The 70289-nt window shown below is 46.7% G+C and overlaps 5 protein-coding genes across 27 annotated transcripts; 4 read left to right on the top strand and 1 right to left on the bottom strand.

Annotated features, from left to right (window-relative positions):
• The first annotated feature begins 24594 nt into the window (after nucleotides 1-24594).
• LOC127343712 (uncharacterized) lies at nucleotides 24595-36600 on the top strand. Of its 13 annotated transcripts, none has more exons than XR_011755815.1 (8): nucleotides 25536-25631; nucleotides 25740-26217; nucleotides 26463-26577; nucleotides 27200-27265; nucleotides 27828-27913; nucleotides 28136-28470; nucleotides 28645-28733; nucleotides 35915-36136. XR_011755815.1 is itself a non-coding variant. In XM_071828381.1 (6 exons), the coding sequence occupies exon 6, from the start codon at nucleotides 34908-34910 to the stop codon at nucleotides 35391-35393; it is 486 nt and encodes a 161-aa protein (XP_071684482.1). In that variant the 5' UTR covers nucleotides 25536-25631; nucleotides 25740-26217; nucleotides 26463-26577; nucleotides 27200-27265; nucleotides 27828-27913; nucleotides 28136-34907; the 3' UTR covers nucleotides 35394-36136. The 13 variants fall into 12 exon arrangements, 3 of the variants coding, with proteins under 3 accessions (XP_071684482.1, XP_071684483.1, XP_051225863.1); XR_011755816.1 differs by having other exon boundaries at nucleotides 28136-28221; XR_011755819.1 differs by adding an exon at nucleotides 24595-25113 and having other exon boundaries at nucleotides 25572-25631; nucleotides 28136-36136.
• A 3045-nt stretch (nucleotides 36601-39645) lies between these two features.
• Nucleotides 39646-45656, bottom strand: LOC127343713 (uncharacterized). Of its 11 annotated transcripts, none has more exons than XR_011755831.1 (8): nucleotides 44615-45274; nucleotides 44387-44492; nucleotides 44085-44175; nucleotides 43881-43985; nucleotides 43248-43338; nucleotides 42566-42863; nucleotides 41692-41748; nucleotides 39646-40116 (listed from the first exon to the last, which is right to left on the bottom strand). XR_011755831.1 is itself a non-coding variant. In XM_071828383.1 (7 exons), the coding sequence occupies exons 3-7, from the start codon at nucleotides 44090-44092 to the stop codon at nucleotides 40072-40074; spliced, it is 306 nt and encodes a 101-aa protein (XP_071684484.1). In that variant the 5' UTR covers nucleotides 44093-44175; nucleotides 44387-44492; nucleotides 44615-45274; the 3' UTR covers nucleotides 39646-40071. The 11 variants fall into 11 exon arrangements, 2 of the variants coding, with proteins under 2 accessions (XP_071684484.1, XP_071684485.1); XR_011755827.1 differs by having other exon boundaries at nucleotides 39646-41606; XR_011755824.1 differs by adding an exon at nucleotides 45525-45656 and having other exon boundaries at nucleotides 39646-42863; nucleotides 44615-45191.
• Nucleotides 45657-58935: 13279 nt separating this feature from the next.
• LOC127343717 (glutathione S-transferase 1) lies at nucleotides 58936-62458 on the top strand. Its single transcript, XM_051369906.1, has 3 exons — nucleotides 58936-59199; nucleotides 61085-61133; nucleotides 61822-62458. The coding sequence occupies exons 1-3, from the start codon at nucleotides 59050-59052 to the stop codon at nucleotides 62259-62261; spliced, it is 639 nt and encodes a 212-aa protein (XP_051225866.1). The 5' UTR covers nucleotides 58936-59049; the 3' UTR covers nucleotides 62262-62458.
• A 671-nt stretch (nucleotides 62459-63129) lies between these two features.
• Nucleotides 63130-67074, top strand: LOC127343716 (glutathione S-transferase 1). Its single transcript, XM_051369905.2, has 3 exons — nucleotides 63130-63389; nucleotides 65335-65383; nucleotides 66406-67074. The coding sequence occupies exons 1-3, from the start codon at nucleotides 63240-63242 to the stop codon at nucleotides 66870-66872; spliced, it is 666 nt and encodes a 221-aa protein (XP_051225865.1). The 5' UTR covers nucleotides 63130-63239; the 3' UTR covers nucleotides 66873-67074.
• A 995-nt stretch (nucleotides 67075-68069) lies between these two features.
• Nucleotides 68070-69137, top strand: LOC127343718 (PLASMODESMATA CALLOSE-BINDING PROTEIN 2). The gene is made up of 2 exons (XM_051369907.2): nucleotides 68070-68538; nucleotides 68625-69137. The coding sequence occupies exons 1-2, from the start codon at nucleotides 68238-68240 to the stop codon at nucleotides 68921-68923; spliced, it is 600 nt and encodes a 199-aa protein (XP_051225867.1). The 5' UTR covers nucleotides 68070-68237; the 3' UTR covers nucleotides 68924-69137.
• Nucleotides 69138-70289: the final 1152 nt, after the last annotated feature.

Genomic DNA, 70289 nt, shown 5'->3' on the forward strand with positions numbered 1-70289 from the left:
CAAGGCCAAAGCTGACGCTGTTGGTGTCGAAGAACTTAGGAAGAGGCTTCACGACGCCGAGACTTCACTGAGCGAGCATATAGCCGCACAATCTGCTCGTGAAGACGCGATTATTAAACGCCTGAAGTCGCAAAACCGTCGCTTTGTCAGTGAGTACCTGAACCATTTTGTATTATTTGGACTTGCTTTTCTTTACTCGTTTGTTGATCAATAAATTTATGTCTCGACAGATAAAACATCTCAGGAATTTGAACTTGAAGATCCCGACAATGATCCTCTTCTTGACGCACTTGCGTTCCTTGAGTTTCATGGAACAGAAACACGCGACGGCATTGATCAGGCCAAGCAAGGACTGTCGCGGCTCTTCCCCTACTTCTTCCCGAAGAAAGAGGAACCCGCGACTTTTCTTGCTCTTGCCAAGTGCTTTAATCCACCAGAAGATCTTGGAATGAAGCTGCGCCAAGAAAATATGAAGGTCGCTGTTGAAAGCACTGTCGCCCTGGTTGCTGACGACTTGACAAAACATCGACTGGACCAAAGTTGGCGACACACAGGAGATGGAGACCACGAAGTGGCGATCGCTGATCAAGGCTGCGAAGCCCAACACAAAGAAGATCCTCGCTTATCTTGGATTCAAGCCTACTCTTGCCCCTAGCTCGTCAAAGCCGGAGGTCTAGTAGAATGCCTTATCTTTTTCTGTTTTTTATTTTCTTGTTCCTTCTGAAGTTGTCGCCACAATAACTTTGGCTACAACTGTCGTAGTAGTTCTTTTGAAGACTCCTCCTGTAATATCTGTGTAAATGTCTCGAAAATCAATGGAATTCTATTTTGCGTGATCATTGACACTGAAATTTTGCTTTTCCAGTTGATATTTGATAACTACTCCGCAAATCCTCATCCTGCCGACACTTTTCCTGCTTCCTCCTTCTCGAAGAAAACACTTGTCGCTGATGACCTTGTCGAAGGTTCTTCAAGTAAACACTCCCCACAAGATTTGCAAGAACTTCGCCAACAACTTCAGTCCATGAAAAAGCAGACTCTTGCGATGATGGAACAATCTCGCAAAGCATCCGAAAGGGAGAGGATTGCCCTTCAACAAGCTAAAGAAGCCATAACTGCCAAGGAAGCTGCTATTTCGGAAGCTGAAAAAGCAACTACTCGAGAAAATTTTATGCTTGATTTGATGATTGAGGCCAGTGCAGATATGTCAGGTATGCTCTTGCAAATCGAGATTCCCGTTTTCTCGCTATTTCCTTTTTCGAGATTCTTATGTTGTCGCCAACTAGGCTCCTTTATCGGCCGCTGTGCGAGGATGAAAGGGTGAATACCAGGACGAATCTCCTTGTTAACCTTTCTCTTGACCATGGTTCTCTTTTCTGGGCCACTCCAGAGCGTACCCGACAAATTGTTAGATTTCAAGACCGCGCCTGTCAGGTTCGCGAGTTTCTTGATTTCTGCGCCAGAACCTTGACCCTGGTTTACAAAACGCCATTTCCTCGGAACGAGGCGCCCGATACTCTTCTTGGTTTGTTGGAGAAATTTCAAGATGCTCCTCGTATCCATCACTTCGTGCGAGCTCAACTTTCTGCCGGTGCCAGGTTTGCTATGATGATGATCAAAATCTGCTATCCCAAATTTGACATGAGCCAGATTGTTACCAAGTGCTTAGCCAAGATGGCGAAAAGAAGAAGGGATGTTAGCAAGCTTGAGGATCATGTGGCCCCTGTTGCCGAAGATATGATGGATGAACTTCTTCGGATGGATGCTGAATTTTTCGTGAGGGGTAGCTATGCTGAACATAGTACTCGTACTTCCAATACTGGACGGATGACTATAGATAATATATTGAGCCGTCATTGATATTCCTTCTAGTCCTGTCAAGTTTTCTCAGGAATTGCGTCTTGCATGTTGTACACATATTCTATATTGTAAAGTTAGTAGATATTTCTATTTTTCCTCCTCAAGCCCCCGAGTGTTTCAGTGGTAAATCTCTTTATTGTGTATGCAAGGTATTAAACCAAAGCAACCAGATTTTTATACTATATTTGCGGGTACTAGCCCCCGAGTGTTTTGTCTTTGATTGCTATTTTGTAGCTTCGTTTTACCTGGCGAGGTATTCAATACCAAGGCGAGATAATTTTATCAGCTAAATTCATCTATATTGTAACTTCAAGGCGTAAGCCCCCGATCGTGTCGAAGAAAAGATATATATTTCTACTATCTTTATTATATTGCGGCACCGCGATCCCGCCTCATTAAAAACCTTTACCGGCCCCACTCGGTGCCCCGAAAAAGGAAAAGAGTGCGTCTGAAAACTCGCGGGCGTTTCAGTACATTGTATTTTTACAAGGAGGACTATATTTCGACACTAAGCGTAAAAATGCCTTAGCTGTGCCATGTTCCAGGGGTTCTTCTCGAGATTCCCTGTCTTCTTGTCCTTGATCCTGTACGCTCCTCCTTCGATGACTTCTGTGACGACATAAGGGCCAAGCCATGGCGACTCGAGTTTTTCAGTGCGCTCTTGATTGAGTCGCAAAACTAGGTCTCCAACCTGAAAGGATCTTGGTCGCAAACGTCGACTGTGGTAGTTTTTCAGGTCCTGCTGATATTTAGTTACCCTTGATAATACTTCGTCTCGAGCTTCGTCGAGTGCGTCGACGTCATCTTCCAATGCTCTCCTGGAGACTTCTTCATTATACTCCGTGACTCTAGGAGAGTCGTGCTCTATTTCTATCGGTAGTACTGTCTCTGCTCCATGGACCAGGAAGAACGGAGTCTCCTGTGTCGCTGTATTTAGTGTTGTTCGGATGCTCCATAACACACTCGGCAACTCCTCTGGCCAAGTATGTCGAGCTTTTTCCAATGGTCCTAACAAGCATTTCTTGATACCATTGCAGATGATACCGTTGGCTTTCTCGACTTGACCATTGGTTTGAGGATGTGCAACTGACGCGAAGTGCAATTTGATGCCTACCTCTGCACAGTACGCCTTGAATTCCTTGGATGTGAAGTTACTGCCGTTGTCCGTGACGATGCTATGAGGTACTCCAAACCGAAAAACAATGCTCTTCACGAATTTTATTGCTGACGCTGCATCCGGTGAATTTATCGGCTTTGCTTCTATCCACTTGGTAAATTTGTCGACCGCAACGAGCATATACTCGTATCCTCCTGGCGAGGCTTTGTGTAACTTTCCCACCATGTCGAGACCCCACTGAGCGAAGGGCCAAGATAAGGGTATGGGCATCAATTCCGCCGCCGAAGAGTGGGGTTTTGCGGCAAATCTTTGGCACGCGTCACAAGTTCGCACTATCTCCTTCGCGTCCTCAATTGCTGTCAACCAGTAAAATCCAGCTCGAAAAACCTTGGCCGCGATAGCTCGACTACTTGCGTGATGGCCACATACTCCTTTGTGTACGTCCTTTAGGATTATCCTTCCTTCTTCGGGTGTGACGCATCTTTGTAGTACGCCCGAGATACTTCGTTTGTATAACTCTCCTTTGATCATAGTGAAAGCTTTGGAACGCCTAATAACTCGCCTTGCTTCAACTGGATCGTCGGGTATTGTTTTCCTTAGGATGTATGATATGTACATCTGCATCCATGGGATTTGCACCATCAGTACTAGATCATGTTCCTCTTCTTCTTCCTCCAATGTTTCTTTTGCAGCCCCCGAGGGTTTCTCGTTCTTTTCCTTCTTTGTTGGTTTTTTCGGCTTTGTGGATCTCTCTGTTATCTCCTCCCAGAACACGCCTGGAGGGATTGCGAGGCACTGCGACCCGATGTTTGCAAGAACGTCGGCTTCATCATTACTCAGCCTGTTGATGTGGTTTACCTCGCATCCATCAAACAGCTTCTCCAGCTCATTATACATTTCCTTGTACGCCACCATGCTATCATTGACTGCATCACATTGGTTCATGACTTACTGAGCCACCAATTGCGAGTCGCCAAATATTTTTAGTCGAGTTGCGCCGCAGGCTTTCGCCATCTTCATCCCATGTATAAGAGCTTCGTATTCTGCCTCATTGTTAGATGCGTTTGGGAACGTCATCCGTAAGACATATTTTAATTTGTCGCCTTCAGGTGATATGAGTATCACGCCTGCTCCAGCTCCTTCTAACCTTTTGGACCCATCGAAGTTCATATTCCAGGTTCTCGATAAATCCGGAGGCCCTGTGTTTTGCAACTCCATCCACTCTGCGATAAAGTCTGGTAGAATTTGCGACTTTATTGCCTTTCTTTTTTCATATGTGATGTCCCGAGGAGAAAGTTCTATTCCCCAAAGGGAGACACGGCCCGTAGCTTCTAGATTGTTGAGTATATTGGATAAAGGCGCCTCGTTGACCACTATTATCGGATGTGCCGAAAAATAGTGCCGCAATTTTCTTGCGGTTGTGAATACTCCGTATGCTAGTTTTTGATACTGCGGGTACCTCTGTTTTGAAGGCGATAATACTTCACTAATGAAATATACTGGCCTCTGCACTCCATGGAGTTTTCCTTCTTCTTCTCTTTCGACAACTAGTGCCGTGCTGACCACCTGAGGTGTAGCCGCAATGTATAGCAGGAGGGGTTCCTTCTCTTTTGGCGCCACCAATATTGGGGGTGTCGAGATTGCGCGTTTAAGATCCTCGAAAGCTCTATCTGCCTCTTCGTTCCATTGGAACTTGTCTCCTTGCTTGATTAGGGCGTAGAACGGTAACGCATTTTCTCCCAGTCTGGCGACGAATCTGCTTAAAGCTGTGACTCGCCCAGTTAGCTGTTGTATTTCTTTCAACTTTGTTGGCTTCCTCATTGTTACGATAGCTTGGATTTTTTCGGGATTAGCTTCGATCCCTCTTGCTGAGACTAGGAACCCAAGGAGTTCTCCTGCAGGGATGCCGAAAGAACACTTCGTCGGATTCAACTTGAGACAAAATTTGTCGAGGTTGTCGAAGGTTTCCTTCAAGTCCTCGATTAATGTTGCCCCATTTTTTGATGTGATGACGACGTCGTCGATGTACACTTGTACATTTTTCCCAATCTGTGTTGCTAAGCACTTCTGCATCATCCGTTGATATGTTGCTCCCGCGTTTTTCAACCCGAAAGGCATTGTCCTGTAACAAAATACGCCATACGGTGTAATGAACGCTGTCTTGGCTTCGTCATCTTCTTTCAATCTGATCTGGTTATAACCAGAGTAAGCGTCCAGGAAGGAAAGACGTTCACATCCTGCCGTGGAGTCGATAATTTGATCGATCCTTGGGAGGGGAAAGTGATCATTTGGACAATGTTTATTAAGGCACGTAAAGTCGACACACATGCGAAGGACTTTCGTGTTTTTCTTCGGCACCATCACTGGGTTAGCTACTGATACGTCCAAAACGTATCTACTTTCCCGAACACTTTTGCTATTGTTTTGCCTCTAATTTGTGTATTTTGGATGCAACTAACACGGACTAACGATGTTTTCAGCAGAACTGTTCTGGTGTCTCGTTTTTGTGCAGAACTCCAACTTTCAGGAAAAACCTCGGAATTTATGCAGAGGGCCCTATTTTCCCAGAAGACTCACGGAGCCAGAAGGGCAAGTCAGGTGGAGGCCCGAGGGCCCCACACCCTAGGGCGGCGCGGCCCAGGAGGGGGGCGCGCGGCCCTAGCGTGTGGCCCCCTCGGCTGGCCTCCGACGCCCTCCTTCGGACTACTTATCGCCCTCGACCTAAAAACGCACGGGAAGAAGTCGAAGTGGCCAGAAACCCTCCAGAACGCCGCCACATCGCGAAACTCTGTCTCGGGAGCCAGAAGTCTCCGTTCTGGCACTCCGCCGGGACTGGGAATTGGAGGAGATCATCGCCATCATCACCACCGACGCCTCTCCATCAACCAGCAATGTTTCCCCCATCCATGTGTGAGTAATTCCACCGCTGTAGGCTGAAGGGGATGGTAGGGATTGGATGAGATTGGTCATGTAATAGCATTAGATTGTTAGGGCATAGTGCCTAGTGTCCGTAATTGGTACTTTGATGATATTGTTGCAACTTGTTATGCTTAATGCTTGTCACTAGGGCCCGAGTGCCATGATCTCAGATCTGAACATGTTATTGTTTCATCGTGATATTTATTGTTTATGATCTTACCTGCAAGTTGTATACACATGTCGCTGTCCGGAACCAATGGCCCCGAAGTGACAGAAATCGGGACAACCGGAGGGGGTGGTAGTGATGTGAGGATCACATGTGTTCACGGAGTGTTAATGCTTTGCTCCGGTACTCTATTAAAAGGAGTACCTTAATATCCAGTAGATTCCCTTGAGGCCCGGCTGCCACCGGCTGGTAGGACAAAAGATGTTGTGCAAGTTTCTCATTGCGAGCACGTACGACTATAATTGGAACACATGCCTATTGATTGCTTTGTACTTAAACACCGTTTTATTATTATCTGCAAATACCCTGCTATGATTGTTACATGAGTTTCTCTCATCCATGCAACGCCCGTTATCCGTCCCCGTGCCTACAGTATTTTAATCCTGTTGTTTACTATAATTACTACTGCTGTCTTTGTTACTCTGCTGCTGTTATTCTACTACTGCTACTGTTATAAAACTGTTACTCTTGATAAACTCTTGCGAGCAAGTCTGTTTCCAGTGCGGCTGAATTGACAACTCCATTTGTTAAGGCTTCCAAGTATTCTTTGTCTCCCCTTGTGTCGAATCAATAAATTGGGTTTTACTACCCGCGAAGACTGCTGCGATCCCCTATACTTGTGGGTTATCAAGACTGTTTTCTGGCGCCGTTGCCAGGGAGCATAGCTTTATTTGGAAGTTCACTTGGATTGATATTGTTCGCTGCAAATTCTCCATCATGGGTAAAACTCACGATCCTAAAGTCGCCATATTACCATCCACTACAAGAAAAGGTACAACTCTGAGTACCTCTGCTACACTTGATTCACCATCTGTGATAAGTCAACTTGTTTCACCGCCGCAAGCTTCACTTGCTGGTACTTCTGCTGAATCTGAAAACTCTCATAATATTGATAATGTTTCTGCTGTGCTTGATGATAGTGGTTCATTGGGATCTTTTCTAGATGCTACAATTGCTAGGTCTAGACAAATTGAAAATGCTGAAACTCCTAATGCTACTACACCTGTTAATTCACCTGAACTTGATTATTCTAGTGATGATCTGATGAGGATTATGTGGAGCTTAATGATGATTTTATTAATAGATGCAATGCTACTACGATGCAAGAAAAATTAAAAAGTTTCTCGCACAATATCTTTATTAGACATAAGTTATCTCCCGATCCTGAATTTGCCACATCTCCTATATGCATTAAGGATAAAGATTATGATTTTTCTCTTGAACTATCTCATATAGCTATTGTAGAGAAAACACCCTTTTGTGAGTGCTTGAAAAAGAAAGTCTTTGTAGAACACATGATTGAGCTTTCTTCTATGAATAGCTTGTTTTCTGATGATGTCAAGATGCGTACTTACTTTGTCGCTAAATTTTTTCCTTTCTCATTAAAGGATGATGCTAAAACTTGGTATAATAATTTGCCTCCTGGTTCTATTAAAAGTCCAACTGAGCTGCGTGATGTTTTCTTTCGAAAATACTTTCCTGCTAGTGCTCAACATATTGCTTTACAGAAAATTTATAGGTTTGACCAGGGAGATGAAGAGAAATTGCCTGAGGCTTGGACAAGATTTTGCTTTGTCTTATCGAGCTCGACCTGGACATGATTTAGAAAAGAATGATCTACTTGATATATTTTATAGTGGACTAACCATTGAATCTAGAGCATATTTGGATAGTTGTGCTGGTTGTGTTTTCAGGAAAAGAACTCCAGACGAAGCTGAAGAATTATTGGCTAGAATAAGCCGGAATCATGATGATTGGAATATACCTGAACCAATTCCAACGCTTTACTAGGGAAGATATTCCGTATTCAAAACCTCCTGCTCAATGCTTAGATGAGTTTGATAATTATATTGTTAAGCAAGAAAATTTTAATATGAGAGTAGAGAATCATCTAATGGAAAATTCTCAAGCTATTAGCAATTTGCATGATATTGTGGAGAGAACCTCCAATGATGTTAAGATGCTTGTTAAACATTTTCAAATGGTTCAAACTCAAATTGATCAACTCACTAAAGTTCAAAATGACTTGTTAAAAAATAATTCTAAAGAGAAACATGCTTATGAAGTAACAACTAGAGGCGGTGTCTCTACCCAGTATCCTCTATATCCTGAAGGGCATCCCAAAAGAATTGAACAAGATTCTCAACGAATTGAACCTAGTGCTCCTTCTAAGAAAAAGAAGAAGAAACATAAAAAGGTTGTAGAATCCTCTGAACCTGTTAATGATCCTAATAGTATTTCTATTTCCGATGCTGAAACTGAAAGTGGTAATGAACATGATAATGGTAATGATAATGATAAGAATGACGCTTCTGATAAAGAAGAAGTTGAAGATGAACCTGAAAAGCATGCTAAAAATAAAAAGTATACTAAAGAAGATTTTATTGCTAAGAAACATGGTAATGAAAGAGAACCTTGGGTGCAAAAGCAAATGTCTTTTCCTGCTAAGAAACTAAAATCAAAGGAAGAAGAACACTATAATAAATTTTGTGATTGGATGAAACCTTTATTCTTGCAAATTCCTTTGACTGATGCTATTAAATTGCCTTCTTATTCAAAGTATATGAAAGATATTGTTACCAACAAAAGGAAAATCCCCAATGAGGAAATTTCCACCATGCTTGCTAATTACTCTTTCAATGGCAAAGTTCCAAAGAAGTTGGGCGACCCAGGTATACCTACTATTCCTTGTTCTATTAAGAATAATTATGTTAAAACTGCTCTATGTGACTTGGGAGCCAGTGTTAGTGTTATGCCTTTTTTCTCTTTATAAGAGACTTTATTTAGATAAGTTGATACCTACTGATATATCTTTGCAAATGGCTGATAAATCTACTACTATTCCTGTTGGTATATGTGAGGATGTTCCTGTTCAAGTTACTAATAACTGCTTGATATTAACTGATTTTGTTGTGTTGGAAATGCCTGAAGATGATAATATGTCTATTATTCTTGGGAGACCTTTTTCTTAACACCGCAGGGGCTGTTATTGATTGCAACAAAGGAAAGGTTACTTTCAATGTTGATGATAAGGAGCATACCGTCTATTTCCCCAAGAGGATTGATAAAGTATGTGGAGTCAATACTATTTCTAATGTGAGAACTATCAAAATTGGAACTATTGATTGTCCTATATATGAGCCTAAAGAAGGATATCAAAATCTTATGATTGGATCCATATCAATACAATTCAAGGTAACATGATTGATTTGAGATTTATTTCTTCTTATGCTATGTAAAATTTATTTGGTGGCAAGACTTGATCAACCTTGTTAACAAATACTTTTTATATGCATACAGGGGGTAAACAACATTTCTTTCTTCCTCCACTTTTTCTACTTGCTGTAGCACTTTTGATTTGCAAAGTTCCTTAGTTAATTAGAGATTTCAAAAAATTTCCTGTCCAGTAATAATAAACTTAATGCCCAGAAATGTGCATTTTTCAAAGTTTTCAAAAATTCACAAAAATTATACCGTTGGTCCTATTTTTCGAAAATGCACCTGGGAGCACCTGGGGATGACCAGTGGGGCACCCCAGGGTGGCACCCCACAGGCTGGCGCGGCCAGCAAGGGGGCGCGCCACCCTGGTGTGTGGGCCCCCCTTTGCCCCACTTTAGCATCTCTTCCTCCCACACTCTTCTCTCTCCCGAAAAAATCGACACCAGTTTCCTCTCACTCGTGTTTCTGCTCAAGAACACCAGATTTTTCGATCTCTTTGCTCAGCCTAGATTTGTTGCTGAAATTTGGCACATTTGCTCCTTGGTATGTGACTCCTCCAATTATCCAAGTAGAATTTTGTTTGGTTGAGTATATCTTGAATATTTTGATACTGTAAGTAACATGTTTAGTGAGTTTGCATGCTTGTTCTATGATGTAAAAACTAGTTTTGATGCATGATTAGTACTCTAGCAAGTTCCTATAGTAGTTCCCCTTGATTATATGTCACCAAATCAAATTTTATAATGATTGTTGAAAAATTTCAGAAAATGGAGTGGAATAGATATCAACTAAACCAACAAGAATTGGAGGTGCAACAAGTCATGAGAGTGAACCGCGAAGAGGGAGTATACCCCTCTTACTACGCGTGCACAGATTTCATGAGAAGTGCAGGAATATTGGAAGATGTTCAGAATCTAATTTCTCGTGCAGGATTGAATGATTTCGTTGATGGAGAACCATGCCAATATGCAAAATTGACTATGTCTGTTGTGCAGGATTTTAAGTTCAATTGGTCGCAATCTAACCCCATGGTTCAGTATAAGATTTATAATAAAACTGTCAACTTGCCATTCAATGATTTTTGTACAGCAATTAGAGTACCGCAATGGGGATCATGTGAGAAGATAAGGGGATCGCCGCGAGAGCTCTTAAGCCTCTTCGAGATGATTTGTCATGGAAGGAGTTTCTCAGAGGATGGTGGTAAAATCACTAACATTCAACTCCCAGCTATCCGCTACTTTGCTTATTTCATTACTAAATGCGTTCTTGCTAGAAAGAATGGTAGTAAACTATCTATCCAGGATTTAGCTTTTCTAGCTGCTGCACTGCAAGGTAGTAAGACTTATAATTTGGGGGCATTGATAGCTTATAGACTTGCTACCAACCGTGAGAAGGGCGGAATTTGTGGAGGTCTCATCGCCTCCCGTTTATTAGCTATGCATGGTGTAGAACCTCACCATCTTGATATTCCGCTCTCCATAGAGAAACTTGACATAGTCTCCATGATTAAGCATGAATTTGTTTCTGATTCATCTAATTTGAGTAACCTGTCTTATAAGATAACATTTTACAAGAAAACTTGGAGTACAACTAAGAAAACTAAAAAACTAGTAGGATTGCCTGCACCTGCTCTGTTTAACTTTGATTCCAGTAAGGATTGGTCAGTCACAGAAGGTGAACTGAATGTATACTTGGAGGGAGATAGCCAGCATGCAAGAGGCGGCACGGAGGAGGCCGAGGAACACCTCAACTCGTCATCCGATGCAGCAAGTTCTTCGCATCAACATTTTGGGCATGTGGAGCCTCCACGCTTTTCTTCTGCATAGGAACCTTATTATGACTACGCCATGTATGATTCACCGGCGTGGAACAGCGATCCTCGTTGGGGTTGAACTCCACTTAGGCCAAAAGCCTAAGCTTGGGGGGAGGTATACCGACATCGCTCATTCTTTGCATATTATGATTGCTGGATACTTTTATATACTTGTTTTGCTTCTTTGAGTGGATTTCTAATGAGAGGGAGATGATATTTGGGGAAGTGCTGATTGAAAACAGATTCTGGGCTGTCACCATAAAAATTCTCAAAAACAGCCAGAACGTTATTTTGCGAAGCCAATTTTTGAGCATGTTCCCCAGGTTGTTATGTAACTTTCATTAGTTGAACACTTTTCGATTTGAGCAGTGGAAGAATTTCTTAAAAATCGAGTACTGTACTGCTGTCAAGTTTGACGAATTTCTGCTGCTTTGTGTTTATGTGACTCTTCTAGTTTGCCATTTCTTGTTTTCGCTTTGTTTCTTTCCTAAAACCCAAAAAGACCAAAAATATTTCTGTTGTTTCTCTTCACCATTTGTTTGTTTTGGTTTCTTGCTTTTACTTTGCTTTATTTGCTATCGTTGGTTTGCTATAAGAAAATCCAAAAAGATTTTGCTTTGTTTGCTTGTTTCCTTTTGTTCTTGTTTCCAATTCGAAAATACCAAAAATATTTGTTGTTCTTCTTTGGTTTGTAAAGTTCATTTTGAGTTCAATGGTCTTCGGTGGCTGGAGTGTGGTTTTCATTTCATATTATCCAAGCTACACATGTGAAAGGCAATAATGACGATCTACGACAATTGGATTGTGGTGAGAGGCTGGTATGAACTCTATTTGTTTTCATTTTTGTACATATACTCATCCATGTGAGCATGCTTAGTTGGTTCATGTGAGGTATATGTCATTTGAGAAAGTCTAGTAGTTCATGATCTCTCATGTTTAGCTCCAATTTATTAATATGAGTAGCATGTCATGGATGTTTGCTTGCATTGTTTTATTCATAAGTAGGTATGACATTGTGGTATCCTCCTCTGAATAATTCATTTGTATCGACTTGGCACATGTTCACGCATGCATATGACTGAACAAAAGTCAATTAAGCCTCGATGATTTACATTGCTTCAGAGTTCTTGTATCACTTTTATGCCTCCGTTAATTTATTTTGCCGCAAGCATGATTATGACGATTCTTGCTCTCTTGATTTGTCGCTCCCCAGTCTATTGCTAGCCTTCATTTGTACTGAGCGGGAACGCTGCTCGTGCTTCCAAACACCTGAAAACCAAGTTGTTCCAAAGTGTCCACCATAAATACCTATGCATGGCATTTCAAACCATTCCAAGTAAATTCTCATATGCTGTCTTTAAAACTTTCAAAATGCTTCTCAATTTGTGTAATGTTTTATAGCTCATGAGGAAGTATGTGGTGTTTATCTTTCAACCTTGTCATTTACTCTTGACGGACTTTCATATGGACTAGTGGCACATCCGCTTATCCAATAATTTTGCAAAAGAGTGGCAATGGGGTTCCCAGCCCCGATTAATCAAACTTCATTAATAATTCTCTTCACATGTTTTGCTCTGATTCATCAGTAAGCAACTTAATTTTGCAAATAGACACTCCTCCATGGTATGTGATTGATGGAAGGCACCCGAGGATTCGGTTAGCCATGGCTTGCGTAAGCAAAGGTTGGGGGGAGTGTCACCCATAATAAAACTAAAATACGTGTGTAAACAAAAGAGAAGAGGGATGATCTACCTTGCTGGTAGAGATAACGTCCTTCATGGGAGCCGCTCTTGAAAGTCTGGTTGGCGAGGTAGTTGGTGTACCCATTACCATTCGTTGACAACAACAAACACCTCTCAAAATAATTTTACTCTTGTTTTAAAAATGAAAAGCTCTAGTGCATGTTAATCCCTGCTTCCCTCTGCGAAGGGTCAATCTTTTACTTTTATGTTGTATCTCCATCCTTTCTTTGAGCACTTTCTTGAGAGCACAACTGTCATTCTTAGTACAATATGCTTCTCTCAAAATATGATTGATTGTGGTATAACTTTGATGCTTTTATCTTTGACAATCTCTATTTCTAGTCTTTCTATGAACCTCAGAGGTGCCTGAGCATTTATGTTTTGCTATTCAAATACAGGCAAGCGAGATACCACTTTATCATACTCTTTTATGAACATTGCAATCCTGCTTATAGACATGATTCATGATGCTTATTATTAATTGTTGGTACCTTTCCATGCTTGACATAGCTATTAGATGACCTTATTTGCATGTGTCTTATTATGAACTGCCTAAGTGTTAGCCATAGCATGAGAATATTTACATCATATGAACAATTGTGTTCGTGAAAGTTCTTTTATCGCTCAGTTGTTAACTGAATTGCTTGAGGACAAGCAATAAGCTAAGCTTGGGGGGAGTTGATACGTCCAAAACGTATCTACTTTCCCGAACACTTTTGCTATTGTTTTGCCTCTAATTTGTGTATTTTGGATGCAACTAACACGGACTAACGCTGTTTTCAGCAGAACTGTTCTGGTGTCTCGTTTTTGTGCAGAAATCCAACTTTCAGGAAAAACCTCGGAATTTATGCAGAAGGCCCTATTTTCCCAGAAGACTCACGGAGCCAGAAGGGCAAGTCAGGTGGAGGCCTGAGGACCCCACACCCTAGGGCGGCGCGGCCCAGGAGGGGGGCGCGCGGCCCTAGCGTGTGGCCCCCTCGGCTGGCCTCCGACGCCCTCCTTCGGACTACTTATCGCCCTCGACCTAAAAACGCACGGGAAGAAGTCGAAGTGGCCAGAAACCCTCCAGAACGCCGCCACATCGCGAAACTCCGTCTCGGGAGCCAGAAGTCTCCGTTCTGGCACTCCGCCGGGACGGGGAATTGGAGGAGATCATCGCCATCATCACCACCGACGCCTCTCCATCAACCAGCAATGTTTCCCCCATCCATGTGTGAGTAATTCCCCCGCTGTAGGCTGAAGGGGATGGTAGGGATTGGTCATGTAATAGCATTAGATTGTTAGGGCATAGTGCCTAGTGTCCGTAATTGGTACTTTGATGATATTGTTGCAACTTGGTATGCTTAATGCTTGTCACTAGGGCCCGAGTGCCATGATCTCAGATCTGAACATGTTATTGTTTCATCGTGATATTTATTGTTTATGATCTTACCTGCAAGTTGTATACACATGTCGCTGTCCGGAACCAATGGCCCCGAAGTGACAGAAATCGGGACAACCGGAGGGGATGGTAGTGATGTGAGGATCACATGTGTTCACGGAGTGTTAATGCTTTGCTCCGGTACTCTATTAAAAGGAGTACCTTAATATCCAGTAGATTCCCTTGAGGCCCGGCTGCCACCGGCTGGTAGGACAAAAGATGTTGTGCAAGTTTCTCATTGCGAGCACGTACGACTATAATTGGAACACATGCCTATCGATTGCTTTGTACTTAGACACCGTTTTATTATTATCTGCAAATGCCCTGCTATGATTGTTACATGAGTTTCTCTCATCCATGCAACGCCCGTTATCCGTCCCCGTGCCTACAGTATTTTAATCCTGCTGTTTACTATAATTACTACTGCTGTCTTTGTTACTCTGCTTTGTTATTCTACTACTGCCATCTTGTTATAAAACTGTTACTACTGATAAACTCTTGCGAGCAAGTCTGTTTCCAGGTGCAGCTGAATTGACAACTCCGCTGTTAAGGCTTCCAAGTATTCTTTGTCTCCCCTTGTGTCGAATCAATAAATTGGGTTTTACTACCCGCGAAGACTGCTGCGATCCCCTATACTTGTGGGTTATCAGCTACCCAAGTGGCCTCTGTAGATATCTCTTTGATGAAACCAGCTTCTCCGAGTCGATCGATTTCTGACAGCATGGCTTTGCGGTTTGGTTCCGAAAAACGCCGCAAAGGTTGTTTGATTGGTCTCGCTATTGGATCCAAGTTTAGGTGGTGCTCGGCAAGTTCCCTGGGTACTCCTGGCATGTTAGCTGGACACCATGCGAAGATTTTCCAGTGCTCACGGAGGAACTCGACGAGCGCGCTTTCCTATGCGAGGTCCATGTTTGTTGCGATGGACGTCGTTTTCTTCGGATCTGTCGGGTGAATCTGCACTTCCTTAGAATCTTTTGCGGTATTGAAAGTTGATTCCTTGTTGGGTCTCCCTACATCTGGCAGCACATCATAATCAGTCATGAGCCTTGACGCTGCATACTCCGCTTGCATCCCGAAGGTTTCTGATAGTCGATGAAAATCCTTGTCACATTTATCGGCTAGCGCGAAGCTTCCTTTGACTGTGATTGGCCCCTTTGGCCCAGGCAACCTCCAAAGCAGGTATGTGTAGTGTGGCACCGCCATAAACCTGGCGTACGCTGGGCGTCCCAACAAAGCGTGATACTGCGACGGGAAACCGACAACTTCGAATTCCAACCTTTCTATCCTGTAATTTTCTCGGGTCCCAAACTGAACGTCGAGATTGATCCTCCCCAATGGGTAACTTGGCTTCTCTGGTGTGATGCCGTGGAAACGTGTGTCGGTTGGTTTCAAATTTGCTAAGGAGATGTTTATCTTCCTTAGCGTATCTGCGTACATAAGGTTTAAACTGTTGCCGCCATCTATGAACACTCGAGATACGTCGAATCCTGCAATTACTGCTGGTAAGATAAGTGCTGATTGCCCTGGTCGAGGAACTTGCTGCGGGTGATCCGCTATTGTGAAGCCAATGTCTTGCCCTGACCAATTTAGGTACTCAACCGTTGGTGGAGGCATCTTCTCTGCCATAAACACTTGCCGCGAGATTACCTTCTGAGCCCTATTAGATGGCCTAGCTTTTTGAATCATCGAGACCGCACCATTATTGTTCGGATCAACATATGGAGGTGGTTGTGGTGCTTCCGCTATTCTGAGCTGATGTCGATTTTTGTCCGTGATCGCGGGAGGAGGTGGCAAGTGGATCTCACTCCTGGGCCCTTGGGGGTTTCTATTTGCTGCGTGAGCATTAGCCATCCATGCGACCCGCAGCATTGCTTGGAAATTGCGGCAGTCTTTCTGCAGATGTCCTGATTGTCTTTTCCCATTGCTGTCGAGATAAAAATGCATCTGGCACGGCCCGTTCATCATATCTTCGAGAGTTACGAAAGATCTCTGAAACCTTGATCCGCTATTTTGCATGTTATCTCTATTGTCGCCTTGCTGTGCATTACTTCTTTGGTAATCATCTCTATTATTTCCTCCATTGTTTCCCTGAAAACCAGCCGATATTTGGCCAGGTGCGTCGTAACTTGAGAATTGTCGAGGAAATCGGCGTCTATTTTGAAAATTTCGACTGCGGTGCTCCTCTGGGGACCTATGTCGTTTGTTATGTTCCGCATCTTCACCATCTTCCCATCTGTTTGCTATTTCCATTAATGCTGATATTGTCCTTGGATTTGTCCTTCCCAAGTCCTCCACGAAATCTCCTCGTCGAACTCCTGCTACAAACGCATCTATCGCTCTCTCGTCAGATATATTTTCTGCCGAGTTTTTGATGATGTTCCACCTTTGGATGTATTTCCTCATTGATTCATCACGCTTTTGTCGACATGACCTCAGCTCCTCTAGTGTCGCAGGTTTCTTGCAGGTTGATAGGAAATTCTTGATAAACACATCCTCAAAACTTTCCCAGCTGTCGATGGAGCCTGGGGGAAGCTTCTTTATCCACGATCTGGCGGCTCCGCTCAGATGTATTTGAATGCTCTGCATGGCTGCTGCTCTTGTTCCGCCTATCAATTTTACTGTCTCGAGGTAATCGACTAGCCAATCCTTGGGATCTTGCAGGCCATCGAATTTCTTGAAACTATCGGGTAGCTTGAATCCTGATGGAACTCGAGTTTTTCGGACCTGTCGTGTGAAACACGGGAGTCCACACATATCTTCTTCAGCAAGTTCTGGTGAATGCCGACATTTCCTTCTTTCTTGTCGTGCTCTATCCACTCTGGCCTGAGTCGTTGTGTCTCTGGCTCCACTCGCTCTCGGTGGATCTTGCACTGCTGCGGTAGGTCTTGGACTATTTTGCCTTGCAGTTCCTTCGGGAGGTGTAGCTGCGAACGCTGCTCCCATGGCGCCACATCCTGCCATGGCCATGTTATAGAACGTTTCTCTTGGATCTCCGGGAGGTGGTCTGGACGCCAGGATGAAAGCTTGTGTCGCCATGTACCCTGCTTCCGGTGTTTTTGGGATAATATTCCCCTCGTGTCGATTGACATGAAGGACATGTCGAGGTTTTGGATTAGAGTCTCTCTTTCAGCCTCCGGTATATTTTGCAGCCGAGATCTTGCTCTCCTCCGAGCTTCTCTGTGACTATCTCCCGAAGTTCCTGACTGTCGACTTAACTCCGCTCTTCGCCTGCTTGACGCGGAAGCTGCTTCCCTTCTTCTATTCAGAGCAGCTGTCTCTTTTTCCAATTCTCTTCCAGCTCGAGCAAGCCTATATTGGTAAGCCTGCAATTCTTCGACCGTAGCAGTTGTCTCCATTGGTTCAGAACCATCCATAGCTCTTGCTGCTCTATCCCACGCTGCTTGTGGAAGTTGAATCCTAACGCGTGGTGTAGGCCCGACATATTTAGTGCCCAAACCACGCCTTAGGTCAGAGGGATCAACATATGGATTTCCCAATTCGTCGAAAGCCTCTGATGTCTCCTCCTGATTGCGACTTGTTTCTCCGATGGCGTAGATCTGATGATATTTTGAGTTCTGAACTTCGCTTGGTTTGGTGACACCATCATAAAGATTGGTGAAGACCTTTCCAATAGAGATGGACTTGTCGATGAAGTCGAAGCTGTCGGTGTCGCTCGAATCATCGCTTATATAGGAGTCCGTGGATGACTCGAAGGACATGTCGCTGAATATCTTGGCGAGTTTTTCGCTTGCCTTGGTGCCGATGAAGCGTGGCGATGAAATCTCCTCGTCGCTTGACTCGATGGATGATGCTGAGCTTGAGAAGTCAGGATCAACCGCCGATAATCCCGACGAGATCGGAATTTCGAGACGATACGCTCCTTCTTTCTCGACACGGAAGTGGAACTTTCCAAACGTCATCTCCATGGGCTCCTCCAGATTCGCATATGCATCCAAACGGGAGGGCGGGTGAGGTATAAAATCAACTAGACCAGTTTCGATCTGTTTACCTCTATCCATGATGTTGCTTGCCACCGATGAAGTCGACGATCTTGAACGTGCCATCGAGATCAGCTCCTTGTCGTCTCTAGACCCCACAGACGACGCCAATTGACAAGGTATCAACTTTTCAATGCCTACAGATAGTAGACTAGAGTTTCGTTGGATGTAGAGGGCAAGTAGATCTCGAAGGTTTCAGCCGAAAAGTATTCGACGAAGTAAAAACTAGGGTTTGTGAGACAATGATTCGATGCTTTCTTTGTCCCTCGACTCCCCCTTATATAGGAGGTGGAGCCGACGGATTCGTATTGTACAAGTTACAGAGTCCGGGAGGGTTTCCAACTCATCCCGCAAGATTACAAACATCATCTCCTAATACAACTCTAGCTTTCCTTAATAACAACTTGGGCTTCTGATTCTTCTTATTCTTCGAGTCGTGGGCCTTCAGTAAACCCCGGGTACTATCTTCGGCAGGCCCATTGGGGATGCCTATGTCATCGACTCCAACTCTTCCATCTCGATGTCCACTGCCTTCAAAGCATCACTCAAAGCTGCCATCTTCGCCTTATCGGCTTTCATCTCCTCCGTAGCATGGGCCTTCACCGGCAAAAGCAAGATCGCACATAACCATAAATTTTAATCGGCTAATTTTAGGTCTTTGAGACCCTTCGACCTGTTGCTCCCCGGCACAAATGGCAAAAGGCGCCATGTGTAATAGTATAATATATCCGATGCACGGGGAGGCTTCTTTTATGGTGTCGTTCACAGAACCTAATTATAGGCAAGTTTAACCGAAAAAAAGCCATAATCAGGTTACAAAATCATAAACCAAACACCTTGTTAGCATCCAGATGTGTGGTGACCATCTGCACTAACACATTACCGCAAGTTGGATATAAAACCATTGAACACTAAATGATACATAGCCCAAATACAACTTCAAGAATGAAACAAATTACGTATTGATTATAGTCAATTTCCCGCTTTTTTACAGAATTTTTGTACAGAAACTATAATTCCATTAACCACAGGCCCAGTAGCTGAGTCAGCAACTCTCTCAAGCTGTTGGCTCCCATAGGTATTTTGCATATAAACTGCGCAGCCAGCTGTGAGGCAAAATGAACAACTTGAAAATAATCAACAGCAGAAAGACTTCGCATCACTCCAAGCTCAGCTCCTAAGTGGGAATCAGGAACCGGGAATTAAAAGTTTCAATTTCAACATGGAGCATTTCCCAGCTCACCAGTCTTCATGCCGTGGAGATGGGTTTCTGTTCTCTTTGCAGTCCCCTGCTTGCTTGATATTTGATGAGAAAAACCATACATGAATCTGAAAAATGTTTTGAAACTGGAATTAAGAAAGATGCACGGGACTGCATGATGATTCATTGCCTATATTCTCGAAAAGATAATTCATTGCCCGAGCTGATGCATGTTTCATAGGGTAGTGGCTATTAATTATTACAAGGCCAACGCCCAGGCATCGCACGACCCGCGGCTGGCGTGGATAGCCCCGGAGAGCGCCATGGGGTCGCACCGTTCATACCTTTAGATGAGAGTAATTTTAGAGGGGTATTTCCTATTTTCTTCTTAAATGCATTACCGAGCAAGAGATTTTACTGAAAAAGAAAAGCAGAGACTTGACTCACAAGTTATCATGACAATGCAACTACTTGAAAGGCAATGTAAACCTTCTTGGTTAGATAACCATAATACTGGAAAATACTACATATATATGCTAAATAGTAAAAACTCGCAGAACGCAAAATAATAAATCACCATGACCTCTCGTCACCATACAAGTGTAGAATAACTATCTCTTCTCATACATGATGATCCCAGCTAAGTTAAAATGAGACGAGATGTTATTTGGTAACACATGTATAAGCTGAGATGAGATGAGCTGAGATGTTGTTTGGCACGACATGTATGAGATGAGATAGGTGACGCATTTTTTTTTGCAAATATGCCCTCAAAGAGAGTAACCAAAAAGCCATCAGGTCCTTCAGCTCGATTTGCACGTTTGAGGCCGTAGCTCGCCGGAGGTGGTGGGCCGTGGGCGAGATCGGCGGTGGGCGGCGGCCAGGGCGGTGGCGGCTGACGGACAGGGGAGGGACGGCGTCGGGAGGCCAGCGGAGGGACGGCGTCGGGCGGCCAGGGGAGGCGCGGCATCCGGTGGTGGGGGCGGCGGCATCCGGGTGGGCTGCGGCGGCGACGGGGGAGCGGAGGGGCGGCGTCGGAGGCGGCCGAGGAGGGGTTGTGTCGCCGTGTCGGGAGGCCAGGGGAGGGGCGGCGTCGGGCGGCCGAGGGGATGGGCGGCATCCAGGGGCGGCGGCGGGCGGCGGCCACGGGAGGATGCGGCAGCGGCCGGCGGGCAGGGGATGAGAGGCGCGGCGGCGACCGGCGGCCGGCGGCCAGGGGAAGGAGAGGCGCTGGGACGGCCGGCAGCCATGGGAGGAGGGGCGCGGGAGCTTTCCGTGGGGGAGGAGCGCGGGTGAGAGCAGTTCGTGGGGGGAAATGAGGAGCCGGGCTCGGGTCTGGGGGTGCCGTGTGGGCCTCCCGAGAGGATTTGCGGGATGGACTCAGCCAAGCTGGGTTGTGAAGCTCGATTTGAGCTTCACAACCTGGCCAGGCTGAGAGCCCTTATTTGTATGAGATGAGCTTAGCTCGGCGAGACGACCCAGCCTAACAAACATTATCTCATATGGTAGAAGTGGGATGAGGACATATTTTCTGTGTTGACTCAGCCTACCAAACACACCCTAAGTTACTTGCCACATCCTAAACTCGTGTTCCCTTGAACAGGCCTGTAGAAAATGGTGCAATTTCAGGAAATCATAGCCGCAAAATGTCGCCTCTATAGAAAATTGTGAAATATTTATTGGCCGGAATGTGGAGTTTCAAATATGTTTTCTTTCTTCACTAAAATCAAGCAACCTACATGCTTATACAGGGTTTGCTGGTAGAATAATGTCGACGGACGCCAACACAGGGGTCCAAGGCCGAGCCGTCGGCTGCAGCAGCGCGAGCTCCCCGGTCCAGCCGCCCTCGCAGCCACAACAGCCGCCAATCACCCAGCGCACACACAGGGCCGCCGCCCCGCCGTCCAGCACCGCTCCCACCCTTGCAGCCTCGCCGGTGAAGGCCAGGAAGGAGGACACCGCCTCAGTCCCGGCAACCACAGGCCGAGCCAGCGCGGCCAGAGCAGGCCCGCAGGAGCCCATCTGGGCCCGTGCGCGCGCCGCCAAGCCCCGCCGCTCCGCACCGCTGCACCACCGCCGCGCCCCGTCCTCGACCTGGCCGCGCGCCACCACGGCCGCCCGCAGCCCTGCCCGGCGCCAGCCCGCCGGCCCACGGCGCCCGCCGCACTTCGCCGCGCCCGGACGAGCTCCTCCTCACCAGGGGACGCGGGAGGGGAAAGAAACCCCCCCGCCACCACCTTCCTCGGGGGGCGCGCGGCTTTGCCGGCCCCCCTCCGGCGGCGGCGAAGCAAGGGAGAGGGGTGGGGGGGCTAGAGGCGGCGGTGGCTAGAGTCCCCCCCTTGTCGCCAGAGGAGGGCGACGCGGGGGGGGGGGGGGTCGCAGTTTTTCTGTGTATGTTATAGTAGCTTGCTATAGTACAGTTCTTTGGATTTTTTGAACTCGAAGTCATATTTATGAACTCGGTGTAGAGATTCCTCGGGAAAGTAACACTTCACTGGTAGAAAAAGAAACTCATGTCCGCAAAGAAATGAGATATCTAAAAATTCTAACTATTTTTTCGAAAGAAGGCTGAAGCCCTGGCATCTGATGCACACAACCCTCTTTGTTAAAGTTGATGAAAAGCAAAGGCCAAAATCATCAACAAGTATAATACATAACATAGACAACATCACAAGATATGAATTTAACACATACGACTAAGTCAACTTCTTATGCATTAACACATTTAGAAAGGGAAGCATGTCCTCGCGCCGCCATCGTCAACTCCGGTTCGAACAACCAATACAAAGATTTTCATCCTAGATTCTGAAACCAACCATTGAACGCCAACACATCGATAAGGAAACGACACCTTCGACAAGGTAACAACGTCAATTCCTCGTTGCTAAGCCCAACCAATAAAGGCTAGGACACAAGTTTCCACCCCCTATGTGAATCGGTGCTTGGTTCACTATCTTGCTGTTGGAACATAGTCGCGATAGTCATTATACAATTTCTAAATACCCCTACTTATTTGAAATCGTCATTGTACTCCGACATTTTTGGTGCGGAATGTCTTTGCCTGCATCAACAACATACTTGATCTTTCAAGCACCTATCATTCTAGCTGATCTGCTTATGCTTCAAGCATAAGTTCCCCTTACCTTTTTCCCACTCGGGAACATTATTTGTGTGTGCTTTCGGAGACATCCTCTACTAAGAGCATCTCTAATAGAGCCCGTAAACTGGTCAAAACCGAAAAATAACTGCTAATTTACGGGTTCAGTTCAGAAAACGGCGCAGATCAGTCACCGTAAACGAGGCAAAACCGAAAAAGAATTCAGGCCGAGACCGAAAACCCAACTCGGCCTGTATTTGTAGGGGCTGAAACAGCGAACTGAACACAACCCGTACCGCTGAAATTTCAGCTCGAGCAAACTGCTTCCGCTGGTACAGTCGCCGGAATTTTTCAACCCGAAAATACGATAAAGGTATAGTTTAGATAGGACCGTAGGATGACTTTAGAGCATCTCTAGCAGAGTCCTACCGAGTCCTACCTAAGCTATACCTTTATCCTGAACGTCGAATAACCTTGTGCCCACCGGGATAATGGTTCTATCAAAGGGAAAATCTTTGTGACCGAGCATTATCTAAAGGTATAATTGCTGCACCCCCATGGGGCATGGAGAGGCTATTTAGGGTAGGCATTTTTGTTTGGAAAAAGTCCATTTCAAACCCTAAACTCGTAGAGGTTTACCGGTTTGAACCCTGAAGTCGAAATCCCTGTCGTTCATACGCTGAACTATTATATCCCGGTCTAAATTAAACCTTGAACCTGTTTGGTACATCGGGAAGCAAAAATCCCGGCCGGGATTACATGCTACTTTCACTCATAGTGGCGCCCATGTATCATATTCATTTTCTTCTACTAATTTTCTTTTATTTACTCTCAAATCCATCCCAATCGAGCAACCCGTGGCAACGGCATCAACAGGGATGGTGTCTGGGAAGAGCCGGGGCTGCACAAGATAGGCACCGGCGGCGCGTCCGTCCTGATGGCTTGGCCAGATTATGTTCTGAAGTTAGGACGAACAGCTCAGCTGATTAATTTAGTTGTCTCTCCAATCTCATCTCTCACTATGTTTCTAAATCGAAGGCAGCGACGTTGCTCCAAATCAAGGGTAGTAGTGGTGCTGGATAACAACACTTGATTAATCAGCGCATATACACCATTACTGGACAAATATTTTGTCTCTGTAAATTGCTACACACGCAGATAACATCACTTGATAAATGTTGATGTGGTAGTACTGGTACTGGATCGATGTTTGTTTCAATTCTTCCACAGATTTGCGGTCGATTAGACGGACATCACCAGTTCATCTGTACCGGATTTGGGCGGCCTGCGCCGACCAGCACTTGCGCATGCGACATAGCCCTCTCCCCTCGGCTACCGCCGCGCGGGGACTCGAGGCCATGCGGAGCCGCCGCGAGATCTTGGCCAATTACCGTCGGATGGCATCCCAGGACGGCGGGCGCTTGCTCTGTTTAGTGGCGTGTTGCTCGTCCTCGTCCCTCGCGCGGGGCAGTTAGTCCATGAACAGGTGGAGCGAGGATGTGCATTGGAGCGGCGTAGCCGTTGAACGACGTGGTCAGATGGGCAGGCATGCTGCTCTGCGCGGAGCCCTCCTCTACGGCAAGATGAGAACATAATCCAAGAGAGAGAGGGGAATAGAGGTAGGAGATACATATGACAGGTGGGCCCATGATGGTAGTGAGAGTAGCAATTTTTAAATTTCATTTTTTTTCTGGAAATCCAGCTCAGGGTTCAATTTAGACCGGGATATAATAGTTCATGGTATGAACGACGGGGATTTCGACTTCAGGGTTCAAACCGCCAAACCTCTACGAGTTCAGGGTTTGAAATGGACTTTTTCCTTTTTGTTTCGCACGCACGGGCTGGGCGGTTGCCCCATTTTTGTTTCCAGCGATTCGGCCACGTGGCGTCGTGTGATTGGATCGGCCCAAAAATATCTTTGGCAAGCCAGACGAGAGAAGCAACCCTATCCCCACGCATCCAATCCCCTCCTCTTTCGTCTCCTCAAACCCATCCTGCTCAGCCGCCGCCACCGCGCCTCGCGCCGCCCCTTCTCACCGCCTCATCCTCCTGATTCGAGCAGCGGCGACCCCGAGGCGCCATCAAGGATCCTAGCCTCCCGTCGCAGGGAGGAGCACATCTGCACATGAGTGGAAGGTCGCGGGGAGGAGCGTACAGATGCGGAGGGGGAAGAGATGGAGCAGCAGTGAGAGCAACATCGTCTCCCACCTCCCACCTCGAGCTCCTCCTTGACCAGCCACCTCCCGCCTCGAGCTCTACCGTCCTCTTCGCGGAAACAGCGTCGCGGGTGGACGCGTGGACGCACGAGAACGGCGCTGCCTGTGGTTTCGCGGGTGCGCGGGGGTGCCGCCGCCGGTGGAAGCGCTAGCACGCGGGAGCAGCCCCGCCAAGGCTACCGGCGGAGGATCAACGCTGTGTCGCGGAGCGACGCCGCCGGTACAGGCGCGAGCACAAGGGAGCAGAACCGGCCCCGCAGGTTGTCAACAATTCATTTCGGCAAGGTACATATCCCTCACCCTCTCTTTTCGAGTGCTCCTCGTCTCTATTTTCGTGGCCGCGGCGGCCGGGCAGCATGGCGCGTGCGGCGGCAGAGCGCATGGTGCCTGCGGCCAGATCGCAGTTCCCAGCGTTGCTGGTCCGATTTTATTTGCTAGATTGATTAGCTAGCTAGCTCCATATCTAGATCTGTGGCTTGTAGTGTGATTGTTTTGCTAGATCGATTGCTAGCTAGCTTCATTACCTAGATCCATGGCTATGTGATTCTTTTGGTAGCACATGCTCAAGCTCTTGGCTAGATTAGCTTGCCGTGTGATTTTTTTCCTAGCACATGGTCAGGTTCTTGGCTACATCAATTAGCTAGCAAGATCCATTATCTAGGTCCGTGGCTCTATGATTGTTTTGGGTAGCACATGCTCAAGTTGTTGGCTTGCTTGGTCTAATTTGAATATATTATGGACAGGTACCAGAGAAGATACGTGACTTGAAGTTGATATTTGGCATGATGGCATCGACACTTGAGGTGATTTATCTTTCTTTTCTAGATTTCCTCTTAGATGACCGCTGCAATGTCACTTGTTTATTTGGTATGCAACTACTAATATCGCTGAATTGTTGTTTTCTATTTCAGTGTCGAGCTTTCTAATTATCTTTGAGCATGGAGGAATACAAACTGACAAATACAAGAGCCAGGTGAACATTATTCCTAACTGAGCATTTTTTTACTTATTTTCTCCCTCTTTGGAGTTCTTCTCAAATGTTATTTATTTCTCTGTAATGAAGCACTTTTACTATTGAATGCAAAGTTAGTTGATGTAAAGGATGTTATTTTCCCCTTTGGGGTCGACGGTGTACTACAAAATTGCTCTAGAATATTGGTGGAATAGTTCTTATTGTTATATAAGAAGTGCAGATTCAGCGACATGTTTTAGCAGTCTGTGGTCTAACATGTTTTGGAAATCTAAATGTTTCTTCTTTGTGGTGTTCTTTAGGTGAGCAACAGTGTTTTAGCAGTCCAATTATGTAGTAGCCTATACAAGTTCTATAGATCAGCAGAAGGTTATGAATTTAATGCTTTGGCATGTTACTGCTAATAGGAAATGCATACGGTGAGATTTACTTTTCCCAACTTCCTTTGCATCTTCGCATATAACTGAATATGGAGTATTTTTTTTCAACGTGCATCAATTAAATTTGCAAGTTAATCAAGTTTTCAATTTATTTGCAAAAGAAAATTTTCAAATTGTTGCCAAACAGGGTACCTTTCATTTCACTGCTGGACATGATGCACATTCCATTAGAGCATATCTAAAAATAATTTCAGGCCACTGTTTGTGTTTCCCGTTAATTTCAGGTGCTCACGTGATGGTGCTCACAGGTGCGGTATTGCAATGGTCAGCGGCAACATTCCATGCCGTGTGCAGATCAAAAATCTCCAGCACCTATCAGTTGGTTCCCTCGAGCCCCAGGTATTGTTTATACTACACAACATGAATAAATTTTATCATGGATATGTAGTATATCACATTGTTATTTTGGCAACTCAACCCCATCTCCCCGCTAGGTAATAATCTGTTGCCTATGATCTAGGTTGTTATGATGAATATATTGCTTAGATAAGGGGACCATGCTTTTTCCAGGATATTACTAAATATTTTTCTCTGAATAATTGGTTGTTTTTCTTATGAAAATTAGTGTAGACTATATACTTTGTAAGTGTAGAACTTTGGAACATTGGCGAGATAGACTAAAAAGTAAGTGCTACTTCTCCGTAAGTATATTGTTGTGAAAAATCCACTTACCAGTTCTACCTTCAACCACAATTGTGGGCGTTGGGCACATCAACACTGACCTTCAACAGCAGTTAGTTAAAATTAATCAATTATATGTACAGGGAGAATCCAAGAATTATTTGCTATGGTAATAATTGTTATATTGAGATGTCAGAAATGATCTTTAGCTTACACACCATAGAGATTAAAATGTCACTTTACCTGGCTGTTTTCTCTTCTATTACAGTACAGATAGTACAGTTATGTATACCAACTTGGACTATTCATCTGTACTGAAACTTATGCTTTTCTATTTCAGAGATTAATTGAGACTAGAGCTATGAAGTATTCTCTTTTATTTCTTGGTCAGATTGTTGGATGTCAGGTAATATAGCTATTGTATTTCTTTGATTAGGTAAAATTCATCGATTGTTATACTTGTTTTCCTATAATGAAGTTGATCAAACATGTGCCTTAATATAATTTTTCTGCGTGAGTAATTTTTTGCCTTTGGATAACTTATATTTGGTACCAAATTAAAGTTGTGCTTTACTTTCAGCGGTCGTATTTGAGAATGCTTTACTTCCAGTCATTATAGTTGTTGATCTTCAATATGCTTTGTGTGTTCGTGCATTTCCCCTTTTGTAGGTTGAATAGTTGTACCCTAAATATTTAATTCTCCTACTATTTCAGCGTCAACTCTCTAGAGCAATCAACAGTGTCCTATGTTCATGTGTTTCTGCCTTTTTGTTCTCACCTTGGCTGGTCCGTAATAAAACTCAATTCCTAATGATGAACACTTACGGTAACCCTTGCCACCATTGAGGAATAAAATAATGAAGATCGATAGTGATTCACATGCTTTTGATATTGAACATTAATTATTTTACTATATGCATTTCCTATAAATTTCCTTACTGATCAATGTTAAATCTTTCTCTCTGAAGGCCTTCTTATTAACACCTTTTAAGATCAACGAATGAGCTCCTGAACTGGCTTTGTGTGGTACTGAACTTGCTCGTCTTCAGATAAGGTGATCTTTTTATGAGTGGTATTAGTAAGTATTATTCCTTCATAGTAACATCAAGTCTATAGAGGAGTTTTTAAATGCTCGTTAGTAAGGATTGATTAGTTGCCAATTTGGTTTAGCACTAGTGAACAAATTACATTATATTCATATTAGAAAGTATTTTCCTTGAGTATAATTTAATATTGTCCACCGTATAATATGTCTTGTACTGGATCTAAATGATAGCCTCATGGACTACCCCCCTCTGTATGTATGCTGTAACTCCAATTGATGATCTACCAAGGCCTTCTGACCTGCCGAAACTTTCACAGGTACTCCTAAGCAATGTTCTGATGTACCTTACTCTTTTCAATAAGAACTACCATTCCAGCTGATGGTGCCAAGGATCTTTGCTCACTTACCATTATTAATTTATTATAGGTACATATAATTGTTATCATCACCTGTGTTTCACTGGATACTCAGCACCACAGTGCTAACTGCGATATGCTAGGGAGATGAGGTTCACGCTGTAATTTGCCTCCGAAAGCCACGAAGAACTCGGTTCAGTTTGGCTCAAGGCCAGTTTCTCTTCTGCTCAAGCAAAGGATGTCGTGTTGGTCATGGTTTTTCTTGTGTTGGATGTGGTCCTCTTGTTCGTTTTGGTTCACACGTTCTTTAGATTGGTTTCCTTTTGGATTGTGTGGGCTGTGGTTGTTCATTTCCTCAATTTGTTTTGCTTATTCTCCTTGCAGCTATGCACTGGCCAATCCTGTACTGATCTCAAACGGCAGGAGTTGGCTTTTGCACAAGAAATCATCAATTTCCTTGGCTAGACACAAAGGTACTTTTTCGTATATATACTTGAGTTTTGTGTTCTAGATATAGATACAATCGGGTCAGGTGATACACTATAAGAATATTGTGCCCTACTCCCTCCGTTCGCGAGTAAGTGTACGTTCTCCTTTTTTTGGAAGTTAAACATTTTTAAAGTGTTGACTAGATTATTACACAAAAATAACAACATATGTGACATCAAACTACTGTACTACTGAACTACATGTCAAGATTAGCCTAGCCATATTAATTTGGTGCCATAAATTCTACTACTTTTTTGTTAAAAGTTAGTCAAAGTTAATAGAGTTTGACTTAAGACATGTCCTAACGTACACTTATTAATGGACGGAGGGAGTACTGACTAGATTAACCATACCATGTACATAGGTGACATTCTTGCAATTTATGCTCAAATGAAAGAAATAATTGATCTGAAATTAGATTTCTGCAAGCAAGATAGAATTGGTTTTGATCAGTTGATAGACTTTTATATTGTGGCCATCGTCCTCAGCGTCAACAATTAGTCCAACCAAAGATGCAAGATTCCAGGTAGGTGACAAGACCCAACTGCTTCTTTCCGATGGGATCTCCTTCATATCAGACCTAAGCAGTTCCTCCTTATTGTCTCTATATTTGCGCACAAAGTACATCTGCTTCTCATCATTTTCCTATATTTATTTAAAAAACAGCGATTCTGCAGATAGGTTCAGACCAACTATACCCGTAACAATGGGTGAGGTGTGGCAATAAAATTATCACACATTGTGTACATTCATCTAACTACTTGTTTTCTTATCACACACACTGAGTATATTTCCTAGCAGGGAACCATTTCCATTTCACGGCCAGTTCCTAGACATAAAACCTACTATGTGAGTCTGCAACTGGCACTTAACCATCATGCTGAGATCTTGGCTATTGAACTAAGAACCACTTCCTTCTCTCTGTACTTTGATCATTTCCTTGCATTTTCTAATATAAGCTCCCAGCAACTTTTCCCTTTCTTTTTTCTTGTTTTTTAATTGTTTCCTCGACTTTTTTACTTTATTCTCACTGTACGATGGTTCACAGTTGTGCTTCTCTTTTGATGCCTTTTCAATTCTACTATTTCAATCCATCGCAGTTATTTTAAATTATCCTCTATTTAGCTCGAATTATTTCCCAGTTTACTTCACAAAAGTCATTTTTAGTTGTTTAGCTTGCTATGTTTTTCTCATGTAATCTCCCATGCTAATTTCTTCCATATGGTTCACATTTTCTCTGAATTGATTTTTCTTTTAGTTAGATCATGCTATTTAGTTCTTTGTTTTGCATGCTCTATTCCTTAACCCAACTATAGATCAGTAATCTATTCGGGTTATAAATTAGTACCCAAACCAGTGCCCATCTGTAGAATATATTTCCTTATTTTGTCCACTTGTGTGTGTTACATTTCTCTGTTTTACTGTATGTCACTTTCCATTCAATGGAATGTTAACAACTTATGTGGATGTTGCTATTGCCATTCCTTCTTTGGTAGAGCCAACTAGTCTACTAGGCCTAGGGCGGAGGTTGTAGGGGAAGGAAGGGGCGGCGTGCGTACGGAGGCGAGGACGCCGGCGGCAGGGCGCCATCGCGCGGCTGAGGAGACGCGGCGGCGCAAGGCGAGGCGGCGGCTAGGGTTTAGACTCTGACTCCTTGAGGAGTCGGCAACAAAGATATGTTTATTGCTTGCCTGATCTTGTCTATTACAACTCGTATTTATAAAAGAAACTACCAAAACCCTAATCTGCTAATTGGGCTAAGCCCCTAACTAAGTCTGGCCGGTCGGGCCAGTGGGCCCCCTCCGGCGGTAGACCAGACCGGTCATAACATCTCTCCCCGCCTGCGCAAACAGCTCGTCCTCGAGCTGGTAGTCTAGATAATGTTGCTGGAACTCCTCACGTGGTTCCCAAGTCGCCTCCTCCTCGGAAAAGCCCTCACGTGGTTCCCAAGTCGCCTCCTCCTCGGAAAAGCCCTCCCACTGCACCAACAAATGCCAAGTATCACGACGTCGCTGAACGCGGAGCACCTTGGCTGGGCTGGGTAGCAGACGACCCTCTGCCGTCAGCGGAAGTGGCGGAGTGGCCACCGGCGGAGCACCGCGATAGGGCTTCAGCAGCCCCACATGGAAGACATCGTGAATGCGGGTCCCCTCGGGCAACTGAAGACGGTACGCCAAGGTCCCAATCCGCTCCATGATGACGAAGGGCCCGGCATAGCGCGGACCAAGCTTGCGCTTGGCACGCGGGTCGAGGGACTGGTGAGAGCGGTGCAACAGGCGAAGCCACACCCAGTCACCCACCGCATACTCAACCTCGCGGTGACGCCCGTCATAGTAGTGCTTGGCGACCTGCTGAGCCTGAACAAGACGCTGCCGCACCTCGGCCAGCATCTCGTCGCGGGCGCGGATGAGCTCGCCAGCTGCCTCCGTCCGCGCCGTCGCCGGGTCCACCGGCAGAATCGGCGGTGGTGGCCAACCGTAGACCACCTCGAATGGCGTAGCGCGCAGGACGGAGTGGTAGGAGGTGTTGTAGCAGTACTCCGCCCATGCAAGCCAATCCACCCAAGCGCGAGGGCGATCACCTGTAACACAGCGCAAATACATGGCGATCACCTTATTGACCACCTCGGATTGGCCGTCCGTCTGAGGGTGGAACGCCGTGCTGAATCGGAGTTGGACCCCGGCCATGCGGAAGAGATCCCGCCATACATGCCCCGTGAACACCGGATCCCGGTCACACACAATCGATGAGGGAAACCCGTGTAGGCGGTTGATGCCGTCGAAGAAGGCGCGGGCCACCGATGATGCCGTGTAGGGATGGCCAAGCGCGATGAAGTGGGCGTACTTGGAGAAGCGGTCAACCACCGTGAGGATGACCGACTTGCCGCCCACCTTCGGAAGGCCCTCGATGAAGTCCATGGAGATGTCGGTCCACACCTGCGAGGGGACGTCAAGCGGCTGCAAGACTCCGGCCGGGCGCAAAGTCTCCGTCTTGTTACGCTGGCATGTCTCACATGAACGCACCCAATCCTGGACCATGGCCTTATCGCCGGGGACGTAGAAGTCCGCGCGCAGACGGTGGAGTGTCTTTTGGACACCCTCATGACCCGCGGAATGCGCCAAGAGCAGCACCTGGTGGCGGAGGTCCTCGTGGTCAGGGACGAACACGCGGCGGCCGTGGAGGAGAAGACCGTCGACGAAGCGCCAGGGGTCGTCTTGCTCGCCCGCGTCGAGCTGCTGCCGCAGCAGCTGGGCGTCTGGCGCGGACGCGGTCGCCTGGCGGATGCGGTCGAAGAGGGCGAAGGAGGGCCCTGAGCGGATGCATAGCAGGCGTCCGTCCGAGACTCCCTTACCAGCGTCAGGATCAGCGTCGCGGCGGGACAAGGCGTCGGCCACCGTGTTGAGGCGCCCAGGACGGTACTCCACCGTGAAGTCGAAGCCAAACGACCTTGCCGAGCCACCGGTCTTTGGGCACCGTCGACAGCCGCTGGTCCAAGAGGAACTTAAGACTGTAGTGGTCCGTACGTACGCGGAACGAGCGCCCCCATAAGTAGGGACGCCAGTGGCGGACGGCCTGGACCAAGCCAATGAGTTCCTTCTCGTACGCCGCAAGCTTGAGTTGGCGTGCAGCAAACGGACGGCTGAAGTAGGCGAGCGGTCCGGCGCCCTGGTGAAGGACGGCGCCGAACCCCGCCCCGGAGGCGTCGCAGTCGACGATGAACGACCTGTCGAAGTCCGGCATCTGGAGGACGGGACCCGTCGTGAGGGCCCCCTTGAGGGCCTCGAAGGCAGCGGTAGCCTCGTCGTCCCAAGCGAAGGCATCGCGCCGCAGCAGGCGCATGAGGGGCGAGGCGATGAGGCCAAACTCCCGGATGAACTTCCGGTAGTACCCGGCGAGGCCCAGGAACCCGCGTAGGGCGCGTGGTGAACGCGGCGTCGGCCAGGCGGCGACAGCCGCCACCTTGTCCGCATCCATCGCCACCCCGTCGGCAGAGATGACGTGACCAAGATAGGCCACCGAGGTCGTCGCAAACGAGCACTTCGAGCGCTTAAGGTGAAGTCGATGCGCTCGAAGCTCGTTGAAGACGATGGCGATATGCTGCAGGTGCACCGCCCAGGAAGTGCTGTAGATCAAAATATCATCGAAAAAAACCAGCACAAAACGGCGTAAGTAGGGGCGAAGTACGTCATTCATCAGGGCCTGGAACGTCGCGGGCGCGTTGGTGAGGCGGAGAGGCATCACCACGAACTCGAAGTGGCCATGATGTGTCCTGAACGCCGTCTTGGCGATGTCCTCCGGGTGCATGCGCACCTGATGATAGCCTGAGCGGAGGTCGAGTTTGGTGAAGAACCGCGCCCCGTGGAGCTCGTCAAACAGTTCGTCGACCACCGGGATCGGGAACTTGTCCTTGAGCGTGAGGGCGTTGAGGGCGCGGTAGTCGATGCAGAAGCGCCACGTGCCATCCGACTTGCGCACCAACAGCACCGGCGCGGAGAACGGGGACGTGGAGATCCTGATGATGCCCGCGGCAAGCATGAGCGCGCACTGACGCTCCAGCTCGTCCTTCTGCAGCTGGGGGTAGCGGTATGGACGGACCGCCACTGGCGCCGACCCCGGGAGCAGGTGTATGCGATGGTCACACGCTCGAGGGGGCGGTAGGTCGCGCGGCTCCTCGAAGATGGCGCCGTGCTGCTGCAGGAGGTGCGTCAGACGAGCTGCGACTGCGGTGCGGGGGAGGCGCCCCCGAGACCCTCCCAGCGAATGTGGCGCCCCTGGCGCCAGAAGGTCATCGTGAGGGCGTCGAAGTCCCAAAGGATGGGACCCAGCGTCCGCAGAAAGTCGACGCCAAGGATGAAGTCGAAGCAGCCCAAGTCGATGCCGGCGCACGTGATGACGAAGTGCTCATCGCCGATGGTGAGGGGTACGTTCTGGGCCACCCCGTGGCAGTGGAGGCGGTCACCGTTGGCCACGGTCACGCGGAGGTTATCCCCACCCGTCGGCTGGAGCGCGAGGCGGCGCATCATGGCGGCGGGGAGAAAGTTATGCATAGACCCCGTGTCCAGCAGCGCCACCAGAGGCGCGCCCTGGATAGTGACCGGCAACAGCATCGTCCGCTCGTGGCGGATGCCAGCGAGCGCGTGTAGAGAGACGACGAAGGCCGTGGCAGCCGCGTCGGGCGGCTCGGGCGCGGCAGCAACCGTCCCGGATGTCGGGTCGCCCTCCTCCACGTCGACTGTCTCCAGGTAGAAGAGGCGGGGGCACACGTGGCCGGGCGTATATGGGTCGTCGCAGTTGAAGCATAGCCCAAGGCGGCGGCGTTCGAGCTGCTCGGCCGGGGTGAGGCGACGGAACGTGCGCGTGGCCGCGGGGGCGGGGCCGGCCGGTCCAGGTGGGGCGGGGCGGGTGGCAGCCGCGGCCGTAGGAGGAGGTCGGGCGGCGCGGGTACCGCGGGCCAGGGGCGCCTGCTGAACCTCCTGGGCGTGACGCTCATAGGCGCGTGCGTAGTGCATGGCCGTCTGTAGGTCCTGCGGGGCCTGGAGCTCGACATCCACGCGGATGTGGTCCGGCAGGCCGCCAATGAAGAGCTTGGCGCGCTGCTGGCCCGTCACGCCGGGCGCATGGCACGCGAGGGCCTTGAAGCGGTCGGCGAAGTCCTGTACCGTGGTGGTGAACGCCAAACGCCCAAGTTGCGCCAAGCGGCTGCCGCGGATCGGGGGCCCGAAGCGGAGAAGGCAGAGCTCACGGAACCTGTCCCATGGGGCCATGCCGCCCTCATCCTGCTCCAGGGAGTAGTACCACGTCTGGGCGGCGCCGCGGAGGTGGTACGAGGCGAGCCACGTCCGGTCCGAAGCAAGGGTACGCTGTCCCCGGAAGAACTGCTCGCACTGGTTGAGCCAGTTGAGGGGGTCCTCGACGCCGTCATATGTAGCGAAGTCCAGCTTGGCGTAGCGTGGGGGCGCGAGGCCGGCGGCGCCCTGGGCGGGGTACTCCGCGCGAACCAAGGAAGGCTCCGCGAAGCGCGAATATGTCGGGTCCGGGAAGGACGGGCGCGGAGGGTCCCCGGCGGTCGTGTAGACGGGGGGGGGGGGTGCGCCGGTGCGGCCGAGTAGGCGGGCGGGGATCCGTCGCGGTCACCCACGCCGGAAGCCGGGAGGGTGATGGCGGGAACTGCACCCGCTGGATGGGCACGCCCTGGGGCAGCGATGCGGGGCCCCCCGCTAGGGGCCGGCGCCCACGACGCCCACGGCGGCGAGGCCGAGGGCGGCACGGGCACGCCCTGGGCGGATGGGGCCGCCGGCGCGGCCGGGTACGCGGCGAGGGGTGGCGGCAGGGGTGGAGCGGTCATCCCCTGCGTGCCGATCAAGTACAGGCGGATGCCCTGGACGGCGGTGGCGAGGTCGCGGATGGCCGTCGAGAGCTCCTGCTGCGAGAGGAGGGGAGCGGCGTCGGCGACAGCCGCTAGGGGCGCCGCGTCGCCCGTGGAGGGTGGCGATAGGGGCGCGGCGACGGTGGAGGCCGGCGGCGTCTCGGAGGTGGCGGCGGTGGTGGCGGTGGGCAGGCCCGACGACATGATCGAAACTGAGGTCTCTGATACCAAATTGGTAGAACCAACTAGTCTACCAGGCCTAGGGCGGAGGTTGTAGGGGAAGGAAGGGGCGGCGTGCGTACGGAGGCGAGGACGCCGGCGGCAGGGCGCCGTCGCGCGGCTGAGGAGAGGCGGCGGCGCAAGGGGAGGCGGCGGCTAGGGTTTAGACTCCGACTCCTTGAGGAGTCGGCAACAAAGATATGTTTATTGCTTGCCTGATCTTGTCTATTACAACTCGTATTTATAAAAGAAACAGGAAAACCCTAAGCTGCTAATTGGGCTAAGCCCCTAACTAAGCCTGGCCGGTGGGCCCCCTCCGGCGGTAGACTAGACTGGTCATAACATTCTTGCTCGGTTATTTTTGTACTTCTGGAACAAGTAAGCCATATGTGTTCCTCACTCGCCGCTTATCCATAATAGACTTTCATGAAACATCAGTATAACGGTTTTTAAATAGTTTATCAGTGCGATATTCATACTCCTTTTTTTGCAATGTGCCACAATCAGCAGTAAGTTCAGTTGTACTTGTGATTAACTAATGGTTCCCATGTTTTCATTTGGGGTATACTTATGCCGCAGGTGTTGAGATGCATAGGTCGGCAAGTCTGTTGGCGTTAAAGTGGTAGGAGGTGCTGTTTAAGTACGACTAGATTTAGATGTGCGCCTTGGCGCACGACCCCGTGGAGTTAATGCCAATATTTATTTCATATAACTATGATACAAATATTGATAATATCATAATATATTGTTTAAGTTTTACTTGGAAACAATTAAGATAAATAAATTTATTCTTACGATGTATGATGTAACTTTTTTGGATCTCCTAATAATGAGACTTAATTATTTGTTTCACTACTGGTCTCGCAGCTTCAGCATGTCGGTTGCTAATAGAAGAAGAGAAACAGAGGAGATAGGGATGGAACAAACAAATGGTGTACAATAATCGGTAAAATGATAAACAACGATACAATCATTGTTGGTGTGCATAACAACGTATACAACCACCGTTGGTGTGCATAACAATGTATACAGATGTTCAAGGTGCTATATGGATCTAACAGTAGTACATCAAGTTTATGCACAATTATAGTGAAGCTTCTACTTGACCCATTCGTTTGATGTTGTCATCACAATGCAGGAGTCCTGTGAGAGAGAGATGCGTGAACAAACTCATAAGCATGACAGTTTGCACTAACTAATGGCAATGTAATTATACTGGATTTAACAAGTCAAAAAAATTATACTGGATTTAATGTGGTCGGAGCAATGCACGGATTATATGCTAGTATTAATGACACTCAATCTTCCAGCCATGTAAAATCGAAAATGCTTCACACACGACAAATTCTGTCCGATGTGTGTACGATACTGTTCCACCTAGTGCTAGTTAATCCCCTTCCCTTGCAGTGGCCAAGTCTCGTCCAAACTCAAACCTGTAGTAGTGCCGAGCGTCTCTAAAATATGCCCACAACTCCAAAACATGCAATCGTCTTCCCCAATTCAAACCTTTGGATCTAGTTTTGTCTGCGTCGATAGCTTAATGGCGCGCTAATTTAAACTCTTGTACTAAGCACTTATTCATCGATCGGAAGCAATTTAACTTGTGCTTGTCGCGATCGGAAGCAATTTAACTTGTGCTTGTCGCGATTGCCGATTGATCAGTCCGCCATGGAGGAAGAGCAAAATTATACATAGAGTGCCACAATGAGAATCTCATGTGATGAGGGCATCTCCAACGGCGCGACGCATTTTAGCGTCCGGAAATGTCCGTGCCGTCCATTTGCGTCGGCCAAAATGGTCGAAATCAACCGCGCGTCCGTTTGCGTTGGGGGTGGCTCCAGCGGCACGACGCATTTTTTGGCCAAATTTTTTTTTAACATGAAAACATAATTTACATAGTTTAACACATGAAAAAAAAAACCCTAAACGCGTGCGCCTACTGTCGCTCGTCGTCGCTGTCGAGCACGATGAGCTCCGGTATCGCCCACGGCCAGTTGCCATCCGAGGGAGCGTACACCGGGCGCGCCGGCGACGGTGGAGGTAGAGGCGCCCAAGGATGCGGCTGTGGCGGCGGTGGAGGCGCCCATGGATGCGGCTGTGGAGGAGGAGCCCAGGGGAAGCGGCGGTTGCACTGGTGGCGTAGCGGGGCAGCGGCGGTTGTGCCTGCTGACGACGCGTCGGCGCCTGCTGTCTTCGTGGACGAGTCGGCGGTGGACGGTCGAAGAGATAATCCCTGTCGCCCATGAAGCCCGCCCTCCTCCTGCTATCCGTCTCGGTCGACAGATAGGTACGCCAACTTTCAGAGTCGATGGCGTACGCCGGATCGGCGCGGAGGTCCGGCGGCAAGTACCGCCTCCTTCGCCGGATCTCCGCGGTCCGATCAGGCTCGCACGCAGGGACGGGAGGGATGGGCACCCGGCGGCAGCTGAGCCGCCAGCCGCCAGTTGCACGCCCGACCAGCGCTCGCACGACATCCATTTCCCGTGCATCAGCCTCCCCAGCGTGACGGGCAGCGGCACCCTCTGCGTCCCCTTGTTGCTGCCGCTGCCGGAGGCCTCGAAGTCGTTCGTCTTCCCCATGGCGCTGCGGCGGTGGTGGTGCGAGTGGAGGTGTGGGCGAAGGAGGTACGCGGCCGCTGGACTTTTAAAGGCGGCCGCGCACGGGATACGATGCCATTGAAGGCGGCGCAGAAGCCCAGTCGCCGCCTGCCAGTGCGCGCGCAGAACAGGCAGCCGCGCCATTGATGGCGAAGGCTGCGGCGCAGACGCGGAAGCGCTGACCGCCGAAGCGATGCCCTCGATGCAGACTCGCTGCCAAGCGGGCCCGGTGGAGACGCGAGCGGACAGTTTGCGTGTCCGCGTAGCATCCGCAGATGCGAACGGTCCGATCACTTTGCGTACGCCGTTGGAGGTGGTGCCAGACGCATTTTCGGTCAAGACAGATGCAAACGGTTGCTCAGCGTCTGTTTGCGTCGGGTAGCTGGAGATGCCGTGAGCGAAAATTTGAGAAGGGCACGCGCCGGCGACCGCATGTGCTATGACTTGACCAGTTCTTCTTGTCTCTACCGCTACGGAAATAGATGAGGCAGAGGAGGATGAAAGCCACGCTACTCTTTCCCATCCCAAGTAGGCCCAAAGCTAAACCACGAGTTGCGCCGCATGTGGTAAGTCCGATCGTACAGGAATCGGACGAAATTGATCGTACGTATAGCAGGACTCATGTAAAATACAGTATACTCTTTTTTTTTTTTTTTTTTTTTTGAACCCAGAATGGTCCCGAAGGACCCAATGCTGCATTAATACTGATGATCGTCGGTGGTACAAATTATGAAGAGGACCGTCAAGAAAACTAAAGCTGCAACTAAGTCCTCCTCTTTTACAAATAAGACCCTACAAGAAAGATGGGAAAAGCAATCAAGTCCATGACCACCGAGCTCGCGTCGAAGCTTCCAGTCGCGGCCAGCCACTTCGTCGCCGGGGACGAGACCACTTGGGACGAAGCCACCGAAGAACGCCGCGCTGCTGGAGCAGAAGGGCCTCCCCTTTGGCACGCCGGCCGGGAGGTTGTGGTTGAGCTGACGCCGGCACAAGATCCGAAGACCAGCCACAGACGTCAAAGCTTGGAGCAGCCGCCAATCGGCCATATGAGTCGACGGCAGGACGGCAGACGGCCGTCGAAGAGCCGCCGAGGATGCGCTCCCAGAGTGTGCAGCAGCTGAGCTTCTCAGCCTTGCAGATGAGCACGGAGCTTCACCTCGCCCAGCACCTTCACCATCACCTCGATGGGAAGAAGAGAGAGAGGAAACAGCACCACGAGAATCTGCTCGGCAACAGACATCGAGCTTATTGGGGAAGGAGCTCCGGCCAGACTTGATCTCCGCCTCCGCCCTCCATGGACGTCGAACGGAGAACCAAATCCTCCGCGTCACAGCGTCGCTCGCCGGCGCCGGGAACGAGCTCCAGATTGGCATCACGCCATACGCCACCTGGGCAAACACCAAACAAACCGTAAGCCTACACCTAAATCTACAGCTACTCTGTACATCCAGTGCTACGCATCCGTCTCCACGCCGGCCGGCAGCGCCGTCGGAGAGGAGCGGGGAGCGAGCCGGGGAATCTCTGGCGACTCTCAAGGGAAGGGGACGGGGTGGGAGAGAGGAATTAGAGGGGAAAAGAAAACTCTGAAGATTGACAATGCCAAAATAACAAAAGGGATGGTTTTATTCACACTTGCATTAAAACCTGGAAGGAAGATAAAACTCTATATTGCTATTCCTATGTCAACCGGAGATTTTGAAAAAAAAAATGGTATGAACATCAAACATCCCAATACTAATTAATCAGAACCATAGAAATAGAATGCATGCTGACATGCCTTAGTAATTAGAGTAGAACTGAATCCTTTGCTTCCCCGTTTTCTTCTTAAATCTCACACGGGTACAAATAGAAAGTTTCAGTTAACAATTAAAGCCATGTAGAGATAATCCGCTGAGAAGTGAATAACATATCTCTATACTCTGCTGGACTACACATCTTGGAAACAAGAGGAGAAGGGCACGGTTCTGTAGCTATCACCGCTGAAGGCAACCAACGCTTGTTGCTTCGGTGCCCACCAAGCTGCTCCACATTTCATCCTCCTCTCTGCTAGGGAATCACATCGCACTTACAGTTGAGAAACTCAGTCCATGACAGTGACCATGGTAGTCAAGCTTGTATACTGATTAGTACACTCATACACTATCTACTGATTTGCCTTATCATTGTTGGGTTCATGGCAGTGAACTGCAAATTAAGGTTGAATGACCAATCAGGATGTGCATCTGCTGCCAATATAAAACTGATGTTCTTATTCAATGACAATTGGAAGCTAGAAAACATTAATCATTGCTCACTACCACTACTATTATGTCATGAAAAGTTTTATCGGTACACTCATATATAATATATAAGGGATATTTTATTTTATTTCTTAACTCAAGTCTCAGATTTTAAGCTATCAGTTTCAGAACATTGGTGGTTGCAACACTAAAATGATTGGAAATTATTCCTTATCGTCCATAGCAAATCTCACACATCCTAAAGTAGATGTCAGAATAAACTTTTCATGTGGATGATGCTGATGCACCAATACAAAATCGTTGATATATATTCTAATTACATAGGAGACAGATATTAGATGAAACTGAATTAATTAGCTCATTTAATAAAATCCATATATCCTACACAAATATGTGAAAGCACTGCACCCAAGGCTTGCAGCAATAGTACGATTACTACCTTTTCCATGTAGTGAAAACAATCAAAGGTAAAATGACACCGGCACATATGATCAGTGAGGTATCTACGCACCGGCTAATATAATCTGGAAAACAGGGTGATTTATCCCCATACTTTCAACAGTAGCAACACTTTACACACATCATATTTTCATGCTTCATGTAATAGATAGACGATACGAACATCACTCAATCAAAAACTTCACCTTGAATTTTAAATCACATTGTTATCTTGGCAAGCTGATAAAGAGCAAATAAGTTGGCTTCTTCTCTCACATTACTAAGTTTCATTTCAGGAAGCTAATGGTGAAATATAATCCTTTCTCAATTCTCAATAACATTTGTAAAATCATACCATATCATTTCAAACAAACCGTAACAGCCTTTTCAAATAGGTGCATGCTGTAAACACAAAAGGATATCAACATTAAAAGTTGCTAAGCTGAAGTATTTGTAGAGAAAATGGGAAAGAGGCAAAGGATGATTGTCACTTGAGTGAGAGTGTGAAACTATCGGCAGAGCTGAAATTATCAGCAGGCATTCCGATAGGACAGGGGCGACGATATGGCTAAGATAGAGAGGCGACAAAGGGGAAGTTAACACACATATAATCCAAATGCATTAAATTCATGAGAAAATGATAAATAGTCCGAAAACCCAATCAACACACTCGGATAATAATTTCTGAAAGAAAATCCTTTGATCGCCTTCTAAACCTACAATATTAGTATCCTCTCGTGAACCTCCTCATATTTCTTTCCTAATCATATTAGTTTCAAACAGTATAATAGTCATCGTTGTCTTTCCATTAGATAAAGTTTAGTTACCTGCAATAGTGCAATGCATTGCAGACCTTTGTAGAATAAATATTAAAAAAGAAAGATATTTCCCTTCATCGTCTATGTTATATCTGAAATCAATATAGAAGTATTTTTGCACCATTTCAAAGGCTAGCATGCACAGCTAGAGAAGGACAGTGTGGCGAGTGGCAACAACCTAAAGAGATGGAGGGCATAAATTTGTATTGAACGCAATGCATGATAATGAATGATTTTTCAGCAGTACAGAGAATAGAATTTACCTTGCTCAAGCATTCAAAAAAAATCCATACAATTTCTTCTCGCAATCGATCAAATGCCTGTGTGCATAGATAATGAACCATGACTGGACATATAGTAAATTGTACAGTGAAAAGACATCATCAAATTTCTAATCTACTCCTCATGTAAGTAAAACGGCCCTATTTTTCAGAAGAGAAATATCAAGCCATGACTGATGTGCCATCTTAGCAGAGGTCCAACCTGATGCAAGAAAGCGGCTACAAAATTGAGATATGGATATATACTATCTTGACACAACAGAGTGTAACACATTAATTATTGAGCAGTCAAATAAGGCCAAGAGAAGAGGAAAGCAAGAAGATATATGAGATTAACTGTAGAGAAGGAATGGGGAAATTTTGGCTTATCTGGCTATTTGCTAAGATTGCAAGCCTCAATACTCCTGAACCTCCATATTCTGTGAAAAATATCCTGGAACTCCCAAAAAGGAAGCATTGCCATCTACTCTTGACTTGCCTATGAAGCAACTCCTTCCTATAATCTTCTTAATTACCGCAAACATAATAGATCTACTGACATGTCTTGTTGAGATGCTGGGAAGATGAGAGCAACATAGCATGTCACAGCGGAGGAACGGTGCCTCATCAACGCTCCAGCGGATAACTGCGGGAACTTACAGGGGCACCACGTACAGTTAAGCACAACATCTTCCATTCTGAACTAAGAAGGTGATTACAAATATGCGAAAGATGTCGTTCTTTCTCATGCTCGTAGAGGTGTACTATACAGAACCAACAAACAATTAATTATGTTCTAGAAACTGAGAACTACAGGCCAATATTTATGGATATATCGATATCATCTATAATCATTCAAAGAGTGCATACTGCATACTTGAGAATGGACAGAGACCCAGACAACATGAGCAGAACCACCTTCATATCCCTGGAATCTAATTAAAAGAATGTCAAAGAATGGTAAATAAGTTAACCAGTGTGTATATATGGATTTCCAGATTTAGATTCCCTCTTTTCTTAGAATACAGTGTGTAGTTCAGCAAAGCAAACAAGAAAAAAACAGAGTTGGAGAGAATAAAATATACACAGAGTCTGAAACCTGGAGACACGGAGCAAAACTAACATTGTACTAAATATTTCCAACTGCGAACAATATAGCATGACCACATCAAAATCTGCACTTGCCAAACAAAAAAAATCACATCAATGTATATGACCCATTTACCATCCACAAACTATTTACTAATATCACTACAGAAAAACTAAATACAGGGGAAGACTGGCAGATAGTTTTGTGCGACGGCTATGAGAATCTAGTTAAACCTTAAATGATCATAAAAATACTCACACACACTATAATGCTTATATGTAAAAGGCCTGCCATTTATAGTTTACAAAGCTTAAACCTTTAAGGACTGAAGGTAAGTGGATCTACTCAGTTACTACTTGTACTTCTCAGATTGTAACATCAGAATAAAACGGTTTGGCTTTGTATGCATGATAGATCAGTATTCTGTAATTATATAAGCACGGAGGAGAGACGGAGTGCAACAACATACCAGCAATGAGTGAGGTGGCCTGTGAAGGGACATACTAAATAAAGATCCAGCGTCAAGCTCGGATAAACTCATGCTTCTTCCACCCAAAACTCTGCACAGACAAAAATAAGAAGATATTGAGATTAAATTTGGCAAACCATAACAGATGCAGATGTCCAGACAGTTGTTGAACAAGTATAAAATGTAAGTTCAGGTTGTATCAAGTATACCGAGAACAATTCAGTTTCTAAAACATTTGAGCCACTCCAATCATTTTGATTATCCAGCTGACTGCTTGGAGAATATTAGTCCTCCAACTAATTCCAGAGAAGAATATTGCTGTAACATATAATTCTAAATGGAAGATTTCCACTTATTGAAACCATAGTTTTATCGTTGAAGACGACCGTGTAGGTGTAAACAAAAGAATCTGATATGCAAAAATTAATTGATGTGGAGATCAATTGGTAGTAACCACCAAGAGCTTTGTGCTTAATTAAGTTATAAATTGAACAAATAGTGGACAACACAAATAATTGACCTTTCATCTCTTTGTGAATTCATTTTCATGTAAAGAAACGTGAATATGATAGTCTGCATATAATAATGTGTATGTCAAACAAAAAAAAACAGTTCTAGCACCACAGTACTTACATCGACAACATGGTGGAGAAGGGCTGGTGGCTGCTCATCTGGCTTGTCACTGTCATTTCGTAGAAAAAAAAGGTATGGCTTAAAGTCCCAGCTCTGTGTCCTCTTCTGCAGCAATATAAGAACATGTAAGACTGCAGTACTACAATGCAGCAACACTGAAGATATCTACTAAATTTTGTCTGGATCATATCGTAACTTGCTTACCTTAACATCAGTAAGATCAACCAAGTATATCGTGAAACACCTTTCTTCTAATTGGCAGCAAGCAAGTCAACTAATCAAACCTGAAATCCACCTGCAAAACCTGAAGTTAATGGATTATAATTTATAGCATACCCTATGCAAATGCATAATAAATGGCTGAGAGTTCGCTAATAAGTTGCCCTGAATCATTAGTTCATGTTTTACACAAAAGCATAGCATCAGGTGAAGCAAAACCAATATTAAACATATCTGTAAAGAAAGGATGGATTCATTGCAATGAGAATGTCTGAACATTCAGTTACCTCTTCTGTAGCTTATATTGATCAGTGAATTCATTTGCACATTTTTGTGCAAATAACCCTCAAGAATTGAAAGAGGAACCTGCTGCACGGTTTTGCAAGCATCTTACTGCATATAGTGGCATGTAGACAACAAATATTTGTAAGAAGAGAAATAGCCAATAAAACATGATTAAATATGACCACTGTAAAGATGTAGAAAAATGCAGTGAGAGAGAGCCAAGGGAACACCTTGCTGTTGTAGGCAATATAGCATAGTATATTGAAGCTGGAGCTGATATTCAGGTTTACTCTTCCTTCTGCTGCTGCTCCATCTCTTCCGCCGCCACCTCTGTCTCCTCCTCACTATGTAACCTCCTCCCTCCCGCATCAGCCACGGGACCTGTGGCGCGTTGTTGCGGCTTGCGCGGATGCCACAAACCAGCATCGGAAGAAAAATCATTGCCATGATATCAATTCAACCAATTGCACATGGATCACATCGAAATTGAGATATGTATGTTTTGATCCTCACACCTGTGTGATGCATCCGCTGAGGCCCGTCACCTCGAAGACCTGGTGGAAGGAGAGCGTTGCGACAAGCGGGCGGATGGTGCAGGCGTCCTAAGACATCCCCAAGGTCACCCCCAATGATGACGGAGCGGAAAACTATCCCAATCTTCAGCACCTTGAAGACCATTTTCTGCTTCTTCCTAAACCCAGTATGCTCACCTAGGCTAAACATAGATGCAGCTTGTGCCACTCTCCAGGCAGCAGATTCAAAGTTGCAAAACACCACACAAATGTATGTGGCATCATCTTTTCTTGTCTGATCACACGTGTCAAACAAACAAAAATTATCTGATGCCAAAGCTTTGAAACAGAACATGAGCTTCTATTAGGCGAGGCAACACCCATAGATAAATTATACGGTTGTTTAAAATGCAATCACTCTATCAATTAGTCTAATCTATATATAGTTGGCACAAGAAAATGACTCAATAGATAATAGTGCAAAAAAATAAATTAATTTCCCACATAGCCTTCTTGGATTTTCATCAAACACATCATAGGCATGGATTAAAAATAAGCTGCACAAGCAAAGGATGCAGAGATCTATGAATTGAATCGAAATAGAGGAGTGGAAGACGGGAGTGTATACTTGCAAGAGATGGGATGAAGAACTTTGTAGAGGCATTGAGCCTGGCCAACCGCGTGCGCGAAGAAGGCCAAAGATGGTGGCAACATAACATCTCCTCCATCTTCTCTTGGTTTTGTCTCCTATTTTCCATTCATCTCCTCTTTCAAGGTGAGGTAATCCAATTTGTCTGCTGCAACTCTTGGTCACGGGGATGCATCTTTAGGAAAGATGAGGCAAGGTAGAAAAGAGATGGAGAGATGGTGAAGGAGGTTATGTACCTGCGGAGAGATGCAGCCCATACACAGAGGGCAACGGCAGCGGCCGCGTGAACATCGCCACCTCCTCTGCCGTCCCTTTACCTTCTCGTCAGTTTTGGCCGTCGCCCTCCTCCACCTCGATCCTCCTCTGTGCCAGCCCTTCCCCAAGCACCTCCTCCACCTAGCGCTACCCCAAGCGCCGCCACTTGCTGCTCCCCCACCTCCGGCTCAGCGCAGCACCTTGCTGCGGCACCACCTCCGTCGTGTGGAGGAGAGGGATCGAACTAGTACCGTCGCAGTTCTCCTTTTGATCTAGACAAAGAGGGGTCGGGTGGAGCAGTGGAGGCCCGCTGGCCACCATCGCCGGCCGTCGCTGCTGGTCGGGATCTGGGGGAGGTCGCCGCGCACGCTGCTGCCGCCGCCGCGCCACCCTACGCCGCCGCGCGGAGCGGGCAGAACGCCGCCCGCCGCGCCGCGGGCGAGGGACGAGGAGCCGTGGCATGGATGAGAGAGCAGGGGTCGAGCGGGAGAGGAAGGGGCAGCCGCCATTGGAGAGCAGGAGTCGAGCAGGATTGGGGGAAAGTGGGCTAGGGTTCCCTCCGTGGGATGATGCGTTTTATACCCATACCGCTGAAATACCGAAAATACCCCTGCGGGGTGGAGATCCCCTGCCCGACGCCAATGCGAACCGACGGAGATCCCAGCCACGGTCGCTGACGTGCAGGGCCAGCAAAGGTGGGGCCCACATGGCAGCCGGAGGCGGGTAACAGTTGGCCGTTGCATGGGGTTAGCTAGCAGAATTGAGCCAAAAATCAACGCCCCAGATTAGCCTGCCAGGAAGATCGGACGGCTGAGAAGCTCAAAACGCTGTGAGAGCCCCATGGGGGTGCAACAATTATACCTTTAGATGTTGAACATGAGCATGCTCTGAGGCTGAGTGGTTGATACCATCAGGGCATAAACCCGATGGCTGGACTCTCCAGCAATCCCATGAGATGGACATGTGAGCTGCATTTGACTGTTGATTGTTGATCTTTGTCAAAAACCCAAACTGATAACCCTATAACAGTTAATTCATTTGGTCAGAGTTAACTTTTCGATGCCTTAAAACTCATGTAATTACTTTAGTTTTGAAAGTGTGTATGACAAGCATGCCACTGTATTATATGTACAGGTAGAATGCTAAGAATTATGGTAGAAAATTAGATTTTAGTAGTTAAGTTAAAGTTCATTGAAGTATGCTAACAGTCGTGCAACTTATGTGGATGTTTCTTTTGCCATTTCTTCTTTGCCTCCATTTTGAACGGTCATGTGTGTGTGTTTTTCACTTGCTTAGTCATAACACATTGAGTCCCAGATCCAGGAGATCCAAAAAAAAAAAATCCAGCATACAACATAAGAATAAAATATATTGGTTCCAATAACTAAGAGTAAGATATTCATAAGTTATTCAAATTTTTATCTTAATTGCTTCCACTAAAAGCTAAAAAATGTATTATCATATTGGCAGCTATTTTGTCTTAGTTATAAAAATGATCATTGGCATGATCTTCATGGGATGGTGCGCCAAGACGCACATCTAAATCTAGTTGTTTATAGAGTCCGTGATAGGATGCAAATAAGAGGGATGCCCCATTTGAGAGAGAAAGCTGTTTCAGTAAATCCACGGATCTGAACCTTTGAGCTAAGAGCATTTCCAGTCGTATCCCCCAAATGACGTCCGGCTAAAGCGTCGGATTGGTCGTTTGGGGGACGTCCGGACGAAATTTGCGTTTGGAGGAGGTCCCTTTTCCAACCACGTCCCTCAAACGCGACCTCCAAACAAAAAGCAAGTGTAAAAGTCGTGTCCGGCGTTCCTGATAGAGCCTCTATACACACAGGGGATGGGCTAGGGACGCCTTTAGGGGAGGTCCAGACCGAAGCGGCCTTTAGGGCACGCGACTGAAACGTTTTTTTGACCGGCGTCCTCCAAATCTCTTTAGAAGACGCTTTGGGACGTAACTAGAGATGCTCTAAGAAAGTCAAACTAGTAAGCTGACATTATTTTTCACATGCAGTACCTGCACTGAAGTCATCGTTCCTACGGCGTGTATTTTCTCTCATAGAGACGCTGATAAAAATAGAAACACGTTTCAGTTTGGCGTGCACGAAGCACAAACGCACATCCGTCCTGTTCGTGAAAAAGTTTCTAGAGAAAGACCCAGACCTCTTTTTTTCATCCGGACGAACCAAAACTGGTCTAATCGCGTCTTCAGATCCTCGTTTTCGTCCGGATTTAGGCTTTCATCTATCCGGGAAGCTCAGGTCATCCCGCCCCCCGGGGAGCTCTCAGGGAGTCCGGAGGAAACGAAAGCGCGGGAAATGTCGAGAAAACTTCCCGCGCGGCTGGTGGCCCCGACTTGTCGGTGAGAAAGACCGATCGTCGTCCTCATCACATCATCTTCCGCGCGCTGTAAAAGCCTGCAGCCGGTCAGTCTTCACCGGACACGTAGCTTCCACGCGGCGAGTTAATGCCGTCGCCTCGCTTTCACGCATGTCGCCCTCTATTTATTGCGGAACTACCGCGTTTGGCCGCATTCACCACCCCTCTCCCCAATCTCTCCCTATTCGCCACCTCTCTCCTCAATCTTCTCGAACGAACAATGGCGGACGGCGCAGCGAACAACGTCTTCGGCCGGCGATCTCTCCACCAATGGGAGGGGAGGTTGCTGCACGCGGCGGGCTACCCCGCGCCGTCGGACTTCCGCGCGCCCGAAGGCTGGCGTCTGAGTGCGGGGGGCGTCCCGATCCCGTCGCCGCCAATCTGACGCGCTACCCTCGAGGCGGAAATCGACGCGGTGCTTGTCACCCTCAGCGACGAGCAGCGCGCCGAGCCTCAGTTCTACCCCGACAACTACGAGGCGTGGACCGAGTACTTTCGGCAAAGGTACGAGCGCGAACTCGCCGCCTACGACGGCCCTCCCCTCCTCCCGCGCGCAACAACGCTGCCGGTCGCCGCTGCTGGTGTAGCGGGCAGGGCCGCACCCTCGAGAACGTGCTCGCGTACATCGAGGGCGGCAACTACCCCATACTGGGGATGCCGTCGCCGGTGGCGCCAACCTTGTCGCGCTGGCAAGGGAGCTCGTGGACGCCGCGACGGATGGCGCCGTCGTCCTCGTCGTCTAGGTCGGCGTCGAGGTCAGCATCGAGGTCGGGCGGGTCGGCTCCTCCACCTGCGACGCCGAGGGCCGTCAAGAAGGATCTGGTGTCTCCACCGCCGACCAGAGGGCGCAACAGCGGCACCCTCGTCATCCGCAAGGGGGATCCGGTCGTCATCTCCATTGCACGGCCGCAAGAGGAAGACATCGAAGAAGGAGGCCGCAGCGGCCGCGGCTGCGTCCCAGCTCGCCGAGGAGGAGGCCAAGCAGGCCGAGGACGAGGAGATCCGCGGGCCATCGCGAGATGGCTGACCGACCTCGTCCCCGCCGACAACGCCCTCCCGATGGACGCCGCGCTCGCTTGGTCTAGGCAGGACTGGGAGAGGCAGGAGGCAAAACAGCAGAGGCGTCTGCTGGACCTGGTGGCCGCGCGGCGCTGCGCCGCCCACGCCACACCCACCGCACCCGTCGCACCCGTGCCGCTCATCAAGTTCGAGGAGAGCAGCGATGACGAGCTGTATCGGCCGACGCCGCCACACGGCGACCCTAGCCAGGGTTCTAGCCGTTGGTACGGAGACGCCGGCCAGAGCAGCCAGCAGGCGCCGCCGCCCCAGGACGCCGGCAACTCTAGCGACGACGACGATGGCGGCGGCGACTACACGGCGTTCTACCGCCATTTTGGCATGTAGATCGCCGTGTTTTAACTTTAGTTTACCTTTCCCTCTGGTCTAATTCAAATATATTACGAATTAGGCATATATATATATACAAACTCGACTATATATGTTAAATTCTCTAAATTTCGCCTATGTTTGAACATATTTCATCATATTTTGTCTAAATTCATCTATATTTATTCAAATTTTACATCCACCCTGGACTCACCCCTGGGAATATGGACCTCCCTAGGCAAATGTTACATCCAGCGCTAAATAGCGCCGAATTTCGACCCGGAGAGCCAAGAGCTGGAGATGCTCTCACAACATTTTTTTTAAATAATACACTTTTTAATATTAATTCCAGAAATAATATTCATTTGTAGGAAATTTCAGAAATAATACACCGTCGGGCTGGTGGAATCCGAATTTGTAAAATCGGGTTTGGGAAACCCGAATTCCCAAAGTCGGGTTAGGCAACACCGATTTCTTCAATAGCTGTGGTGCGTCAGAACAATAAACAAGAACTCGGGGTTTAAGAACCCGATTTTAGTGAATCGGGCTGGGTGAACCCGATTTCGAATAATCGGGCCAGGTGAACCCGATTTTGAATATGCGGGCTTATTGAACCCGAGCAGCAATTTTTCCCGCTTTTTTGCGTTCACACAGTTTCCCCCCGCCCTTGCCGCCACCCTTCCCGCCACTCCTTCCCGCCACCCTTCCCGCCACTCCTTCCCGCCACCATCTCCCGCCAATTGTATCCCGCCAGTCGGTCTCGCCACCATTTCCCGCTATATTTTCCCGCCCTGGTGTCGAATTTTAGCCTATAAAAGCAGACAGCGCTACTCTGGATTGCACAAGTTCTTGTATCTCTATCTTTGTGCTGCTTGCTCACTCTTAGCCATCATGAGTGTGCCGTGCTCTGACCAGGAGTTTAGGCCGGTGAAGGCGAAGGCTGCAAGTTTACCCCCGGGTGTGACTGCGGAGCGTTGTTGGTGCGGCCATGTTGCTAAGGTTAAGCAGGTGGAGGATTTCTCCGACCAGTTCGGCATGAAATTTTTCATGTGTGCGAGCTATGAGCATGATCCACCCCGTAGTTCAGCTTCGTCGTCCACCAGGCCGCCGGTATGTTTCAACATAATTGTATGTTGGCTTAATTTTGTTTGTGAATTTGATTTAATGTTACTGTTTGTGTTGTAGTCTCCCCCGCCCCTATGCAAATGGTTTCACTGGATAGACACGGAGCAGCCAGATTGGGCGCGCGAGGAGGTTGAGGAGAAACAGCGCCGTGCGTGGGCAACGTTCTTTGAGGAGGAGCGTTGGGAAAAGGTTCGTGCTAATGAGAAAGCAGAGCGAGAGAGGCATATACAAAAACTAAGGGCGGAACAAGCTCGTAATCGAGAGATGAATCAGAAGAGGATGGATGATGAGGCTGCACGTAGGTTTGCAGAGGAAGAGGTTCGCAGGGAGGCTCGTGAAGCGGAGAGGAAGAGACTAAGGGAAAGAGCTGCTGAAGCGCAAGCGGCAGAAGAACGCGGCGACAAGTCTGGAAAATGGCCACGGTGGACGCAGGGAAAGTAGTGTGATGTGTCGTATTGGCTATGTATCTTAATTTCAGTTGTATCTTAAATTCCGTTGTAGTGTCGTTGTATCTTAAATTCCGTTGTAGTGATAAATCCTATTTTTATTTCATATGCAATGTATCTTCATTTCAGTTTTAGTATTATTGTTTCCCGCCTAATTTTTCCCGCTCAGTTTTTCCCGCCTTTTACCCCCGCCGTAATCTCCCGCCAATTTTTCCCGCTCACTTTTTTCCCGCCTTTTACTCCCGCCCTAATCTCCCGCCAGTTTTTCCCGCTCACCTTTTCCCGCCGAAAGTCATCCCTTCTAGCCTATAAAAACCCCCCAGTGTGTCCTTCTGTTTCAGTGTATTCTCTCAGCAAGATGGATCCCCCATATAAGAATCCCCCCATCTTTTCACCGAATCCTTGGCCAAACCTCTTCTAGACGAGGCCCGCAAAGTGATGAGGGAGAGTAAGGTAGACACATTTGAGGAGTTCATCAGTAGCGACGCCTTGCTCCGTAAGGTGGGTAGGGAGTTTGAGAAATATTCTTATGGGTGGCCATTGAAGAAGATGCCTGCTCGCAGCCCACGGGAGATAAGGTGTGAGCTTATCAGGTTGAATGAGAAGTGGAAGTCACTAACTTGGAAGAATGAACGAGATAGGGAAAGAGATTTCAACTTTCCATGGTTGTGGACGGTTGAGAGTGAGGACGACGATGATATCTTTGAGCCTAGCAGCAAGGCGAAGAAAGCTGCATCGTCGAAGGGCAAGAGTGCCAAGTCCTCGAAGGGGAAGAGTGCTGCACCACCGGTCGTCGACTCGGACGACGACTTCGAGCCTAGCACGAAGGCGAAGAATGCTGCATCGTCGAAGGGCAAGAGTGCCAAGTCCTCGAAGGGCAAGAGTGCTGCACCGCCGGTCGTCGACTCGGACGACGACTTCGAGCCTAGCACCAAGGCCATGAAAGCTGCATCATCGAAGGGCAAGGGAAAGGGTGTGCTGCGTTCTTAGTGTTCTAGTTATCAGTAGTCTCATGGATCTTGCAGTATGTTGTAGCGTTGTTGTACCGTATAATTTGTTAGAAGAGAGGTATGTTGTAGTGGTAAGTTGTATCTTAATTATCACTTCATGTTGAATTTGAAATGTTTGTTGAATTTGAAATGTTTGTTGAACACAAATAGTACTCATACATGGTCCATACAAATAGTAGTCATACATGGTGCATACAAATAGTACTCATACACTAGATGAAGGAAATAGTAGTAGTAATAAGTCTCATGCGTACAGATGACTCAGTGAGTGTCATCTCACTGACCACGCCCCCTTCCTCGACGCCTCTGTGGTGGTCCAGCCTGAAAAGGTGAGGGCGAGTACCCTCTGATAGGTGGCTGCGCTGTCGTGGAGGAAGCATGTACCCCTGCTCATGCTGACTGTACTGCGTGTGTTGTGTGGGATCTGGAGGTGGAGTGTGATGTTGACTAGACATCCAGTCTTGGTACATCTGCTGTGTTTCTTCCTGATCCTGAGCACTGGACCAGAAGGATCGTGATCCAGACATAGACGACATATGTGCATCACCTTTGATTGGATAAAAAAAAACGTTAGTCATGAGGAAATTCACAAATGGTGCACAATTAATATGGATAGTGATGAATTGCATACCCTCTGGCTCATCCATACGGGGACGCCACCCCAAGTTAGGCATGGGAGTTTGCTGCTCCATGCCGAAACCGCCACGCTGCCAGTACTCGTAAGTAGGCTCCTGCTGCTGCTGGTTCTGCCAACCAGAACCTCCTGCCTGGTTAGGAGATGGTGGCCTCGGGCTCGGCGGTACCTCCATACGTGGGCGCGGGCCGTGCCGCGGCTGATGCAGCTGCAAAGAGGGACGAGGTGGCCGCTGTGCTGCTCGGTACTCGACAACATCCGAAGATCGGGTGCATGTGATAGTCGCGTAGATACGACGTAGTTTCTCCTGAAGACGCTGTGTGAAGGAGGCGTGGTGCTCATACCGTCCAAGAAGAGGGCCGACGGAGAGCGACCGTTCATACTGGGCGGCGTCATCTTGCAGCTCCGCCATCAACACGGCCTACAATTGTGAGCTCAAATTAGTAAAGTGTTGTCAAAATGTAGAAAAAATATAGTTGACTTACTGCGTGATGCCGAGTGCCTGAAGTGGAGTGGCGAGGGTAGGTGTCCCACTGTGTCGAGGGAGCCATCTCAACTGGGTCACACGCCTGGCTCAGCCGAAGTCGTGTCCTAGGCATGTACGCCCGCAAGTACTGCTGAAATTCCTGAAGATCAAACGGCTCCCTAGTGGCCCATGACACGGCCGGCGCATTGGCCCAACCAGCGAGGTATGGACCCAGGAGCTGTACCCATCCGACAGCAGTCTTGTTCGCTCCTTTTCTGTTGTACCTGAAAATTAAATTGTACCCATCCGTCAATGATTGTCCAACTGATGTAATAACTGATGCTAAAATTAAATTGTACTCACGCGTGGACACGTGGTGGTAGTGGAACTGTGGGAGGTGGTGGCTCGATCAACTGACGCATTCCAAACTGTCTCATGACCCTCTGCTGCGACATCTCCTCCACGAAGATATCGAAGATGATCTTCGCCTTCGTTATCCAGTAGGCCCAATCTCTGGTACACATCAACGATATACCGCCTGGGTATGCCTCGTCGCGGTGGTCCTCACTTTATGGCTCCCAACTAACATCGCTCTCCAGTAGTAGGTCAAACTGCTCTGTGAATGCTGGGTAGCAATTCCTTAGCTGATTATGCCCAAAATGTCTCTGCATAACATAACATAAGTATGTTAGTGTTGCATTTTATATAACAATATAAACAAGGTGTGTATACCTTCCGCGATGTCCATATAGAACCAAACGTCGGCATGTCGATGCGATCCGCGTCATACAACTCGTCTGGCGGCCAAGACTCACCACCAATCTCAGGGCGGCCGACGGGAAACCTCCTTGTAGAACAGGCGAGCAAGCAGAGTGGATGTAAGGTTTCGGTGATCCTTCAGCATACTCGCAAGGACACAGGTGTGCGGCACGCAGTCGCTCACCAACCATGTTGTGTCATACTTCGGACAGTACCCATGCACCCTTGCTGGACATCTAGCATCGCTGCAGACCACTGTCAAGAATTTCTGACTTGAAACGGTGGTTCTGAATACCCTTTGCGTGTTCATTGCCCACTGAGTGATTGCTTCCTACAGATGTCTCTTGTCAACATATCTAGCACCAACTGAGATGGTGTTCATGCTGTACTCCCAGGCAGAATCGTGCCGATCATCGACTATCATTGCATCCGACAAATCATGGTTCCAAGAAGAGGGGATCAGATCCTCCTCGTCGTTATCATCTGAAGTATCGGATCCACCGGATTCATCTGAGTCAAGCTCATAGTCCACTCCATCCTCGTCTTCCTCGTCCATCATGTTCTGCATCTAGTCTTCTTCTTCATCCTCGCTTTCAAGCTCGACACTACCGTCATGACCACCTGCTGCATGGCTACTCTGCCCGGATTGGAAACTGCTGCCGCCAAAGATCGAACTTTGACTACTCGCCTGGATGGAACTCACCCTCGCCTTCTGGGAATTCACCACCTTCGCCTCGGGAAGCATTAAGGCGATGGGGTGAGTTCCCCGCGCTTCGCACGCTTCCAACCAGTGCACCCACCGAGAGGTCCGCTCAATCGGCTTCAACCGCGGAAAATGCGGGTACTTGAGCTGCTCCACAAAGCATGCACACCAACAGTGTATGCTTCGGGATTAAGCCCGAAATTCACGGTCAACCACTCCTTCAACTGACTAACTCGCCATGTTTTTGGGTTTGTCAGATGCAAATCCTCATACTGAAACTCGCTCAGATCAGCTCCCATCGGAGTTGTTCGGACCGTGCCATGACCGAAGTAAACAACGAATTTTACTCTATCTAACATATCTGCTCACCTATACAAATTACAGACTCGTCAAAAAAATCTAGCACCTACACTCTAAAATAAATACAAATCTAGCACCTGCAGTCCTAAATAAATACTATCTACCGGTACATATTTCACTAACTAATGTGCGAAGCTAACGAACGCAACATGCATGATCACGTCATCTAATATCAGGAATTAGGGTTTACCCTTGAAGCGTGCCTAACACCTCCGTCAGCAGCTCAGCTTCTCCACCTCGCAGCAGTTGCACCACCACGCAGCAGCACCACCTCCACCACCACCACCACCACCACCAGCTCCACCACCACCAACAGCACCTCCACCAAAACACCTCAAAAACTAACCCATCTATAGATCAGCTAATTCTACAGCATTTGGTGGTTAAACTTCAACAAATGGCTGGATAAAACACTCACAAATGAGGAAAAATGAAGCTGGGCTGAGAGCTAACGAGAGAGAGAGCAGATGACTGAGAGAGAGCTGGAGGAGGAAGACGAGCGTCGACGCAGCGGTGCGGGCCGAATTTATTCTCTGCGCGCCCGTGTCGGGGTCAGCCTGCTCGAAGTTGCGGTCATCGGGATTCCACGCTCTGACAACCTCGTCTGCCCCTGGCCAGGGGACAGGACGACACGGCCCTTCGGTGGCCGACAGCCACGTTTCGGGGTGCTCTGCCCCGACATTGGCCTGCCACGCGAGATTCGCTCCGTCTCGGGTGCTACAAACCCGATTCTATAATTTCGGGTTCTACGAACCCGACGGTGTATTATTTCTGAAATTTGCTACAAACGACTATTATTCCTGGAATTAATAATAAAAAGTGTATTATTTAAAAAAAAATCGCCGTATGTCCGCATCAAGTTAGGAGTGAACCGAGACTTGGGAACGTTTTGGTCGTTTGCGTCGTCGATGTCCTGACATTGATCGCTGCTGCCCACGACCTTCTTTCCTTTTCGCGAGTATTTTAGGCGATTATTTTTCTGAATCGTCAACTGAACTAAGTGTATTTTTTCCCGGAACATTGAGGCTGAGCTAGCTTCTCTTGCCTGCTTGGCGAATCGCCATATCGTTTTTTCTTTTCTTTTCCAAACGACCTCACTGACTCGGATTTCATTATCCAAGGATAACGAAACAGAGTACCATGCTCACATGTGTTTTAGCCAACGTAACACCTAACAAACTATTACAATCGCCGCCTAATGCTAGCGATAACGAGTTTTTACTCGCCCAGTAGCACATAACCGATATTGATAAAAGCTAAAACAGGGAAACAAACTAACACACGACAGCCACGAAACAACCATCATAACAGGATGTAAACTTCCAGACAAAGGGGGAGGACATCGATCTTGCTCCTCCAGATCCATCTCATCATTGCTAGTGTCCACGTTTGCATCTCTGATTCGCAGAGGACGCTGAAGTTGCCGAGAACCATCTTGAGGGACAACAGCACTGAAGTTATCCACGCTAGCAAGCCGCAACAAACCATCCACACCCGCCTGTAGATCCTCAGCATCCTTCTCTCCGTGCAGACCTGCCTAATATTTCATGAAAACAATAGAATAACTAATTAACTGCACAGGGTTGTTGATCAGCTTATGCTCAAAGCAAGCACGGTTTCTAAGTTTTTAAATGGCCCAGCAAATAGCAGCCAACCTCGTAATCTGCTTCCTGTAAAACCAAACGGTAAAAAGAATACGGCTACACGCGACTGAATTCCATCCGATCCGGCAATCTCTAGGAATGAGTCGTCAAGTGGAGTTCATCGGTGGAGCCTTCCGAAACACGACACTTTAGCGCGATCAATGAAGACAAACGTCAAGCAATTCTTCGTCTTGGCTTGAGATTAGGACCACCTCGTTTATTGAATCCAAGCCAGTATCCCCCACGCCATCCGCCGGCAACCTGCAAGAATGACATTTTTATTGAGTAATTTCCATGGATAACATTGTTTTGCCTAGCAACGGTGGTACAGACCTTTCACTCCATTCACACGAAAACGTGTACACAAAACTTTAAAAGTTATCATGCAAAAAAAAGCATGGATAATACGTATCAGCTGAAACAGTTAACGAGCAGAGCTACAAAGGCTTGTGCACAGTCGGGAATCGACGGGTCCTCGTCTACTCTGCTAGCCGCTCCGACGACGGGATGTGGTGGAGATCTCGGACCTGCGCTCGACACTATAGAAAGTTCCCTAAAGTTAGAGTTTGGTTAACCGGTGTCGTCGTAATGGTGGCTATGGCGGCGCTGTGTGGGACAAAAATATATACATGCCTCCTCGTGTCCACCTCGTCAGTGGTATTCTCGCCGGTGGCGTTCAGGAGGGCGGAGATTTACCTGGTCACCGTTCCCCTGGAGTGGTGGATCTCGTCCAATCTAAATGTGTTATAGGTTTAGTGTTAGAAGATTCAGATCAATCCAATGGTTCAATAGCAACGACTTTGGTTCTGGGGCGCTAGTCCTTAGGGGCATGTGCGCGAAGACTTCTGGACTATCATCGACAACGTCCGGCCGACTCCAGTAAGAGAGCAGCGACAACAATGCGTCGGTGGCTCACTCTGGCTACATTAGTGGTTTTTAGGTGGTCCAATGATCTTGATGTAATTTTTATTATATTTGAGGTGTTTTGTACTTCTTGTGAACTCATGGAATATATTTAGATCTTTCCCACAAAAAAGGTTAGGGTTTTGACAGCTGTCTTATTTTTGGCCTCCGCATCAATGAAGATAACATCGTTTGCAATAAGTGATATTTGGCCCTTCGTTAGGGATCTTCTTCCCGCCGTCAATGGTGGTGTTGGAGGATTAAATTTATTTTTGTATGGTACTTCAGATCTTGCTTCGCTAAATTAATTTTGGATTTTCTTGCATGGTTGCCCTCACAATATTTTCTCCCGCTATTATATCTTGGATAACGGTGATTCGTACTCTTGGCTCTCGAGCGACCACAATCAGGTTTCTCTTTGATTTTCCCTGAAATATTACTGTGTTGGTACTTTTGCCGATGTTGGTTACTTTATTGGTTGCGTCGTGTGCGTGTCTTGGCATTGCGGCTCAAAACTATGGGAGAAATCTCATTAGTATTTACAATTTCGTGGTTTTATATTTTTTGGTTGAACTAGCTAGAGTATGGAATTTCACATTGTATTGGAGGGGTGCGTTAGATGATAACAAGACGGAGAAAGCGCAAGAATTTAAATCGACACCGCTTCACTTCTGCTGAGTCGGAATGTTAGGATACCTAATATGTATATGGATTTGAGGTAGGCTAGGATCTATTATACCTCTTTTATATATCACTTGAGGATCATTGCAATACAACAATAAAAAAAGTTTGGCTTTATCTATTTTGACACCTACTACTATCATATTTGTACGGTTGCCTTCGAGAAAGTGTCAAATCACGTATTGGAAGATGAAAGATTTTGAAGATTTTTTTCTTATTTTTTTAGATTTTTTCAATCGTTGGAGATAGCTCTCATGTATCTTTACTCGGTATTATCCGCTAGTACTATAAATATATTCACATTAATTACCAAAAAAAGTATGGGCAAATAATACTGTAAAGGATTGCCATAATAAGTAGGGAAATAGATGTACTGAAGGGTGGTTGTGAAAAGGAGATATGCGAATCTCGACGCCTCAGTGGCGCACCAACCACTGCGCGTCACTACCTGCGTCAGTCGCTGATTACTACCCCTAACGAAAAATCAAGTACTCGCCAAAATAGCTGTTGCAAAAGGAAAATGAGGGTACTTGAAATATGGTTTAAGAAACGGAAGCACCGAGAAGCGCGGTGCGGCTACCATTGACCAACCGCACCGCACCCACCTGCCCCCTTCCAATCCGTCGGCGTCGGCTGTTAAAAGGCGACCCAGAGCATCGTCTTCCCCATCCCATCCCATCCTAGACTTTCTTGCCTGGTGAGAAGAGGAAAGTGTGAAGGTTTTCGAGAGAGTTTCGGAAGAGATTTAGCGATGGCTCCCGTGAAGCTGTACGGCGCGACCCTATCGTGGAACGTCACCAGGTGCGTGGCCGCCCTGGAGGAGGCCGGCGTCGAGTACGAGATCGTGCCAATCAACTTCGGCACCGGCGAGCACAAGAGCCCCGAGCACCTCGCCAGGAACGTAAGTTCAACCTCCACCCACCCACGCGCGCGCCTGCCGCCGGACCTCCTCACATAGCTGTGTCAATTAGTCTCCAATCTGACGCCGTTTACCTCTAATTTCAAGAAATGATGTATTGATCTGTCGTTTTAGAGGGGTCCGGTCCGTGGACTGAGATGTCCCACCGTATAGTTCAGTTAGCGGGAGAGATGTTGCTGTCGTCTGTAATCTCTCGTAATAACACACCTCCCGCTGCTCTCCAATCTTTAGTCACTTACTGAATTCATCACAAAAAGCATGTGCTCCCCACAGCCGCAACTTCCTGCACCCAGAACCTACGCCACCTAACCCTATTGTTATTGTTATGTGGCTTCTTAATGAAGAGACGGTTTTTATTTTCTCTCTTTATTAAGCATGAAAGGTGTAGTCACCCTTTTAGTTTTTTTTACCTTTTTCTCTTAGTAAAATTATGCATTTTATTCAGCACTTGCAATCATTTAGATTTGCTTGGTGATAGCAGAGGTGTGGTGATTAAAAGGTGGGTCCTAAGGTTTCTAAGAGCACGAGCAATGGTGGCATAAACAACTAGCTGCTCATGTAGAAAAGTTGTCAGAAGCAGTATGGTTAATTTTATCTCTCCAATAGAAGCTACAACTTTTGTCAGAAATAAGAGAGGAGGGACTCCACAAATAAGACACTATGTATCTTTTTCTCTCTCAAAAAATCATGAAGTTGTGCAGTATAGTTAATTTTTTTCTTTCCAATAGAAGCTACAACTTTTGTCAAGAAAAAAGAGAGGAGGGACCCCACAAATAAGACACTGTATCTTTTTCTCTCTCCAAAAATCATGCTTTTAAGGCTTACGATCCCGCCTCTTGAAAGGGAGGCTGCCTCCTCATCTGAACCTACTTTGGACCATCCAAACCTAGCTAAATCTGTATGCCCTTCCCACACAAAATAACCCTTTTGCTCAGGAAATAATTTTTCAACATACCCAGGAGCCCAAGCAGCCTGTTAATTCCCGGAAAGTTGCTAGCAAAACATAAAACAGAACAAAATGTAGCCGACATTCCGCTTAACACCTATTACCTCCCAGTGACGTTTTTGCTGCACAGCAGTCACGTCAGCATCTGAACATTGTCTTTGTCAGTTATCCTGGGCATAGGCATTGGCCTTGCTTGTACACCAGTCAGACCGGCAATCAATCGTTCACACAATGCTTCACTCTGCACGATAGAAGTACAAGCACCCGACACAACTGACTGTTTGTTTTGCTCCTTGTGAATTCCTGACAATAATTCTATGATCTTTGTCCGAGACCTAATTGACATGTTATTGAAACAAGCCTGTCTGTAAGAGTCTAGATACCCAACAGCCAACTGCTAGACTAACTGCAACAGTGAATTGGACATTATGTACAATTTAGCAATGGTTTTTTCACACACCGCCAATTTTTTTGGAAAAGAAGTGACTCTGCTATTAGCATTTTTCTATGAAGCACGGACTTCACAGCTTCCCTGCTATTTTAGCCATTTCAAGATATTTGTAAGCATTTACCACCTGTCTAAGCAGCTACTTTCGACACTCTGCTTTGTTCAGCTCTATAGTAATTACAGATTTGTTGAATGTGCAATTAGTCATGCATTTTGTTGTCAAGTTATGTATTTATACAATTGATATGCTATTAAATGATACATTTAATGATATTTTCAACTATTTATTATGTATCAACTCGTCTTTTTGCTACCATGTATCACTGTTTTTACACGAAAAGAATCATCTTATTGACACATGTATTTTGAGTAACCAATCCAAATGTGAATTTCACAAGAACTGTTGCGTATGATTCCTGTTTTCTGAGACATGTGATTGCTAAAACTCACTGTCTTCATATGGTCCTCTGCAGCCCTTTGGTCAGGTGCCCGCTTTGCAGGATGGTGACCTGTACATCTTCGGTACGATTCTATCTCTTTGAGATATTTTCTCTTTTCCACCCATTATAACTAAAACTATGAACGTTCATGATGCTTTTAGCTTTTTACAGTACTGATGTTGTGATTCTATAATGATACCTAAGTAGTGCAAGACCAGCTTCACTTGATTATTATCAAGCTTAAGAATTTCTTCTTACGAGAACATCATGAAAAAACAAATTATGTGTAATTTTTAGCTGTCATCATATTAGAAAGAGTATACTTTTTGGGTCTTGGTTGCCATGTGATTCAGTATTTCCACTAGATCAATAATGAGAATTTTCTTGTTATACCGTTTGTAGAAACTAAAGTAATTGGAAGGATCAAACCGTTGAGAAATACACTTGAATTTTTCACAATTAGCAAACCATCTCTCGAGCGGTGAAGTAATACAGTTACCAAACATGAGTTTTAATCTTTTTTTTCTGAAAGAATAAAACATGAAGTTTAGCAATTTGTTTTTGCTGGAAATAGTATAAGCCATGCTTGCTATTCGGATTCTCGTCATGTGTATAGTTTTCATTTCAAATATAATGAAGTTTAGAATTGTGGTGGGTTTTACTATTATTTTGCTAGGTTAAGTCCAATTTACATACTCCTTCAGAATCTTCGGGAAATTTACCATCATTGACCATAACTCTGGTTCTGTTTGTTCTTCTCTTCCTTTTAGAGTCCCGTGCTATTTGCAAGTATGCATGCCGCAAGAACAAGCCAGAGCTGTTGAAGGAGGGCGACCTGAAGGAGTCGGCCATGGTTGATGTGTGGATTGAAGTTGAGGCCAATCAGTACACCGCTGCACTGAGCCCCATTGTCTTCGAGTGCCTCGTCCATCCTATGCTCGGCGGAGCTACTGACCAGAAAGTCGTCGAGGAAAACCTTGGCAAGATTAAGAAGGTGCTGGAGGTGTACGAGGCACGCCTGACCAAGTACAAGTACCTGGCTGGAGACTACCTCAGCCTTGCAGACCTTAACCATGTGTCTGTCACCCTTTGCCTGGGAGCTACACCGCATGCATCTTTGTTCGACGCATACCCTCATGTGAAAGCCTGGTGGACTGGCTTGTTGGCGAGGCCGTCTGTCCAGAAGGTCGCTTCGCTGATGAAGCCATGATCTTAGAGTTGTTTTGAGTGCTGAACATGAATAAGCCGAGGTGTGCCCCAACATATGTCTGTCCACTGTGTTGTTGTGTTGTGGTCCTTGATGTTGAATGTTCAGGCTTCTGCTGGTGTGCTGCTTGTAATACTCCAATCTTGTACTGAAATGAGCATTCCCGTGCTCTGGCTTTTAATAAATTCTTCCTTCAGGTATCCCAGCTTTGATATTTTCTCATCTGTTGCTTAGATGTTCTATTCATTAGCAGAAAACTAACTCCACATATGGTTTGGGGTCTATGTCATATCTGGTGCTTCCATCCATCTTTGTTTGCTTTGTTAAGAAACGGACAAGGGAGATTGTTCTCGAAGCCCTAGACACTGAGCAGGAGTATATGCATAATGAAGGATGATATGCTGAATAGTTCCAACGAGCAGACAAAGAGCATCCAGCATTGATATTTGTCGTTTATCATGTTGATCTTTAGCACACTTGTGTGATAAAAAAGCCTGGGCTGCAAATATGCCAAGGCCTGCCGGTGTGAAGCCAACCGGGAAGTCGAGAACCCACTTAACCCAGCTCCTGGACTCTGACCATGCTCACCTACCGTTCTTACCGAGCTTGAAACAGATAATGACATCCTCTCATTTGCCGCAACCGTGCGCTGCTAAACCTCCTGAATACTAACATGGATGGATCTTTCAGTATTGATTCAGAGACTGCGTTGGCGATGTTCAGGGTGCCGGCATGGAGGCGCGGTGGGGGCAAAGGCTGGGACGGCGGCGGAACCCAATGAACGGTGATACGCCTTGCCCACTTGACCATTAGATTGGAAATAGACAGGCGAGATTTAAGAACTGTAGCACATACACCGCAGATAGTCATGTAGCATATGTACTGTAGCCGACCCACTGTAAGCAGACGGCCTGTAGCTGGGTTGTCAAGGCACTGGATCTGAATCCGTTCTGGATAGTAAGAGTTCAGAAGAGATCAGCGATGGCTCCGGTGAAGCTGTACGGCATGACCATGTCGTGGAACGTGACGAGGTGCGTGGCCGCCCTGGAGGAGGCCGGCATCGAGTACGACATCGTACCCATCGACTTCGGCGCCGGCGAGCACAAGAGCCCCGAGCACCTCGCCAGGAACGTACGTATACTCTAACCGCCTCCACGCACGCCCCCTTTGATTGTACGAAATTGCAGTTCGCTCTCCTGCTGCTGTAAATCTGTAATTTAGTGAACTCGCCCAGAGGAATGGTCGCTTGCCATGCCTCTGTCTCTGTATAGTTTACGGGAGAGATGCTGCTGTCGTCCGTAGTATCTCAGGATTTGAAGGGGATTACGATTCGGAAATTACTAGGGTTCAATTGGGGATCGAAATTTAGGAAGACCGAAACTTTCTAGAAAAAACATGAGAGTAAATCAAATCCCAAGCTCAAGGAGTACAATTGTGGATTTCGCTGCAGCTTGTCTCAGATTAGCGAACGATTTGGGCGTCACCCGCGTGGTGACCTAAATTAAGTAAGTAATTAATACCTGTCCTGTCCTCCAATCTTTAGTCACTTGACTTTAGCCCAGTTGCACTTAAGATAAACATAATGTTCCCCACATCCACACTTCCTGCACCTAGCACCGACGCCTGCTACTTTTTACTATTACATCTTCAGATCTTCTCCTAAACCTTGTGTTTACAAATATTTGGATGCGGAAAACTCTACATGTGCCTTTGGTGACCTGCTAGTTTAATGTCTATAAATTGTTTGTTTTTCTATCTGTAAGCTGTAGGTGCTCTTAAGTTAGTGCTAACCTATATTTTTACTTTTCTCTTTCAGTTACAACTGTGTATCGAGCTTATACCTATTAATGTAGATTTTTTTTTGTGAAAACAGGAGTTTAACCCTGGCCTCTGCATCAAGCGATGCACACAGACATTTCATTGGGAAATTTAGATATTCAAGTTATTACAAATCATGGATCACATAAGGTCGATAAATAGGCGCTTTTAAGTTAGTAACCTATATTTTATCTTATAGACCGTTTACGTCTATAAGCTAGATACATAGTTCAGCCAACCAACTTTTTTAACTAAACAACTTTAATGCCAGAAAGTTGCCAGTAAAACATAAAACAAAATAAAATGCAGCAGGCATTCAGATTATTCACCACCTTTACTACCCAAATGCAATTTTTTGCTGCGCGGCAGTTACAACAGCCTCTCATGGAGGTAGTGTGGTTGGCGCCCCATCTGTTTCCACCAACCATCCTATATCCTGAGAAAATGTGTTGCCATTGCCTCATGTTCACCAGTCATCTGTGAAACACCCCAAACGTTTGTCTGATTGTTGTCCTGAAGCACTGCCTAAAATTTCAGAAACGAGTACATGCAACTCAGCAGGAGAACTAATAAACTTTTCATCAAAACAAGTCCTGTTTCCAAGGATCCAGAGGGCTCAGGCGACTGATAGACTAACTGCATGAAGAAACTAGCTATTAGGACTTAGGAGTACTACCTTTTCTTCGCCACCACGAATATTGAGCAAAAGAAGAGGGTACGCATGTAGCACCAGCCACCAAGAACCTGACCAACTATGAACTATCACTATACAAAGTAGCATACTGCGCACTTGACAACCTTTTCCATGCTATTTTACGTATCCATTTAAAGATTGATAGTATTCTAAATTTCCGACCTGGCAAAACATATTTCTGAGTATTTATTGTCTGTTTGAGCAGATATTTGCATGCTCTCTGCTTTGTCCGGCTGTATGGTACCTTCAATTTTGTTTAATGTGCAAATAGCCATGCCTTTGAATGTTGATGTATTTATTTGTACACTTAATCTGCCACTGCGAGATATGTTGAATGAATATGAATCTTCAACTTTTTTACTATCTAGCACCTTGTCTGTCTCCCAGCAACTGTCATTGTTTTTACACTAACAGAAGCATATATATGACTGTACAGGTTATACTAGTCATATTTTTTTGAAAAAAAGGTCGTAGTGTCATAGTAACTGTGACATGTACTTCCTATGTTGTAGAGGTGTGACATCTGATTGCCGAAACTTACTGTCCTTTTATGGTTCTCTACAGCCCTTCGGTCAGATGCCAGCTTTGCAGGATGATGACTTCTATGTCTGGGGTATGAACATGATGCTAACTCCTGGAGTCATTTCTCTTTTCTTCCCCTCATGAATAAAACCATAAAATGGGTCATGATGCTCTTATGATATTGTTGTTGTGTTTGTTTCTTATGCTGTTGGGTGCCTTCCCAATATATAAGAAGCTAGATTTTCAGGTGGTCTAAAATGGTAGATACACTTAAACTGGAAGCGCATGATCAGCTTCACTTCGATTATTTTTTAATCTTTATCTACAGATCAGTATGTGATGACCTGATAAAAAAACAATTACGTGTAATTGTTAGCTGTTTCTCGTTTTTGATGTTTCAGTGTTCTCATTGATGATGTAGTCTCTTTGGCAATAAATAGCAGTTCTCCTCTCGTTTCATTGAAAACAAATTAGGAGTATAAATTTTGGGACTTGGTTTCTATGTGAATAAATATTTCCATTAGTTCAATGATTGTCTTCAGAAACTTCTAGTGAGCCCTGAGAAATCTTAGATACTGACCAACCACATACCTAGTAATGCAATCACTGAATCAGTAAAGACACTCCATAATTCCCTGGTATGAAGGATACAACCTAGATTGTATGAAAACATACTTATGTGTCATGGAATCATTTCTATGAAAGTGGTGTTGCTGTTCTTGGCCAAAACATGACCGGAAATGGTAATAAATATCAAAGCACTAGATTATCAGAATGAAATATCGTTGCCAAACATGACACATATGCCAAGATGTATGAAATTTTGATCAACCTGTTCTCGTATGCTTGATTTCAGATCAATGAAGTGATATAGTAACTAAACATCAACTTAGTTGGAGAAAGAAGGAAAAGGCTCGAGTTTATATATGGTTATGTAGGAAAATACATATACGATATGTTTGTTATTTGAATTTTCTTCATACATAGTTTTCATTTGAATCTAATCAAATTAATAAATGTTATGTGAATTGTTATTATTTTGCTAGAACAGTTCCATACCGACGTTTTTGATTATCATAACTCTGGTTCTGCTTGTTTTTCTTTTTTTTCGAGAATCCCGTGCTATTTGCAAGTACGTGTGCCGCAAGAGCAAACCAGAGCTGCTGAAGGAGGACAACCTCAAGGAGTCAGCAATGGTGGATGTGTGGCTTGAGGTGGAGGCTAATCAGTACACATCTGCATTGGAGCCCATTATCCTTGAATACCTCGTCCGTCCAATGTTCGGGAGAGCCAGGAGAGCCACTGACCAGAAAATCGTCGAGGATAACCTTGTGAAGCTGAAGAAGGTGTTGGAGGTTTACGAGGCGCGCCTGAGCAAGTGCAAGTACCTGGCTGGAGACTTCTTCAGTCTTGCGGACCTTACCCATGTGTCTTCCACTGCATGCTTGGCGGCTACACCCCAGGCATCTTTGTTCGACGCATATCCGCATGTGAAAGCCTGGTGGTCTAGCCTGTTGGCGAGGCCGTCCGTTCAGAAGGTCGCTGCACTGAAGAAGCCATATTTTCAAAGTAGTGCCTAGCACAGTTTCTCCATGATCCACACAATAAGAGCAGTTTGTGTGACTTGTGTCTCGATGGCTGCTTGTCCAGGTATGAGTTGTTGTGAGTGTCCTGTATGTTTACTCTTGTGTAGTTACCATGCTTGTGATCCTGTCTAATCTTGCACTAAAACGATCATCCCTGTGCTCTGGTTTATAATAAACTCTTCCCTCAGGTATCTAAGCTTTAGTGTTTACAAATTTGTTGCTTCCATGATCATATAAAATTTATATGCAATTCATGGTCCAATTTATTGTACTAAGCTGTGGAGATAATGGTTTAAGAAAAAAAGTTATGTACTCTGTATGCAGTTAAGAAAAAAATCAATGCAATTCGTCGTCCAATTTGTAATTCTCTCTGCATCTCATGAAACTTGTCTAAGATTTGTCTAAATTTGGATATATCTAGACACTAAATTGTATCTACAATTCTACATACATTTAAATTTTAACAAATCTCCGACGAGTTTCATGGGATGGAGGGGACAATGTTGCGGCATAGCGTGCTGAGCTGCTGGTTACTTGTTATGTTTCAGAAGAATCTGTAAGTGGCCCTTTCTTAATGAGGGTGATCTCAAGTTCGTTTTCTGTTCTTGAACCCATCTACAACGGGAGTAGGGAGGAGAGGAAAGAGGTTCGCTCTCTGTATCTGATCAAAATTTCGGATTTGCTCCCTTTGAAAAAGAAAGAAGAAAAGAAAACTTCGAATGTGTTAAAGAGCTGAACAATGAACTCGACACCTAAGCACCGTGAAGCATCACCGGTCTGAGATTCCAGGTGTTACCGAGTATGTGTGCAGGACACCCCTTTTCTTATCTGCACAAAAGTATGTATCTGGTATCTACCACCAGTCTACCTTATCATCATATGATTGATGTAGCTTTGCCTTTTCTTTGCTCCAAAAGAAAAGAGCAAGCACTAGCTCTAGGAAGAAGAGCGCAGCACATGCCACAGAGCTCACAACCACCTTTGCAACCTCGGCGCCTTTAGTTTGACGACCGTGGTTTGGGCTAGAACAGCCCGAAGAAACTTACAGGTGTCCCGTGTAGGCATGGTGACATGGTTCGTGAACGCAAAACTTCGCGCCTAAGAAACATGTCAGCTCCGCCCAAAGGCGGTCGACACCATGCGGAAAGGAAGGAAGAGGAAAAGAACGGCCGGCTGCCGATATAAAGCAGAGCTAGAGGAAAGCTCACGCCGCACTACTTCAATCACCAGCAGCTAACGTCGAGCTCGAGCACTCAAGCCAAGCCGACTAGAGGAAAGGGAGCGCTAGCGCGATCGATCCGTGCCCAGACTCAGAAAAAATTCTGCAAACACTTCCAGCGTGACGCGCGCACGATCGATATGATGGCGAGTCCGGCGTTCTTGCTGCTCCTGCTGGCGGCGTCGATCAGGGGCTCCGCCGCGGCGTGGTGCGTGTGCAGGGCGGACGCGAACGAGACGGCGCTGCAGGAGACGCTGGACTACGCGTGCGGGCAGGGCGCCGACTGCACCCCGGTGGCCACCGGCGGGAGCTGCCACAGCCCCGACTCCGTGGTGGCGCACTGCTCCTACGCCGCCAACAGCTACTACCAGAGGAGCAGCCAGACCAAGGGCGCCACCTGCGACTTCGGCGGCACCGCCACCCTCACCACCACCGACCCCAGTACGTACCCACCTGCTCATCAGTTTCAGTGACCCTTCTCCATCATCGATCTCCTCCACCTCACGGTGCATCTGTAACTTCTGCAGGCACCGGCACCTGCAAGTACCCTGCATCTGCAAGCTCTGCAGGGACGAGCACGGGGAACGGCACGGCTCCAGGCGCTGGCGCCGGCGTGGGCACCAACCCTTCTTCCCCGGGAGGAGCGACGAACCCAGCCACGCCCGGCATGGGAGGGACCTTCACTACTCCAATCGGCGGCGCGTCCGGCCCCTCGGCGAGCATCATAGGCCCCGAGAGCAGCGACACTCCAGCTGCTACCGCTGCATCCATTGGCCTCCGTGTTTTGCTCGGCGTTGCCTCCGTCCTTGCTTTCTTTGTGCAGTGATCTGAGCGTAAAGCAGAATCACGTAGTGCATTTGCTAGGGATATCATTTCTGATCCACTCAGCGCTTTGTTGCTTTGGTGGAGACGTGGCTGTCCTTCTGGATTCACGTTTATCTTTCTGCACGTCTTTCATCTTCTTCTTTATTATTTAGCCTATGTATGTAGTTTGATTTCTTTCCCTCAAGATCCCGAATTCCAGTCTCCGGTGCTTTTCAGATGCTGTACTGGTAGTGTCCAGAATCATTCATGCGATGCTATGCTACTATACTACTCCCTCGCCCATAAATAGGTGGTGTATAAACTTAGATAAGAATTCAATGCTTTTAAAGTTTAACCAAGAATATATACCAAAATATGAAGATCTGTAATACCAAATCAATACCAATACATTCACCATATAAGATATGTTTTCATAATATACTTATTTAATGTTATAGTTGTTCATGTTTTTTCCAATATATTTGATAAAAGTTTATAAACATTGACTTTTTTGTTAAGTTTATACATCACCTCCTATGCGACAGAGGGAGTAGCTAAAACCCGTTGATTTTCGTGCACTTTCCAATCTTTGACCAAACTAAAACACAAAGGAACTCCATGAAACTTGGCGAAATAGTGTGGCCAGAATCTTAAAGAATAAAATCGATGGTACAAACATATATGGGACCTCCCCTGCACAGGATAAAAGCATTTCTCTTCTTGCATGTTTTATAGAACTTGTGTGAGGTATCTTCTGTATCTTCCACACTTAAGTAGATCCCTTTTAGACTTGCGTATCCTTTGATCCAGAAGTCTAATTTGTTAACCGTTTCAATATTTTGGTATCTAGTAAAGAGAGCTTCAAAATAAGCCTGATACTAAATATATTTCGACAATAGTTAAAATCCAATTTATGAATCTTGGTGAAATTAGAAAAAGTTCATGAAACCGAGCGAAAATATCTTATGAAACATTATCTCAAACCTTTTTCATCATAGATAGAAAATAATTAGCAATCGATTAGAGTTTAGACCATAAAATATATTCATGAAAACAAGAGAAACAACATCAAGTTTGGAGTTCAAATCCTAAGAGAAACACATAATGATTGAACTAAAACCATAGTGAACACAACTCCGACACACAATACTTTGTATCTAGTTTTATACATGTTTGTAGTGCATCATCATGTTTGAATGTGTTTCACCAAATTTCAAACTTGTATTAGACACATTCGATAAATTTATCAGATAGCGGATGTTGTTGTGTATTCGATGGTACTCCGGTGAGGGGTACCTCACGGAGGGGGAGAGAGGGGGAGTCATAGGGTGATGAATCACCGGGATGGGGACAGACGATTTACCCAGCTTCGAAAACCTCATGACGGT

The sequence above is a fragment of the Lolium perenne genome, chromosome 3, assembly GCF_019359855.2.
Source record: "Lolium perenne isolate Kyuss_39 chromosome 3, Kyuss_2.0, whole genome shotgun sequence".
NCBI lineage: Eukaryota > Viridiplantae > Streptophyta > Magnoliopsida > Poales > Poaceae > Lolium > Lolium perenne.

Bases quoted from the DNA above. Each gene is read 5' to 3' on its own strand.
- LOC127343712 (XM_071828381.1), top strand. From the start codon at position 34,908: ATGGCGGGAACTGCACCCGCTGGATGGGCACGCCCTGGGGCAGCGATG.
- LOC127343717 (XM_051369906.1), top strand. From the start codon at position 59,050: ATGGCTCCCGTGAAGCTGTACGGCGCGACCCTATCGTGGAACGTCACC. The intron at 59,200-61,084 runs GTAAGTTCAACC...GGTCCTCTGCAG, and splicing joins CCGAGCACCTCGCCAGGAAC to CCCTTTGGTCAGGTGCCCGC. The intron at 61,134-61,821 runs GTACGATTCTAT...TCTTCCTTTTAG, and splicing joins TGGTGACCTGTACATCTTCG to AGTCCCGTGCTATTTGCAAG.
- LOC127343718 (XM_051369907.2), top strand. From the start codon at position 68,238: ATGATGGCGAGTCCGGCGTTCTTGCTGCTCCTGCTGGCGGCGTCGATC. The intron at 68,539-68,624 runs GTACGTACCCAC...TAACTTCTGCAG, and splicing joins CCTCACCACCACCGACCCCA to GCACCGGCACCTGCAAGTAC.
- LOC127343713 (XM_071828383.1), bottom strand. The intron at 41,749-43,247 runs GTATGTTGTTGC...CTATGCACACAG, and splicing joins GGCCACCTCACTCATTGCTG to GCATTTGATCGATTGCGAGA. The intron at 40,117-41,691 runs GTAAATTCTATT...CTTAATTTGCAG, and splicing joins TTTTTGAATGCTTGAGCAAG to TTCACTGCCATGAACCCAAC.
- LOC127343716 (XM_051369905.2), top strand. From the start codon at position 63,240: ATGGCTCCGGTGAAGCTGTACGGCATGACCATGTCGTGGAACGTGACG. The intron at 63,390-65,334 runs GTACGTATACTC...GGTTCTCTACAG, and splicing joins CCGAGCACCTCGCCAGGAAC to CCCTTCGGTCAGATGCCAGC. The intron at 65,384-66,405 runs GTATGAACATGA...TTTTTTTTCGAG, and splicing joins TGATGACTTCTATGTCTGGG to AATCCCGTGCTATTTGCAAG.